At 40.6% G+C, this 72,089-nt stretch overlaps 4 protein-coding genes and 2 pseudogenes across 4 annotated transcripts in view; 4 read left to right on the top strand and 2 right to left on the bottom strand.

Annotated features, from left to right (window-relative positions):
* Positions 1 to 22,707: 22,707 nt before the first annotated feature.
* On the bottom strand, positions 22,708 to 25,797 carry LOC145947677 (uncharacterized; annotated as a pseudogene).
* Positions 25,798 to 42,516: 16,719 nt separating this feature from the next.
* Positions 42,517 to 42,912, top strand: LOC145947676 (protein GVQW3-like). The gene has a single exon (XM_083057455.1). The coding sequence runs from the start codon at positions 42,517 to 42,519 to the stop codon at positions 42,910 to 42,912; it is 396 nt and encodes a 131-aa protein (XP_082913581.1).
* An 878-nt stretch (positions 42,913 to 43,790) lies between these two features.
* Positions 43,791 to 48,926, top strand: LOC145947675 (uncharacterized). Its single transcript, XM_083057453.1, has one exon. It carries the CDS (start codon positions 43,791 to 43,793, stop codon positions 48,924 to 48,926), a length of 5,136 nt encoding a protein of 1,711 aa, XP_082913579.1.
* A 9,318-nt stretch (positions 48,927 to 58,244) lies between these two features.
* On the top strand, positions 58,245 to 63,425 carry LOC145947674 (uncharacterized). The gene has a single exon (XM_083057452.1). It carries the CDS (start codon positions 58,245 to 58,247, stop codon positions 63,423 to 63,425), a length of 5,181 nt encoding a protein of 1,726 aa, XP_082913578.1.
* Positions 63,426 to 67,749: 4,324 nt separating this feature from the next.
* On the top strand, positions 67,750 to 69,221 carry LOC145947673 (uncharacterized; annotated as a pseudogene).
* Positions 69,222 to 70,741: 1,520 nt separating this feature from the next.
* LOC145947672 (uncharacterized) overlaps positions 70,742 to 72,089 on the bottom strand; it is a 2,213-nt gene continuing 865 nt past the window's right edge. The window contains exons 1-2 of the mRNA XM_083057451.1: positions 71,455 to 72,089; positions 70,742 to 71,335 (exon numbers count right to left, since the gene is read on the bottom strand). The exon at positions 71,455 to 72,089 is cut by the window's right edge and continues 865 nt beyond it. Of these exons, the coding sequence (XP_082913577.1) occupies positions 70,742 to 71,335; positions 71,455 to 72,089 (1,229 nt within the window). The remainder of the gene's footprint in view (positions 71,336 to 71,454) is intronic.

Genomic DNA, 72,089 nt, shown 5'->3' with positions numbered 1-72,089 from the left:
CCCTCTAGGGGGTGGTCCCGGCATACCCCCCGAGGGCAAACAAAAGGGGGGGCGTGACTCTCTGTGACCTTTTGGGGGAACGCAGGGGGTCCAAGCTCCGACTTGATCCCCATTGCACGCGATTCCCCTCGGGATGGGATGCGGCAGCTGGAGCCCTGTCACCGGGAGGAGCCCTGAAAAGCGGCTCCCGTGGATAGGGAGCAGTTGTCGTAGGGGAGGCCACCCCCCTTCTGGGGATGGCCTCCTGGAGAGGACTTCCCTGGTTGACGGCCGAACCGGACCACTCTTTGGTGGTCTGGGGGAACCCCAACCAGGGGGGTAGGGGGGCCGGAGCTCGAGCGGGAAAACTCGAGCCCCGACCCCGCCCCCCCAAACTTTTTGGGAGGGTGCAATGTGGGAATGGTATCTTCCCGCATTGCAACCGGGACGGTCCACACAATGGTGGAGGGGAAGGTCATTCGTGACCCTCCATCGGGAAGTACAGGCGGGGGAGCGCCCGGACGACATGGGATACCAGTATCCCGGGCGTCCCCTACCTAACGCCCGCGATGTGATACCCGCTGGTGGTTTTAGTGCGGTAACATTCTGTGGCTTATCATGGGGAAAACTTCGGTTCTCCGCGGGATAAGCAGAATGAGTCCCACATAACCCATGTCCTCGTCCCGGAGGCATGGATACCTATAAAAGGTTTCCCCAGCGCAACAAAAAAAAAAAAAGGAGCGGCGCAACTCATTATCCGATGCGGGCGATTACGCGAGGCGTTCGCTGCGATCAGCTGTTAGCTACACGCGATGTGTGTGTGTGTGTGTGTGTGTGTGTGCGTGCGTACATTCTCTCTCTCTCTCTCTCTCTCTCTCTCTTCCTCTCTCACTCACTAATTTTTATCTTGTAGAGATGTTTGATGTCTTTTGATGAATAATTGTTGCACGACTAGAGTGGACAACAATGAGACGACACACCGTGACACACCGAATAATAAACGAATTTTTTTTCTTTTATAAATTGTATCGACACTTTGACGAATACACTCACGCACTTGATCGAAAATTACTCAGAGAGAATTTTTTCTTAGAATTTACCCTGAAAATCTTGGTAATCGTGGGACAATATGATGTGGAAAGAATTTTATGAGAATTTCTCTGATTAATATTTATTAGAATAAAAATAATAATATCTATCACAATAAAATATAAAATATGTTTGATTAATTTTACTTTTTTTTTTTTTTTTTAAAGACTGGAAATGCCTTTACGCACTCGTCCGGCACCCATGAGGGGGAGTAACCGGACTTGTGGGGGACTCACAACCTGACCACCGGTGCGGCCAGGCTGAATACCACACGGTACTAACCCCGATGTTAGTACCGATGCCCTAAAACCAGTCCGTAGCCCGTAGCCGAACGAGGAGACACCCGGAACCGCTCTCGCATAACCTCGGGTGCCTCCCCATGGCCCGACCCGTTTCCGGGCCCTTCCCGAAGGGCGGATTCCCCCCTTTATCCAAGACCCGTGCTCTTGCGAGCTAGAGAGGAGGACCAGGCTACCAATCCTCCCACCTCGTCCCTGGACGACGTGCAATGGGAAAGAGAGCCCTCACTCCCTTTCCCTGCCGAACCGGACGGCGAGCCGCGCAGCGACTCACTCACACTCACCAAACATACGACAAAACGCGTATGGACGAAACGACAGAGGGCGTAACCGAACCGGCCACTCTCCCCCCATCGAGGGAGAGAAATGCCGGCCGCAGCCCCCATTACCACACTAAACTTTACAACAAACGCAAAGTAACAAGGACAAGAGGCGTAACCGGACCACACGATCCCCGTTTCCGGGGAGCAGATAGGCCGCAGCCCACATATAGACGTTGGACTTAACAACAAGACCACAGACAGAGGACTCAACCGAAAAACCAGCCACTCTCCCTCCAAAGAGGGAGAGAATGCCGGCCGCGTTCCCCATACACAATTTTAGACCAACAAGGACGACTCATTCGCTCAAACCACGCAAAACAGGAGAGGGAGGTAGCCCGACGCTAGCCGGGTCCACCTCCATCTCCTGCGACACACCAACAGGCGCACACCCGGATGACCCCCCATCGGGGCGCCCCGGAGCCTGCCTCCGACCCCTGGGAGCATCCTCGCGTCCCCCATCGACCCGTTTGGGCGGGACGACCAACTTAGCACAGCCGGACGAACCCAACCTGTGCCTCGCCGGCCGCCCACTCCCCGCGCACGCGACGCAATACGGAGGGGCCGCGCACGAGGCTGCTCGATGCCCCTCCTTGCCGCATCTGAAGCAGCACGCGGTGCGATCCACGGAGGAACCACACCGCGATGCCGCATGGCCGAAGCTCAGGCAGCGGAAACACTGAATGGGCCGGCGACTCAACGGATGAACCGTCAGAGTTGTCCAGCCCACGCAGAGCCCCCGCGCCGCCGTGAGCCTACGCGCCGCCGTCGCCGGGCACCTCAGCCACAAGGTCCCGTAACGGGCACCCTGGGGAATCCGGACCGAATCTCCCCGGCCCCGCATCCACCAACAGAGGCCACCTCCGCCAAAATCTCGTCCCTCGAGACCAAGTTGGTGACGCCCTTGAGGCGCACCTCCTCGGTCCTCGTGGGGCGAGCCACTCGAACGGCCCGAGAGCCGGCGAATACCTCGGAGAGGCTGGCCGCCAAGGCGTCCGCCCTCGCCTCCGACCCTTCGCCCGGGACTGTGAGGAGCATGCCACCGGCAACTCCCCACCGCATCCGCAGTCCACCAATCCCCAGGTCCCTCAGACTTACGCCCGCCTTCGCCTTGGACAACACCGAGGCGTAGGACGGGCGATCTTCCCCGTCGCCCGCCACCGTCAACGACACGACGGAGGCGAGCGGTACGTGGACTCTCTCCCGAGTCCCACGCGCAGAGTCCTCAACCGCCGGAACCCCTCCACCGGAAGCTCCGCCAGGCAGACACCCACGCCGGGTCTTCTTCTTCCTTCGTCTTTTAGACGCCCCAGCCCGAGAGGCATCCGCGACACCCTCCGCAGCGGCAGAGGGCGCGGAGCCCCCCGAAACCGGGGCGGCACCTGCGACAAACGCACCTCCTCCATCCACCGAGGAAGGGGGCTCGGGAGATCCTCCAAGAGGAGGAACCCCGGCCCCAGACTCCCCGACCGGACCCGGCCGCAACGCCGCCAAGACCGCCGAGACGACATCGCCCCTCATGTCCAGCAAACGCTGATCGAGGAGCGACGTCATCTCCTCCAGCAACGTCGAGGTGCCCCCTGCTTCCTTAATAAGCGAGAGAGCCCCCTCCGACTCCACGCAACGCCTGGAAGCCTGCAGCTCCTCCAGGTCTTCTCTCTTCCTTTTCTTCAATTCCGCTGCCTTGGCCGCCTTTTTCGGAGCCTCCCGATAAAGGAGGCGCTCAACCTCTTCCCCAAGATTGGGAAGACTGGCTCTGAGGGCCCCCAGCTCCCCAGTCACCCTCGAGACCTACTTCTCCAGGGTGGCAACCCGCCTCCTCAATCCGGCGTTCTCCGCTCTTAAGCCCTCTACCTCGGGGACCGCTGAAGCGGAGATCCTCTCATCGCACACCCCTACGATCTCCTCCAATCTAGAGGAGGAACCGCCAACTCCCTCACCAGAATCTCCTCCAACCCGGTAACCTCGGCAACCTTTCTAATTTGACCCAGGTATCTCTCCGCCAGAACCTTAAGGTCCAGCGCAGAGACACCTGTAAGTCCCTCCCGGAACTCCTCTCTGGAGGGGAGCTGCTCCCGACCCATCCTCGTGAGGTCTGGACCGATAAGAGGATCCAGCACCCTATCGGCATCCTTCAGAAGGATCTCTTCTCTGAGCGCGGCATTCAGGCGCTCTTTCGCCTTAGCGAGCCCAACGTACTCACCGGTCGTAGCCGGTCGACCGCGCTTTTCAACGTGAGTTGAGGACTTACCTTTAGGGGTCCTCTTCCCTCCGGATGGACCTGCCCTCGGAGAGACCCGTCCTCTCGCAGGAGTCCGTACCTCGGTCCGAGGCAACAACGCCTCATCCTCCCCCAATGGTGAGGTCGACCCAATAGAAATGAAGGAGGGGTCCTCCTCCCCCGCCTCATCCGAAGTGTCGCGAACCACTTCCACCTCCATAAACCGAGCATGCTCGCCGGAGTCCCTGCTCGGTTTTCGCGAACTCACACACGACCGGGGGAGCTCAGGAGAGTCTCTCCCCCGTTCACTCGCGCTACTCGATTCCACCGAGGATTCAGAATCCTTCTCCGACACGAAAGGATCCCGATAGTCCTTGATGTCAGACTGCAACAGCTCGTCCCTGAGGTCTACGAGGAGATCGAAATCTTTATGACTTCGATCTTCCTCTGAACAGGCCCCAGTAAACTCCACAAGCCGCCTGCGGATCCTCCACAGTGGCAGATGAGTGTTCTTCCACAAGTGCATCAAGCTGTCCACTGTGTCACGGCACACTTCCCCACTAGCCCGCGCGATAACCGTTTCCTCTGGTGCCCTCGCCGTCAAGGCACCAGATGGCCCGTCGTCCGATGACGACGAGGGGGAAACCGGGACAATATCCCCCCCCCCCGCCGGTTCCTGGTATCCGACCCCAGGAAAGTCTTTCGTTTCATTGTGCTGTCCATGTTGTATAAGTTCTTCGCGTTGGTTTTCTGTCGGGGTTTTCCTTCCCTTAGGAGATTGTCTTACCAGACTAACGGAGCCTCCTCTCCGGGATTTTTATCGAGGTTTTCCTTCCTCTACCAGCAGTGGGCCAACTTCCGAAGAAGAAGACCCTATGGGACCCGCTGGCATCCCCTTGTTCCACCAAAGATGGAACTGTACACTCTTAGCACCCGATACAAGTATCGGGTGAGCTCTCTCACTACGGCAAAGTGGTGTACGACGAGAGAGTGATTAATTTTACTATGCAATTTAGTAAAATTAATCAAACATATTTTATATTTTATTGTGATAGATATTATTATTTTTATTGTAATAAATATTAATCAGAGAAATTCTCATAAAATCCTTTCCACACCATATTGTCCCACGATTACCAAGATTTTCAGGGTAAATTCTAACAGAAAATTCTCTCAGTTTATTTAATAACTGATTACAACACTAAATCACAATCGGTTACTACCGATTAATTATTAAAAATTACTTGAAAAAACGCGTTAAGTTAAATGCACAGCACAAGTTACTCGATGCGGACGACAATAGAGTCTGCGGCGACGACAACAATCACGCGGCGTTGCCGAACGTGTGATTGACGCGAGACTCGCGAGACGCTACCATGTCTTGCGATTAATCGAAGTCTTTGCATTGTGAATGCGCAAATTTCGAAAACGTATAATAATTAAGTTATTAAAAAAAAAGTATTATAATACATTATAATACTTTTTTTAAAAATAACAACACTATCCGCACATTTTGCCTTTTCTTTCTTGAGCGAGACGTGAGGAAAATATTATTATTTTTTAAAATTATATTTTGCGAACAAGATGTTCCACGTATTCCCAGAAAATGGAGGCCGTTTTTATGCATAACGGCCGCCGTGGAGCGCCGCCAAGAGCCCAAATCTACGTGGAGGACACTCCTGTGGAGGTGGGGACCCAAATTAAATACTTGGGTCTCCACCTCGATGGCAAGTGGAGCTTCGGCGAGCATTTCAGTCGCATAGCCCCGAGAGTAGAGCGGGCAGCGATGGCACTTAGCCGATTGCTGCCCAATCTCGGGGGCTCAGACGGAAATGTTCGCCGCTTGTACGCAGGCACCGTCCACTCGATGTTTTTGTACGGTGCCCCAGTATGGGCGGAGAGACTGGACGCCACCCGCAGAGCAAAAGATGCTTTGCATCAGCTGCAAAAGCGGGTGGCGAACAGAGTCTGCCGGGGTTACCGTACGGTAAGTTGGACGGCTGTGGGGGTGCTCTCTGGAGTACCCCCCATGGAATTGCTCGCCCACATGTACGCCGATGACTATCGGGGTACACGGGAGCATCAGCGGGCGGGCATTCCAGTCACGGACGGTGTCCGGCGGGCCCTACGGGTCCACACACGGCGGGCGCTGATCCGGGAGTGGGGCGAAAGATTACTCGACCTACGATTACCCGGTCAGCGCACCGTCGGGGCCATCTTGCCCTGTCTAGAAGAATGGCTAGACAGGGCACGCGGGGGTGTCACATATCATATGACCCAGGTGCTCACAGGCCACGGCTGTTTTGGCGAGTACTTGGGTCGTATACAGAAGGAGCGCACGGCACGATGTCACCATTGCAACCACGAGCTGGACGCCGCCCAGCACACACTAGCGGAATGTGCTGCCTGGGCGGACGAAAGATCAGAGCTCGTGGCCACAATTGGGACGGATCTGTCACTGCCCGCAGTAATACGGGCAGTGACAGACAATGATGATGGATGGAAGGCGTTCTCCTCCTTCTGCAGCAACGTCATGCTGCAGAAGGAGGAGGCGGAGAGAGAGCGAGAGAGGACGGGTAGGAGACAGAGAGAGATAGAGGGGCGAGAGAGCAGCGAGGATGAGGAGTGGAGCTTGAGGAGGAAGAGGAGCAGGGTGACAAGGAGGAGACAGTCAGGGGCGTTCCCCCCCCTGCGCCCTTGGCCGTGGGCTCAGCTGCGGTCGGGGTGCGGTGGGGGAGGGCGTCCCCTTAACACCCGCATCCAGTCAGGATGCGTAATTAGGTCACCGGGGGGGGGAGAGACACTTAAGTTCCCAGATCCCCCCCCCGGTGATCTCTCGGGAAATCAGTGGTTAGGCTGAGGGGAGGATCGCCTTAGGGCGCGGTCTCCTCTCCCCGGCCCCCGAACGGGCAATCCCCTCGGTTATCGCCGAGGCCTAACCCCCAGAGGGGCGGTGGGAGCGGCAACCGGGGGAGCCTGGGGGGGCGGGCGCGCTCGTGGGTCGGGGCTTCGGGCCCGGCACCCGAGTAGGCGTGCGCCTCCCCTCACGGACGAGATGCAGCGAAGGGAGCCCTCGTACCGGGAGCCTAGTGCACCGGTGCGGGGGCTCTCCCGCTGTAGAGATGACCTCTTTCCTTCTGAGGGGGGTCATCTGGAGCGGGCCTCCAGGGCTGACCGCCGAATCCGCGTCCCCTTCGGGGAGCGGAGGGAGCGACAGCCCTGGAGGCGGGGGGCCGCGGCTCGAGCGGGAATACTCGAGCCGCGACCCCGCCCCCCAAACTCTCTGGGAGGGCGCAGCGTGAGGTTGGTGTCGCCCTGCGTTGCAACCGCGGAGTCCGCACGATGGCGGAGGGGAAGGCTGCTCCTGCGGTCTTCCCCCGAGACGGAAAGGCGGGGGGGGCGCGGAGTCGACATAGGCAACCAGCATCCTCCGCGCTCCCTACCTAAACGCCCGGGAAGGACACCCGCTGTGGTTTTAGTGCGGTCCCCTTCTGTGCTTCGCCACAGGGAAAACTCCGGTTCTCCCTGGGGCGAGGAGAAGGAATCCCACATAACCCTTGCTCTCTACCCGGGGGGCAAGGGTACCTTCTGAAGGTTTCCACAGCGAGAAAAAAAAGATGTTCCACGTATAAATGTGTTGGTCGCTCTGAAAAGAGCGGATTGTTTTTGGTCGCTCTAAAAAGAGCGGATTGATTTTTAATTAAATGGAAGGAATTTTAAATTCGCACAATATGCATTTTTGGAGCGAAGAAAATTCCAAATTCGCTGGAAGATAAATCTGTGGGCTGGAATAATGGGTACTCAAATACTTGGGCCCGTTATTCTTCCAGACATCTTAACTGGCCAAACGTACGTGAAACTTTTAAGAGAAAATCTGCCAGATTTTTTAGAAGAAGTGCCACTATTGGAGAGGAACAAGATTTTCTTTCAACAAGACGGTGCTAGGCCACACAACGCCAGAATTGTAACAACATATTTAAACGAGCAGTTTCCTGGACGTTAGATGGGTCGGTATGGCCCGATACGTTGGCCCGCAAGATCCCCGGACCTTAATCTTTTGGACTTTTTTTTATGGGGATATTGCGAGGAAATCATTTACAAAACGCTTCCCGAGGACGTCGACGATTTAGAAACAAGATTGCGACATGCAATTTCTAAATTGCATAGTAAAATTAATCAAACATATTTTATATTTTATTGTGATAGATATTATTTTTATTGTAATAAATATTAATCAGAGAAATTCTCATAAAATTCTTTCCACACCATATTGTCCCACGATTACCAAGATTTTCAGGGTAAAGTCTAACAGAAAATTCTCTCTGCGTAATTTTCGATCAAGTGCGTGAGTGTATTCGTCAAAGTGTCGATACAATTTATAAAAGAAAAAAAAATTCGTTTATTATTCGGTGTGTCACGGTGTGTCGTCTCATTGTTGTCCACTCTAGTCGTGCAACAATTATTCATCAAAAGACATCAAACATCTCTACAAGGTAAAAATTAGTGAGTGAGAGAGGAAGAGAGAGAGAGAGAGAGAGAGAGAGAGAGAGAGAGAGAGAGAGAGAGAGAGAGAGGAGAGAGAGAGAGAGAGAATGTACGCACGCACGTGCGCGCGCGCACACACACACACACACACACACACACACACATCGCGTGTAGCTAACAGCTGATCGCAGCGAGCGCCTCGCGTAATCGCCCGCGTCGGATAATGAGTTGCGCCGCTCCTGCCTACCGCCCGTACTCGTGCCGTAATTCGCTAAATTTTTCCTTTTATAATTTGAAAACTAAGCTTCGGATAAAATTTTGGCAAAGGAAAAATCGTCTTAGAATTCAGCCAGGAATACGACATTTTAAGGACAAACGGTTGTTTTGAATCACCCTGTATATAAATATTTACTTATACGCTCAAAAATATATATATATGCTCATAATGTTTATATAAATAATACATTGATATTATATAATCGTCGATTATATTGATTTGAAAAAAACAAACTGTATTAGATAGATTGTATAATTTACTAGAAAGTTACATTATAATATCCAGTTATATTATGTATTATGCACATACATCTGTATGCGCGTCATATACATTTCTTATATTTACATACATATATGCATTCATACATAATACGTACATATATATATACAGTGGCGCCGACTTTGGGGGGCAGAGCACTTTTTGCCCCCCACTCCAATAATTTTATTGGGGGGGCGGCGCCCCTTCTCTTTTGAATGAGAAAAAACGAAAATAATGTTCGACGACGAACACTCATTATGCTTGAGTTCGGACACAATCACGCATTAAAAACAAATCATATATACGAGAATCGTATATCTCGTATATATGTATATATAATAATATAATCGACTACAAAGTTAGTATACTGCGATGTGCAATGTACTTCTTTCATCGCATCCCAAAGAAAAGAGAAGTCAAAATAATGTCAATTTAATAACATATTGACATTATTTTAATTTTCTGTTCTTCTTGGGATCTAGACTTTTTGCTCGTGTTTTGGTTGTTAAGCAACGAGCGAGCGAGTCAGTATGACGTTTTTCATTTGTTTTAACGAAGTGAATGCGTCGAGCGTCGATTAGGATAATGCATATTGTTCTTTGCGGACAGTCTAGACCAGAGCTGTCCACGTTTTGCACTTTTCGGCCGATTTCCGAGGCTCATCGCCTAGCGGCCCCCACTTACGCTCGAGACCTTAGCAACGCGTGGCCCGATAACCGTAACTAAGACGCGCGGAGCTCTGTCTCAGGGACGGCGCATCTGTAACGCGATGCTGTTCCATACTCCTTAACTCAGAGCTGTCCACGTTTTGCACTTTTAATTCTAATATAAATATAATCTAATAATAAATATATATAAATATAAGTATAAAATAATAATTAATAATAAAAAATAATAATTAAAAAATCGCGATTTTAAAAAACTGAAAATATTTAGTTAAGGAGTACGGAACAGCATCGCGTTACAGATGCGCCGTCCCTGAGACAGAGCTCCGCGCGTCTTAGTTACGGTTATCGGGCCACGCGTTGCTAAGGTCTCGAGCGTAAGTGGGGGCCGCTAGGCGGTGAGCCTCGGAAATCGGCCGAAAAGTGCAAAACGTGGACAGCTCTGGTCTAGACGATAGGTAGTAAATAACGTCCATTTGATTATTTCGCATGTACAGTATTATACAATTCGGAACGACAATTCAACGTGACATTTTTAATGTGTTTTCTCGGATTAAGTGATTGATATTTTATTTTCGGTTTTGTTATTTAATTATTGTATCGAATGGATAAGTTTGTTTTGCGTAGATCTATAAATACCGAAAAATCTCAAAATACTAGTGAATCCAAAAAATCGACTGACAGTCAGCTTACTACATCGAAAAGTGTAAGTCGACGTGATACTAAGTCTACACGTCATTTTCTATCATCTTGGATTGAAAAATTTTCGTGGTTGATATACGATTCCGAAAAGGAGGTAACTTTGTGTAATGTGTGTAAGACCGTATATGAAAAGGGTATTTTGACATTTTCTTCAAAAATAGAAAATGCGTTTATTGAAGCTGGATTCGCGAATTGGAAAAAAGCGATTGAAAAATTTCGAATTCATGAAATGTCAGCGTGTCATAAAGAAGCTGTATTGAAATTTGTCAGTTTGGAAACAAACGTTAATATAGCAGCAAGTATTTCAAATGAAAAATTACGAGAAATGAGGGAAAATCGTGCCTGTTTGTTGAAAATAATATCATCGTTACGCTACTTCGGCGTTCAAGGCATTCCAATTCGAGGCCATACTGATGAAAAGAGTAACTTGAACAACTTATTAAATCTCAGATCCGAAGATTCAATAGAATTACAGAAATGGTTAAATCGAGATTCATATAAGTGGATGTCTCACGAAATTCAGAATGAAATTTTGAATATAATGAGTCATTCTGTATTACGTAAACTTATCCAAAATGTGAAAAATACGGTTTACTTTTCCATTATTGCGGACGAAACGAGCGATATAACTACTAAAGAACAGTTCAGTTTTTGCATCAGGTATGAAAATTGTGACGTGACGCCTTTTGCGCCGTCACAAGGGCTGCACCTGATCGGGGAGGGGGTAATGATTTCGGGGTTGCTCCTCACACCTGAGAGGGAGCGACTCTCATATACTTATTTTTATAATATCGTGCGACCGCTACCGTAAAAAGCGGACCGACAGGTTATCTGAGTGGACGGCAACAACCCGTTGTAAAGCAAGAAACACGGACCGGCGGACCAGCACCGCATCACGGCAAGATACCGCAGACCAGACTCTCCGAGGATACTCAGGATAAGTAGAGTCCCGTCGATCCCGCATTTCCATCTATATCGCAACTAAAATTATATAATCTTTCAGCCCAAAACAACAGCTTATCTAGACAAATCGGAGGTCCCGCCGCATACTGCAGGATGGGGGGAGGACCCCGCAATTACAACTACTATTATCGGGAAGGATTGGAGTACGGCCTGGCCAGCCTGCCACATCCGACTCCTGAAATGTCGCAACGGGCGCTGCACGGCAACCCGAGAATCAGCATGACCGCACGTGAGGGAGAAGATCCCGTGATTTACCGATAGCGAGCTAAGAGGGGGGAGGTGGAGAATCGATGGGCGGATCGAAGCCACCCCACATCAGCGAACATCGATAGGATGCGCGAAAAATCGGCGCGGGACTCGAAGGACCTGAGGACTCTCTCGGAGAGAGGCACTGTTCGGTGTGCCAACTAACGGGAAGGAACCCCGAAATTCAGCTCACCGGAAGGATTCCACGAGGACTTAGACAAATTGTAAGCCGCCACTCAGGTAGTCGTACCTTTCCATGCTTCGACTGGGCTGGCGTCGCTCCGCGATTCCGCAGCTTCCGAGTTACCGTACGTAACCTAGAATACCGTACCGTCTATAATCGGGGAGGATAAAAGCTCCCGAAAGAGTTACCGCGAGGCCAGCCTAAATCGGAGTTTCGCGAGTGTATCCCTCTCGGAGAGGCCGCAGCCGACAGTCTCACGTACCGTAATATCGTCTCGTCTCGTAATACTAATACCGCTCCGTCCTGAAGAAAATTAATTATTGTGGCATTAATTCGGGGAAATCGCGCCGCGAGAGACCGGAATTTGCGTGACATCGCTCTCCGCGAGTTACCATTACCGTCGGGTCAAAGGGAACTCTGCGAGAGTCGAGAGAGAGTCACGAAGTTACCGCGTGGTCGCCCGATAGATCCCGTATACCGACTATATAAATTACGTTATCGCATATTGATTGCCGCGTGAAGTGATTGTGGTAGTTGCGAAATTCGATTGTTTAATGTCGTGGTGAATAAATGTAACAGTATTACCGAAAGGAAGAAATCTTACCGAATTCTATTATTCCGTATTCGCGCCGCATTCCATTCGATCACGTGAACGTCTCGTGCCGCTGAGGAATTTGGTCGCCTTTGTATATCGAATCTAGGGATAAGCGGTTACCGCCTCCCGACTTAAGTATCATTCACCGGGGGTTTCCGACTAAAATTTACGTGATCTCCGATACCGCGGAGGTCTAATTATATTTTTCCACCGCTTCGAGCGAAATAGTCATTCCGATACGAATCAGTTAGTATTATATCTCTCCTTTGTACTTCGTAGTTTATAACCAATTTGTAATTTCGGTCTATGTATGTAATTGTCCAATATCGTTGTTAAATATATCCATGTTCTTTAATGAATTTGTGTATTTTCTTAGCTTAAGCTCTCCACTCCAGAAATCCAATAAATTAATTGAACCGCGCCCCTCTGCCATACACTGAGCAGGGCGTAGCCGGAGTTAACGTTTATTTTTCAGAATTTTCGGTACCGCGGCGTGAAGAATCGCGCCTGGCGCCCATTACCGTATTCCGATATTTACTCGGTGTCACCGAATTACTACCGGATACCGTTAACTACCAATCTGCTATTGTAATACTTTTATAAATAATCTCGCTACCGCTAATTTGAGTCGTCAAGACTCACCTATTGTATTGCCTCTTTCCACCCTCGGAATCAGCGTTCCGAGGCGGGTTAAGACGTTGCAAAATCTAAAAATAGACTAAATATAATCTATTTAGCACTTATTCTAATAAATAAGTTATAACTTCATTAAAATACTTCTTAACAGAAAATTTGACCACACCAGACAGGAGAATCTATTTTAACAAAATTGAAATAAAAAAACATTTTTATATTGAGATTTATAACAATGAAATAATATCATTTATAACAATATAATAATTTTGATTTAGATTCACTACATCTATTTAATGCTATTTATGTACATAATATGTAATGATCGATATTAGATCTATTAATTAAGTATTATCAATTCTGTTTGTATTTTAGGTTTGTAAATGATTCTATAGAAGTAGAAGAAATGTTTCTTGGATTTTACAATACTGATAGTACGACATCAAAAGTCTTAACGGATATAATTTTTGATATTTTACGTTGTTTCGATTTATCGACTTCCAATATTCGTGGACAATGTTATGACGGTGCAGCGAATATGTCTGGTATTTTCAATGGAGTGCAAGCCAAAATTTTAGAGATTGAAGAAAAGGTTATTTTTGTTCATTGTACTGCGCATAATTTGAATTTAGTTGTTCAAGATTCAATCAAGTCCGTAACAGAATATCGCGACACGTTGAACATCGCGAAAGACTTAATAAATTTCGTAAAAGATTCACCCAAAAGTCTGGCGATTTTTAAAGGTATATAGTATAATAAACAAAAACTTTATTCATCATATTCGTATTTTTATTTTAATTATAATGTATACTTATCGAATGACTTTTTTTAACGATATTGTTAATGTACAGATATGCGGAAAACTCAGATAGGAAGGCGAATTTAAGACCATTTTGTCCTACTCGTTGGACAGTACGATACGCATCCTTACATTCGATTTATGAAAACTACAACACCTTAAAAGAATTTTTCAATGATTATTCCTTATCCGAAACATTCGATGCGGCTGTGAAAGCAAACGGGTTTTTAAAAAATATGGAATCTTTTGATTTTTTTTACGATGTGTTTTAGAGAAAATTTTCGGTTATTTAGATGCGACCAATACTGCTATTAAAAAAAAACAACTTCATTTTGGAAATGTAAAATTATTAATTCAAACTTTATGTAATACTATAAAAAATTTAAGAAAACAGTTTGAGGAATTCTGGAAAGTAGTTAACGAAAAAAAAGTTACGTTCGAAATTGATTCGCCTAAGCTAAAACGTAAGAGAAAAATACCAAAAAAATTTGATGAATCAAAAGATAATTTGAAAAACTGTTGTACAAATATGGAGGATAAATATAAGAGACTGTATTGCGAAATAGTCGACAATGTTGTAAATTGTTTGTAAAAAAGATTCGATACAGAAGTAAGTACGTTTTTAATGAAAGCAAAATAATTCGTTTTGGGAGATGATGAGTTTCAACGTGAGGTAGTAGAGCATTTTAGTTCGGATGTTGACAGTGAACGACTGATTTTGCATCGAAATATGTTGCATGCATATCGAAATGCATTCTACGAGGAAAAATGTCAAGCTTGAGCGCGAAATCAGTGGCGAGTTTTGATGATGTAGTTCGTTTGCTGCAACAAGAACGACATATTGCAGATTTGCTGCCAGAATTAGATAAATTTATAAAATTAATTTTAACAATCCCTGTAACAACGTGCACAGCCGAACGCTCATTTTCTTCTTTAAGGAGATTTCTGACTTATTTACGGAGCACTATGACGCAATATCGATTAAATTCCTTAAGCATTTTACATGTACATATGGAAGAAACAATGAAGTTAGATTTAAATGTTATTGCTAATGAGTTTATAAACCGAAACGAAATCCGTCGTACGAACTTTTTATGAGTGTAGTTTAAATTTGTTTTACGTGTGTAGTGCGGGACTCATGGCCTGACCGGAAGGGTCAGACCCAGTAATACCCGCTAAAAACCACCGGTAATCCCGTGCACTTTCGAGGGCCCACCCGGAACCGCTCGCGCATAACCTCAGGTGGGCCCCCATTCGCTGGCCCGTTGCCGGGCACTTCCCCGGAGAGTACACCGTAAGGGCATACTCCCCGTCCAAATCCCGGTCTCCTCGTTAACCGAGCACTGGGAAGCCGCATGGGCGAAACTTAGGCAGCGGAAGCACTGAATGGGCCGGCGACTCAACGGATGGACCGTCAAAGTCGTTCAGCCCACACAGAGCCTCCGCGCCACCAACAGTTTGCGCGCCGCCACCGCTGGACACCTCAGCCACAAGGTGCCGACTCCAGATCTTGGGGGCATCCGGACTTCTCCAGCCCGAATGTCCCCGACACCGCACCCCCCGACGGAGGCCACCTCGGCCAAAATCTCGTCCCTCGAGACAAAGTCGGTGACGCCCTTAAGGCGCACCTCCTCAGTCCTCGAGGGACGAGCCGCTCGGACGGCCCGCGAGCCAGTGAACACCTCAGAGAGGCGGGCAACCAGAGCATCAGCCCTCGCCGCCGACTCCTCACCTGGGATTGTGAGGAGGATGCCTCCGGCAACTCCTCTCCGCATCCTCAACCCGCCAATCCCCAAATCCTTCAGATTGACGCCCGCCCTCGCCTCAGACAAAACCGAGGCGTAGGGCGGGCGATCCTCCCCGTCCCCCACTACCGTCAATGAAACAACAGAGACAGGGGGTGCGTGGACCTTTACCTGGGTCCCCCGCGCAGAGCCCACAACCGCCGGAATCCCTTCACCGGAAGTCCCACTGGGCAGACGCCCACGTCGGGTCCTCTTCTTCCTCCTCCTGTTCGCCCCAGCCCGGGGGGCATCCGCGGAACCCTCCGCAGGAGCGGAGAGCGCAGAGCACCCCACAACAGGGGCGACGCTAGCCGCAGCCACCTCTCTCGCACCCGCCAAGGAAGAGGGCACGGGGGATCCTCCAAAAGGAGGAACCCCGGCCCCAGACCCCTCGGCCGGGCCCGGCCGCAGGGCCGCCAGAACCGCCGAGACGACGTCTCCCCTCATGTCCTGGAGACGCCGATCCAAGATCGACGTCATCTCTTCTATGAGAGTCAAGGTGCCCCCCGCGTCACTCGTAAGGAGTGAAAGGGGCCCCCTCGATCCAACACTCCGCTTGGCTTGCTGGAGTTCCTCCAGCGCATCGACGGCTCCCTTCTTCCGCTTCCTCTCGGCCGCCTTCGCCGCCTTCGCAGGCGCCTCCCGATAGAGAAGGCGCTCCACCTCCTCACCAAGGTTGGGGAGACTAGCCCGCAGGGCCCCCAGTTCTCCGGTAACCCTGGAAACCTCTTTCTCCAAAGTAGCAACTCGCCGCCTTAGTCCGGCTTTCTCCGCCCGCAAACCCTCCGTTACAGGGTCCGAGGAGGCTCCCGTCCTCTCCTCGTACACCCGAACGATCTCCTCCAACCGAGAGGAAGAGACCGCAAGCTCCCTTGACAGGATCTCGTCCAGGGAAGTTACTTCCGCCACCTTCCTCACCTGATCCAGGAACCTGCCAGCCAGCGTCTTAAGATCGACCGTGGAGACGCTGGTCAACCCCTCGCGGAAGGCCTCCCTAGAGGGAAGTTCCCCCCGACCCAGCCTAGTAAGTTCTGGACCAATAAGTGGATCCAGAACCCTGTCCACATCCTTTAAGAGGATCTCTTCTCGGAGTGCGGCGTTATGGCGCTCTTTGGCTTCCGCAAGCCCCACGTATTTACCCGTGGTCGCAGGGCGACCACGCTTTTTAATTGGGGAAATGGACTTACCCCTAATTACTGCCCTCCGCTTGGAACTCTTAACTGGTGAGTCCTCCTCCAAGACCTCCAGGCTCTCCGAAAAGGAAGTTCTCACCCGGGCACCCGGAGAGTCGTCCTCCCCGTCATCCACAGAGACATACATGGAGGCCTCCACAATCGGGGCATCACTAGATGGCGATGAGATCACCGGAGAGATCACCGGGGACACATCACCATGTTCCTCGGGCCTCACCGATTCACACCGAACATCACGTGCAAAATCACGCATGTCTATGGGGGTGAGAGACACCCTAAGTGTTCTCTCGAATCCCACGCCATGAGGCACTATCGCGGTTGGCGACACACACCCGGCACTACCCTTAGCTCATCAGAGTCACCGCGCGCAACCTCAGGTAGACCGTCCTCTGAGCAGACTTCACTGCTGCTCCACTTGAGTTGCCTCTCGGACACTTCTTCCACATAATGGGCAAATCGATAGTACTTGTGTCCTCTTTCCTCCCTCGGCCAACAAAGACTCACCGATCTCGCACGACGAAAAGCCTCCTCATAGGAAATCCTATGAGAGGCCCACTCACCGCGGAGAGCACGCACCTCGACACTGAGTTCATCAATCTTCAGTCGACGATACCCCTCCAAGTCCCTGGCGATAGCCGGTTCCTCCGGGGATCTCGCCGCCAAATCCCCGGACGGCCCGACGTACGATGACGACGAAGGGAGAGCCGAGACAATACCCTCCCCCCGCCGGTCTCTGGTTACCGACCCCAGAGAAGTCACTTTGTCCTTTTTACAGTCCATGATTGTCTTTAATTCACTGGTTTTTTATCGAGGTGTCCTTCCTCTAGGAGGTTGCCTTACCGGGCTAACGGAGCCTCCTCTCCGGGTTTTTTATTGAGGTTTTCCTTCCTCTACCAGCAGTGGGCCATCTTCCAAAGAAGAAGACCCTATGGGACCCGCTGGCATCCCCTTGTTCCATCAAAGATGGAACTGTACACTCTTAGCACCCGATACAAGTATCGGGTGAGCCCTCTCACTACGGCAAAGTGGTGTACGACGAGAGAGATATATATATATATGTCTAAGGGCAGTTTTGACGACTATTTTCTTTTTTTGTATAAACATATGTATAATTACTCTTAGAACAGTTTGGTAAAATTTTTCGTTTTTATTTTTAACAGTTTATGATTAAAGTGAAAAAAAGTATAGAACGGCAGTTTTAACTACTTCTTTTATATAATGGCAGTTTTGACGACAGTTTATAATTTCTAGCAATGTAATGGTTGTTTCAACGACTAGTCGTCATAACAACCTTTATATCGCCTCTTATAGTCGCTAAAACTGCCTTTATATTGTCACAAACTGTTTATTTTCCATACAGGCTCTATTGTTAAGATTAAAGTTGAATAAAGTTAAATTAAACTTATATATTATGCAAATATTAATGTCGTGCGTAAGAAAAATATATAAAACTTATATATATGCCAAATAATAACATAATGCATAAGAAAAAACAAGAAATCTTTAGTATATATGTCTTATTTAATATTTTTATTATTTAATCGATGCGCAATCGTTTGTTGTTCATTGAAAAACTATTTAAACATATTGTAATTAAAACGTTTGTTGGATTATTATTTACTTTGAGAAACGAAAGACTAATGCACTCAGGTAGAAGGGGGGAAGCGTTTTATGATGTGAAGTTGACTGCAAAACATACTTAATAAAAGATTTTTAATGCAGTATGTTTTTATTATAAATTAACTGATTATAAGAACATTATTTATTAGTTCACAATTGGACCAAAAAAATTAATGCAGTGTTTCAAGTTGATCCGCTCTTGGTATATCGTCAATAGAGACTATATTTTTTCATTTTTATGCATTTTGTGTGATAATACCGTGACATTTTACATGAAATTTCAAGTGCGAAAACATACAGTATAATTAATTACGTTTACGGACAGCATACAATATATGTATAAAGAACATAGATATACAACAAAAAAGAATTTATGTATAATATGTAATAAGGATATTCTAACAGTTTTCTACATTGCCTACTGCACATATGAGATATCTCTATATTTTTTATATCTTATATGTACATATATTATTATAAATTGAGCAATTAATAGAATTAAATAGAAATACATTTTATATTTTACAGCCAAATACAAAGAATACATTATATATACAGGGTGTCTCAGACCACCCGTATCACCCTATTATATCGAAAACTGAGCGCGGCAGACAAAAATGTTTCAGACAAAAGTTGTAGGGCTTCAAGTAATGCATTACATAGTAATATTAGTATGACCTTGAAGAGTGTTGTCAAGGTCATATAAAAATGACCTTGAAATTTTTTAATGGAAGTACCTATATTTCATTCCATATTCTTGTAGCTTATCTCGAGAGCTTTTCAAAACACTATATGTGAGTCTCTTTTTATTAAGTAGTTTTCGAGTTATGGAGCTTGAAAGTTACAGTACCGCCGGCGTTAGCATTACTCAAAGTCTACCGCGCGGAGGTTGCCCGGTCGGATTTACATTTCTTTTGTATGTGCGCGCGCGTATGTCTGTGTGTGTGTGTGTAAATGTATGGCTAGATGCTACATGTGATTAGGCCTGATGTTCGAAATGTTTACCGTTTACTTCAATACAAGCACGTATTCTTTTCTTGAAATTATTTGTTGCATAAAGAATTTCATCGGCATCTAAAGAACGAATAGCGTCGCGTATTCTATGAATCATATTATCTCTTGTCGTTGGGGGTTCGCAGTATACGAGATCTTTTACTCTTCCCCACAAATCCAGTAATCGAGAACACTGAGGTCCGGTGATCGTGCTGGCCAATGATGTAGGCCATATTTGCCTATCCATTTGTTCAATCATATTGGAAACATATTGTTCAATCGTTGACGAGCAACTATAGATGTATGCGCTGGGCATCCATCTTGCTGAAAAAACATGTTTAGGCGTAATTGTAGAGGAATATTTTCAAGCAAAAGCGGAAGATTATTTTCAATGAAATTGGCATATCGAGCACCGTTTAAGTCCTCTTCAAAGAAAAACGGCCCAACGACATGTTTTTCAATAATTCCGCACCAAACATTGACTTTCCAAACATGTTGATGGTCAATTTCTCGGAACCAATGAGGATTTTCTTGTGCCCAATAACGACAGTTCCAAGTATTTACAGACCCGGCACTTTTAAATGTGCTTTCATCAGAAAATAAAATTTTCTGATGAAAGTTTTGTGGTTGTTGACGTATCCAATTGCAAAATTCAAGTCTGTTTCTAAAATCGACAATCGTCAATGCTTGGTGAAGACTCATCCTGTACGGATGCAGCTTGTTTTCATGAAAAATCCGGTGGATCGTGGCACGACTAATACCAGAATCTCTTTCTCTACGCTTTAATGAATCGTGGGGATACAATTGAGCAGATGCAAGAATTTCTGGCGTCCTTTCCTCTATAACTGGGCGTCGAATTTGTCTACCTTTATTGTGATCAGGTTGAATAATGCCTTTATTAATAATTCGTTTACTTAAGCGAGAAAAAACATTGTATGAGTGAGGAACACGATCTGGATATCGTTCTCGCCACAATCTTGCAGCTGCTCTAAATTGACCACCACATTCACCTAAAATAAGCATCATATCCGAAGCTTCTGCGTTTAAATACGACATAGCTGATTAATGAGAATTTCGTTACGTGCTTTTCTGCAAGAGAAGATCATTTTTCTTCGCTGGAGAGCCTGTTAATAATTCCGCTTAAATGAATTTTATGTACGGATTAATTGTTACGCCATGCGCCGCCTAGCGGTGCTTTTTGCCGATGAAATTCTTTATGCAACAAATAATTTCAAGAAAAGAATACGTGCTTGTATTGAAGTAAACGGTAAACATTTCGAACATCAGGCCTAATCACATGTAGCATCTAGCCATACATTTACACACACACACACAGACATACGCGCGCGCACATACAAAAGAAATGTAAATCCGACCGGGCAACCTCCGCGCGGTAGACTTTGAGTAATGCTAACGCCGGCGGTACTGTAACTTTCAAGCTCCATAACTCGAAAACTACTTAATAAAAAGAGACTCACATATAGTATTTTGAAAAGCTCTCGAGATAAGCTACAAGAATATGGAATGAAATATAGGTACTTCCATTAAAAAATGTCAAGGTCATTTTTATATGACCTTGACAACACTCTTCAAGGTCATACTAATATTACTATGTAATGCATTACTTGAAGCCCTACAACTTTTGTCTGAAACATTTTTGTCTGCCGCGCTCAGTTTTCGATATAATAGGGTGATACGGGTGGTCTGAGACACCCTGTATATAACATATATATATATATATATGTCTAAAGGTAGTTTTGACGACGTTTTCAAGTATAACTGGGCAGTTTTGACGACTGTTGGCAGTTTTCACGACCGTTGTCAAAGACTTTGCGGTATAAACGCAGTTTTAACAACTGTCGTCATAACTATCTTTATATGGTTATATACATATATGTCAATCGTGAAATATCGTAACGTTAAATATCTTTATATTTATATTATTTTTATTTTGTGTTATATCTGTGTTTTACATGACAAAGATATTCAAACAAAGCGTTTTTCTACATTGCGTTTACTCTGCACACGTGACAAATATCTTAAGGGGATGCCGGAGTGACGGCCGAACTCCGACGGATTTGCGCCCTCATCTGAGTGGAACTAAAATTGTCGATAATTACCGACAATTTTAATTCCGCTATTATCGGCAGTAATCCATATGTTAATATTTACATGCATGTCAAAAAAACAATTTAGAATTGTGTTCAACATATTGAAATCAGACAACATAATATATTTTTACTGTTGAATCATCTCGCACACGCGTTTAGCGTGTCAATGACAGTAAAACATACATATATAATGTGTCTATCTTTATAACATAGTTTGAACACAATTTTGCTTATATATTTTGACGTGCATATTTTCATGTATTTTTCAAAGGGAATATATAGTCTACTATATATATATATACATATATATATATATATATACAAGGTGGTTCAAAAGTCCGGCCAATTATGTCCAAGAAATAGCGGTCTTATGAACAAAATATAAAAGTTGTAGGGTTCAACCCGGGAAAAAATTTTTTTATATATAATTATATATAAATAATTATATAATTATACATAATTATATGTGAAATATGTCCATTTTTATATATAATTATATAAATTTATATATAAATTTTATAAGGTTTCATGTACAATCATGTCAAATTATATATGAAACATTATATTTATATATATGAAAAAATACTTATTTATTATATATGTATATAAATTTATATAATTATATATAAAAAGCACTGTTATCTAATTATGTATGGACATATTTCATATAATTTTGCGATTATATGTATAATTTTATATAATTTTATATTGTTATATATCAAAAAATTTTTCTAGGGAAGATAAGGCACTTGATGGTGACTTTGACCTAGGGGTCAAATTTAGAGGTCATTTCAAGGTCAACTTATGCATGGATATATACGTGTGTATATATGTATATATTTCTTACATATATAAATGCATGCACAGATGCATACATATATACAAATACATATACACATACATGTGTATGGTACATATATTGATATTACCTGTAATTTTCTATAAATTACAATGTATGCAGTACGCACAATTCGCTTTTCTTCTCTTATCAATAATTGAGAAAGTAGCAAATGTATTCAAACAACCAGCTTACGAATAGCGATCGCCTCTGGAATATATTTTTTAAACTAGATTAAATGTAATATCATATAACAGAATATTATTTAATAATATACAATATATTTTTATGAAATGGGCCCCTCCATCGCCCATTTCCGTGAGAACGCAACCATAATGTATGTATTTTTTTCGTCTCTCCGATTTTAATTGCAAATGAGACATTTGCATTAGACACTTTTTTGCAACGATATTTATTAGAATTTCACATTTCTAATATAATGATAAATTTTTATTACTTAGGAAAAGGCGACAATTTATTTTCTGCTACAATTTTTAAAAAATGTTGCCTCATACGTTTAACATCAGTTGAATATGTCTCATTACAAGGATTTCCTCCTAAAGCTATAGTTGTAGCGAATGCTGCAGCATATATTCCACAACATATGCCATCAGGTTGTGCTTGAACCTTTTCAAATATTATAATATTTATTTGTGGATAACGGCGATGAATGTAATTTTTTTCTTTAGACACCAATTTATTGTATGTACAATTGGGCAGACTATCGTATACTCGAAGCTTGGTGCCGTCAAAAGAAATACATCGCCAGTGATCACTACAATTTCCTTCAATAATTTGTAAGCTTTTGTCGCTACAACTTGCTTCAATTATATGAGGATATTCCAAATATAGCACACTTTGTGTTTCAAAACAAGAATTATCTCTTATGACGCGCAAAAATCGGTCCAATGATTCGTCATTTATTTTACTATATAAAGGTAATACATTTTCCTTTACTAAATAAAAAGGAGCAACTGAATTATCTAAAAATTCTTTTTGCTTTGCCATATCGTGTTCTGTTAGTTCTTCTGTATTTTTTGAGTAACTAACTACGATGCAATCATCATCTTGTTCTACATTCAAAGCAGTTATAGTTGCTTCCATTGATACAATATTTGATTCGATACATTTATTTTTTTTGGCAATGTTTTCATCTTCTACATTACACTGTGGAAGACTTGTTCGTTTAATTCTTTTTTTAGCTACTTCTTGTTGAGCTTCTACTATATAGCTTGGATTTCTAATTGGCATATGTCGATTATGCCGACTATCCAAGATTTCCGGAAGCATGCAATCGTAATAGAAACGTGTTAAAAAGGGCAGCATTTGATTACTCCAAAATGCATTGTCCCTATTAACACGTACTATTTTCAAGCTTTTTGGCGTCCACACAGCGAAAATACAATAATTTCGCTGCGTTATATTTAACTGGCCTTGAATTTGATAGAAAAATCGGTGATTTTGATTCATCTTATCTGGATTTTTCTTATCAAAGATGCCTTTCAGTTGGGGCAATGTTTTTATGGCCTCTTCCGCTGTTAAATGCTCAGCTGATAAAGGACATTTTATTTCTACCAGACCATCTTTATCTATGAGTCCGTCAGGAGAAGCACCCAAGCATGGATTTTTAATATCAATAAATAATCCGCTAGTTTTTATCTCTTTCTTTAATGTTACGGCCAATTCTTTTCTCGCAATTTTTTCCATTTCGCGACCATATTTCATAGCCGCAGTATCGATAGAGGGAGGAAATAAAATGTTTTTTTACAGTCGCGGCGCAAGACGTTGTCGGTCTCATGCGACATACGGTTCCAAAATTAGACGCCGTCAACAGTTCCTGTCTCAATGAATGCCACAAATCTGAATCACTTTGCTCTATTGTATTACGTTCGATTTGTCTCCAATTTTTCCCATTTTCAAACAACTTTTCCAAATGATTTTGTCGAAGTTGTTCAAAAACATCGGGTAGAAGATCAGGTTTTTGTGATTGCGGACCGTAATGACAATCTGTTCCTGACTCTCTTTTACATTTTTGCCGTACATTCACTTTCCGAGATTCTCTAGTTCTTGCAATTTTTGTTTGTCGTCGCTTTTCCAGAATCTCGATACAATAGGAGGAATATTTTTATTCATGCTATTATGCACTTCCGTGAGAACTTGTTGCGTATTAAATTGCACAACTGCCCCCGCAACTCTAGCATTGTAAGAGCCTCGATTACCAAAATTAATGCGCTTACCACCAATTTCTTTGCAGATTATCGAATTGAACGACTCTGCAGGATTGTTGGTGAATTTGAACAACAAACTGTCGGAATAAGCGCTTAAATATATGATGGCCTTCTCTACTCTTTGGTAAAGATCGTGTAACTTGAGAAACGGTACATAATTTTTCTTCGTTTCATCAAGGTCACATATACGACCGCGTTCCTTACATCGTTTATGTTCACAAAATATATGACTAGGAATATTTAATATGTCTTTTTGTAATTCTCTAGCTTTATCATGGTGAGGTTGCTCTTGTTTTTTTCGTAAATCAATTGCTTCTATCACTTCTTTTCGTATGTTCAAAATGTTGCTCTTTACAACATTTCGTAGCTGGACGAAACCGCGCTTTCTATGCGTTTTTTGCTGAGTTGTCTCTGCTACCGCCTGCAGCTTTTTGCATAGATTGCGAAGCAAATGATTGGTACATTCTATTTTTTTCACGGTCACCATTTGTTCTCGATAAGGTCTGCTATCAATGATGGCCTGATAAACGCTGCTATCACCATCGGCAATAACTGTTCTAAAAATTAATCCATGCATTTCCAGACTACTTTTAAAGCCTTCTGCAATGGCGTCGCTCTCCATCTTTGTGGAGCTTGCGTTACGATCGAAATTTTTATAGCATTTATGGTCTCTTGGTTCGATTCCGTTTCGTTTCGCTACATTGCATATCGTACAATATTTATTGCGGACACCGACAAAGAGAATCTTTTTTGTGTGGTAACCAATTATAGCATCAACACCGGAAAGAGAATCGTAGGCCTTGCCATACGATCTTTTCATCCAACTACCATCCGCTATTACAGTTATGTACGGAATACCGTTTATAACATCGTTCCTTTCGAGAGCGAGTTGCTTTTCAATTTGGCCAGCCATTTTCATATTTTCCATGGCTGTTTTCTCAAAATCATCTACTAACATATCTCGATTTTTAATATAAGTTTTATCGGACATACATCGAATATTCATGGCTGCACACAGCTCTTCCAACTGGGCATAGCCAATTCCCACTGTAATAGTTCCTGCTACAGCAGTCTTATTAATGTCCAATATTTTTGGATCTTCGGGTTCTGACCAAATATCTGCTTCAGTATTGCACATTTGGCACTTGAAGAACAAATGCGTTCTGAACCATTTGGTTTCAGTTTTTTCGACTTTCCAATCTTTAAATTGGCACTCTATTCCTGCTATATGATCATAATATGTTCTGTGGATTTCATTCCACATATGAGAAATGTCGACAATGCGACGCCCTTGAGGCATGCTTTCCTGGATACGATTTATATCCAGAGGGCTATTCTCGATAACAAAATGATTGTTATCTTCGCAAAGTTCAACATTTTCATTACACATATCTGAAATTGACTCCAGGCAGTGCACTTTTTGAATACTAACGTTAGAATCCATCGTATCGGAGAATAATTCTCCCGATTTTTGAAAATCGATGGATTCATTGCTAGTATCCTTATATGTGCTATCCCTAGAGTCATTTTCCTCTTGGCCTTTGGTTTGAGTCTTTATGATTTTCCAATCTTTAAATTGGCACTCTATTCTTTTCATATGATTATTGAATGATCTCTGGAGTTCATTCAACATATGAGAAAAGTCGACAATGCGACGGCCTTGAGGCATGCTTTCTTGGATACGATTTATATCCAGAGGGCCATTCTCGATAACAAAATAATTGTTATCTTCGCAAAGTTCGACATTTTCATTACAAACATCTGTTTCAGAAATTGACTCCAGGCATTGCACTTTTTGAATACTAACATTAGAATCCATCGTATCGGAGAATAATTCCCCCGATTTTTGAAAATCGATGGATTTATTGCCAGTATCCTTACATGTCCTATTCCTAGAGTCATTTTCCTCTTGGCCTTTGGTTAGAGTTTTCATGAGTTTCCAATCTTTCAATTGGCACTCTATTCCTTTCATATAATTATTGAATGATCTCTGGAATTCATTCAACATATAAGAAATATCGACAATGCGACGGCCTTGAAGCATGCTTTCCTGGATACGATATGTATCCGGAGGGCCATTCTCGATAACAAAATAATTGTTATCTTCGCAAAGTTCGACATTTTCTTTAAACATACCTGTTTCTGAATCTGATTTCTGGCATTGCATTGTTTCAGTACTAACTTCTGAATCCATCGTTTCGGAAATTGATTGAACTGATTTCTGAAAGTCGATGGATTCATTGTCAGTACTAATTTTTGCGCTCCTGGAGTAATTTGCCTCTTGCGCATTGCTGGACTTCAGTAACTGTTGTCGCCTGCAAAGAAAAATAAATGGATTAATATTTAGTGAAATATTACTACAAAAAGAAGAAATAATTTTATTACTTTATAATAAAAAAAATAACTGCAGTCTTTTGTTTATAAATCTATCTAATACAGAAAATTAACTATTTTATACTACAAAAAATATTTTGAAAATAAATGTTTATATTTTATAGTAAACAGAGCACACACAGGTGCAAACTGCTTTTTACATAAAATATTACCAGCACACGAATAGATCGCCTCTGGATTTTTTAAAATAACCAGCACACGAATAGATCGCCTCTGAATTCTTTTAAATAACCAGCACACGAATTGATCGCCTCTGGATTCTTTTAAATAACCAGCACACGAATAGATCGCCTCTGAATTCTTTTAAATAACCAGCACACGAATTGATCGCCTCTGGATTCTTTTAAATAACCAGCACACGAATAGATCGCCTCTGATAGGAAGTAATAACCAGAGCGCACATGCAAAGCGCATCTGGTGTTACAGCCAGCTCACGAATAGATCGCCTCTGGCACTAACTACTATAAAATATAATAAATTTTTTTTATTAATATAAATATAAACAAAAGACTGCGTTCAAAAATGTTTATCTCAATTTTATTATACATATACAAGGTGTTCTATTGCACACAAATATCTCGTAAAATATGCACGATACGGAAAAACATTTCAAATAAAGTAATATTATTTGATCCAAGAGAGGACATAAGATGGTGCCATTAATTTTACCTTGGATAGTCATAAAGATCACGCGAAAGTAATCTTCAGTTTCAATGGAACTACCTATTTTTCTTTACATATTCTAGTAGCGTATCTCGAGAGCTTTCCAAAACACTAAAATAAAGTATTTTTTCATGTACTTTTTCAGTTATAATGTTTGAAGTTTACAATTTTTGACGTAAAATTTAAAATATGTAACATACTTATTTTTCGATCATCTTTCCACTTTTATGCACGGAATAATGAGACTAATTAGTTGGTGCAAAGAAAACATATTAAGAATATTGATGTTATTGACGGCTCTCGAATTAAATATAATATCGAAATTAAATCGGCCTAAGAGCCAATGCGCGCGAAAATTAATTCTTTACGCGAATTTAAACACAAATTGTCAAGATTTAATTCGGAACTGTGTCTCTTGGTTTGAGACCATCAGTTCCTTTATTCCCCCCTGTCCCTCTGTAGAAGAAAACATAGTTACTTTTAAAAAAATACGCAATTGCATGTAGCAATTTACATATTTTATTTAAAAACAATTATCTGTTTTCTTTACACCAATTAATTGTTTACATTATCCTACGAATAAAAGTATTAGGGTAAGATTTGAAAAATGAATATTTTGCAAGATATTTTCATTTTACGTCAAAAATTGTAAACTTCAAACCTTATAACTCTAAAAGTACATGAAAAAAATACTTTATCAGTGTTTTCGAAAGCTCTGGAGATAAGCTAAAAGAATATGTAATGAAAAATAGGTAGTTTCATTTAAATTGTAATGGTTACTTTTACGTTTTATGACTATCCAAGGTAAAATCAATGGCACCATCTTATGTTCCCGTTTGAATCAAATAATATAACTTTATTTGAAACGTTTTTCCGTATCGTGCATATTTTACGATATTTGCGTGCATCATAAATAGAACACTCTGTATGTTATTATATATTGTGACGTGGTCGTCACGACGCGCGTCCGCCCCAGCCTAATCGCGGGGCAAAAAGCCAAGCGGTCACACCAATCGCGAGAGAGCGAGAGAGAGAGAGCGAAACCGAAAATCCCAGAGAGACTGAGCAACACAGTATCAATTGTTACTAATTCGCGTGTATTTTACTTTATTTTTGGGAGCCTGACCGAGAGAGAATATTGTCGCTGGAGAAAGAGAGAGAGAGGTGTTGTCGTCGCAGGAAAGAGACAGCCGCGGTTGGAGAGATTAGCGAGATAAACATACCGCCGAGAACCGTAAGAACTGCCCTTCCTAACAACAAAGAAGGAAGCAAATACAGAGCGTCACGTAGGAATTCGGCCTTGACAATCTACTGACAGGAGATCCAGTGAGGCGCCCGACAACAGGCGCCGGAAGGGCCCAGACCGGGAAGATAACTTTCCTCCCGCGGGTTACCGCTCCGTTGGATACTGGACACAAGGCCACCGCGGGGAGGCCCGCGGTGCGAGGTCGCGAGGGCCTCGAAACCCCACGCAAATACCGCGCGAATAAATATATTTTGTCACCATCACGAGGGGTGCTGTGAACCCCCGTACGGCCTTGCTAATCTCGCGCGACGACGGTAGACGGCACGGCGCCGTAATTGGTTATCGCGTACGCACCCCGCGTGCGCAGCATTGATCCAGCTGTCGATTTTCGGGCCGATAGATCCGGCAGATTGGTGCGACCGCTCAACTTGGCGAGACGTGTGACGACCTGAGATCGATTCTGGCGATAGAGACGAGCTCAATAGGGACCAAGTCGAAGGGAGAAGTACCGGTGAGGCTACCCTTTCGTAATCGTATCGAATAATTATCACATCTGTCACGGTGTTAATCCGAGTCTCGTCCGTTCTGACGCGATTGTCTTATTTAGTGAAGTTTTGTCGCGTGGGCTCTGCCTTATTCGGGAAACTATTTGGTGTAAGAGCGATCGACGTCAAGCGGCGAGTACTTTCGCATCTTCGGGCAAGTGAATAATATTAACGCGAAATCTTCGTCTCTCTGGGATTCGATCATATATGTCGCGTCTCATATTACACGGTTGTCGCGTCTTTCTCTAATATTATTCTGTTAGTGTGTATGTTTGTCGGATCTCGTTGTTGTATGCGTTATCCGGCTGTGTCCGGACGTCACCTTGTGTTAATCTCATCGCGGAGGAATTCGACATAAATAGAGTGATAGCGCAGTTCGCGACCACCGGCGAACGCGTTAGAGAGAGATTACGGGCGAGAGAGCGAGCGCAGTCGAGCGCGCGAGCGAGAGAGAACGCGCGCGAGTGAGAGAGATTATGAGCGAGAGAGCGAGCGTAGTCGAGCGCGTGAGTGAGAGAGACAGCGCGCGGAAAAATTCCGGCGCCCTCGATTCACCGGTGAATTTCGCCCATCGGATCGCGAAAAATAGATTAATCCAGATATTGTATCGCTCTCCAGTCTCGTCGCCGATCCGAACTTCCGATTGTTCGCGATCTAAGTCAGTTCGATAATGTCTATTTGTATGGTCGCGGTTATTCTTTCGTATTCTTCTATGCTATCGATGCGCGTATCTCGGACTTAAGCTTGTCACGGATATAACTCTGTGTTCAATCGTCGAAATATTTTCTTTTGTATAGAATTTTGGATTTACTGTGTCTTGTATATTATCTTCCGTCTTTATAGTCATTTCTTTATTACTTTCATAGTGTTCCATTATACTTCATTATTAATATCGGTTCCAGTTATATTTTGTTATCTTCAACTTTTATTTATTATCTTTTGTTATATTAAATTTATTCTCTGATTATCATCCGCTATTATGTTTTTCTTTTATATTTATTTCTATTACATTGGTTTATAATAAACTTCATTATTTTGCTTTGCTTAACTAAATCGTGTACTGCTTTTCTTTAGTACTGTCAACTTAAATGTCTGTGTCGTCATTTCTGTGTTCATCACATCGCGAAAAGAGTGTAATTTCCTTCCGTTAGAGCCATTTCGGTAACCCCACCCTGCCCCTCTGCCATTAGGCGAGCTAGTTAGCCCGTAGCGGGATTCCCGGCCAAAACTTTGCGTTGGGTTCGCGATTTGTGGTTTGACGCGTGAAAGACCGCGTCTGGCGCCCAAAACTAGTCTCTCGCGAATAGCACGGCTGGCGTTCTGCTGCGGCACGCGCGGGACGACCCCGAGCTTAGTTCCGCCGCGTGAAACATTAAAACCCCTGTGTTTTGACGATGGCCAAGCTCCGTTCTTCCGGCTTTTAATCGAGTCGGGAGAAAAAGACGTCGCAATATATATATATATATATACATATGGGTAATTCCATCAAATAAAAATCATTTTTAGGCGTCACTGTCGCCGATCTTCTTGAAACTCCGTAAGTTTATTATTGATAGCGAAAAAAAACCTGTGCAAATTTCAAATTGTTTGAGCAATTAGTTTTTCCACAATTATATTATGGGAAATATTTATCGATTTAAAAATTTTTTTCTTTTATTGATTTCAGTATGCTTCTAAATTGATCGAATAATAAAAAATAGTATTTTTTGCATAAAAAAATCTCAGCTTTTCGATAAAAAAATTTCATTTTCCATTTCGAATATCAGAATGCTATTGTGAAAAAACTCATTTTTTCGTTATTGCCCAAATTTTCCGGTTGAATTTGATATTTTTTTCAGAAAGCTGAGATTTTTTTACATAAAATATGTGCTCTTCAAGCTGGGTAAACTGTAAATTCAAACGGGAGTAGATCAAATGCAAATCCGTTACTGTTTAAAAACTTGTATTTTAGAAAAATTGTTACATGTTGACACAGGTATGCGGATTCAATATTATTTTGAAGAAGTAAAAAAGTGTGTAAAGATTGAGTTCCTTTAACAATTTTAGATTTAGAACATCGAGCATCTAATGTAACAAAGTCCTCATTAAATGCTCGACGTTCTAAATATAAAATTGTTAAAGGAACTCTATCTTTACACACTTTTTTACCCCTTCAGGATAATATTGAATCCGCATATATTAAACCTGTGTCAACATGTAACAATTTTTCTAAAATACAAGTTTTTAAACAGTAACGGATTTGCATTTGATCTACTCCCGTTTGAATTTACAGTTTACCCAGCTTGAAAAGCACATATTTTATGTAAAAAAATCTCAGCTTTCTGAAAAAAATATCAAATTCAACCGGAAAATTTGGGCAATAACGAAAAAATGAGTTTTTTCACAATAGCATTCTGATATTCGAAATGGAAAATGAAATTTTTTTATCGAAAAGCTGAGATTTTTTTATGCAAAAAATACTATTTTTTATTATTCGATCAATTTAGAAGCATACTGAAATCAATAAAAGAAAAAAATTTTAAAATCGATAAATATTCCCCATAATATAATTGTGGGAAAACTAATTGCTCAAACAATTTGAAATTTGCACAAGTTTTTTTGCGCTATCAATAATAAACTTACGGAGTTTCAAGAAGATCGGCGACAGTGACGCCCAAAAATAATTTTTATTTGATGGAATGACCCATATATATGTATATACAGGGTGTAACTAAACAAACGTATACGAAGCACACCATCAGGTGCAGGACAACAAACTAAATCGAAAAGTCCTGAGCCATTTTTTTATCTGAGCTTTATTTTTTACGCTATAAATTGTTAAAGTTTGCCAATCAGCGCGTGGCTACAACGAAAGGCAGCGTAGGCGCCGCCTACTGGGTGGGGAGCGCGGGATCGGAGAGTAGCGAGACAAAGTGGGGCTAAGCGAATGTAGCATGTCTCTGCTCTTTTTTGTACGTTTTGCGTAGCTCTTAAAATTTGATTATTCTCGATACTCTCGGTAGTGTGGAATATTTAATTTTGTCCATCTCGTTAGCTGTCTCCATATTTGTGTTTAGAAATACTTTTTCTTTGATGAGAAAGGTCACATGAGTTGTAGTCCGGAGATCGAGCAAGCCACGGACTAGTACTGAATCCTTCCCATCCTTGAGGAAAATTTTTATCGAAGTAATGATACTTTTGAATAAGATTCATTGAAATTAATATTTCATAGATATATCATGATTTTCGCTGAATATTATTTAAATCTAGTAAAAACCAAATTATAAAAGTTGGATTTTGTATGTCGATAAATGTACCTTTACAAGAAACATTTTAGGAATGTTTAATATCCACATTCTCTTATCATTATCATTACTGCAGCCATTTGGAAATCTATTTCTTACTCGAATGAGATCTTTTCAACATCGAATTCCGTAAATATTTGGTATGGATTGCCGAGAAATCAAATCGTAAGTAGGTATTTTAAACTGAAATAAAATTAAAATTTAATTGTAATTTAAATTAATTAAATTGAAACTATTTTTATTGTTTCCTTTTTAATCATTTCTCTAATGTAACTTTTTTTATTATCATTCGTCTGTCTATCGATTTGAATTATTTTTTTATTTAATCAATGCAATAAACATTTTCTTTCTAGAAAAATAATGTGTAATCGTTATATTACTGTTTACTTTTATTACTAGTATTGTTCCTATTGAATTATTTTTCCTATTGACATAAACTTATTGACAGGACTTAGATCGAACTTTTTATATTATCACGCTTGAACTCTCAAAAGTAGTCTCGATTTTTTACAAAATAATTTGTTAGTTCCGGCAGAGAATAATTTAGAAGAGGTAACATTAAATAGATAAGCTACGATATTCATGCACAATGACGCACTTGCCCATTCTGCACGTAAGAATTATTTTTATTATAAAAATATTTATTTTGAATATGTATAATATATCTTTACTCTTATTTTATTATTATTATATTTATATTATTATTTATTTTTATTTTATTATTATAAAAATGTTTATAATTATTATTTTATTGCGTAGTTTAATAGAATCTATCGAAATTGTGAAGATCGCTATCTCAGTTTCAATACTGTATTCTACTCTCAGGGCTTAATTTTTATATCATGTTCACACATCAAGACTAAAAATCTTAATAAAAGTAGTCATTACTACATACATATGTATTATAATGTTTTCATACATGAAAGTTTTTTTTTGTTAAAAATGTTAAAAATAAAAACATACTTTGCACTTAAAATAAATTTAATATTTAAGTCCAATTATCGGAACCACTTTTAATATTAATTTCAATGAATCTTATTCAAAAGTATCATCCGCCATTACTTCGATAAAAATTTTCCTCAAGGATGGGAAGGATTCAGTACTAGTCCGTGGCCTGCTCGATCTCCGGACTACAACTCATGTGACCTTTCTCTTCAAAGAAAAAGTATTTCTAAACACAAATATGGAGACAGCTAACGAGATGGAAAAATTAAATATTCCACACTACCGAGAGTATCGAGAATAATCAAATTTTAAGAGCTACGCAAAACGTACAAAAAAGAGCAGAGACATGCTACATTCGCTTCGCCCCACTTTGTCTCGCTACTCTTCGATCCCGCGCTCCCCACCCAGTAGGCGGCGCCTACGCTGCCTTTCGTTGTAGCCACGCGCTGATTGGCAAACTTTAACAATTTATAGCGTAAAAAATAAAGCTCAGATAAAAAAATGGCTCAGGACTTTTCGATTTAGTTTGTTGTCCTGCACCTGATGGTGTGCTTCGTATACGTTTGTTTAGTTACACCCTGTATACAGGATGTCCCATAATTCGCGAACCACCCGTCAGTTGCAGATAGAGCATGTTGAACTGAATAGAAAAGTCCTCTACCATTTTGCGATTTTCGCAATAATTAATGAGAAATAAATTAAAGAAGATCAGCCAATTCGCGTGACGACGGCGAGAAAAGACAGCCCAGTTTCATATCGTTACTAAGCATGCGGCGAAAAGAAACAGTATAATGTTACACGGTTGCTAGGCGCGCGATGAAGCGGGGAGGAGCACTTTACAAAAGACAGTAACTACATACGAGTAGCGCTAACTCTGGACCCCCGAGTGGGCTGTCTCTTCTCGCTGCACGCTTATCATCGCTCGAATTGGCTGATTTTCTTTAATTTATTTCTCATTAATTATTGAGAAAATCGCAAAATGGTAGAGGACTTTTTTACTCAGTTTAACCTACTCTACCTGCAACTGACGGGTGGTTCGCGAATTATGGGACACCCTGTATATATATATATATATATATATATATATATATATAAGCATAAGTCATAAATATATGTACATACAGGGTCCGCCAAAAGTACCAGAACTCCTCAATATTTCGAAAACTAATAGCGTTTTTGAATGAAGCAGGTTTGATCGATCCGAGAGCGATGACATCATTGACCAATCACAGCCATTTATTCTTCAGAGAAATGGCTGTGATTGGTCAAGAACGTCAAATTACTCTCAGATCGATCAAACCTGTTTCATTCGACAATGCTATAAGCATTTTAGAAAAATTTGGAATGAAACTTGTAGGGCTTAAAATAAGGCATTTAATGGTGACCTTGATCTAGAGGTCAAATTTATAGTTCATTTCAAGGTCAACTTAATTTTTTTAAATGGAACCCACTATTTTTATGACATATTCTTGTAGCTTATCTCGAAAGCTTTCCAAAACACAATAATAAAATTATTTTTTGTTTTTTCGAGTTATAAGGCTTGAAAGTTAAAAATTTTTCGACATAAAATGTACAACATTTTGTAAAATATTCAGTTTTTGATAATTTTACCCTAATACTATTATGCACAAAATAATGAGAAGAATAGATTGGTGTAAAGAAAACATAGCTGCTTTTTTCTGTAGTTGTAAGTTACAAATTATATAGTTTTTTTAAAACAATTATCTGTTTTCTTTACACCAATTGATTGGTCTCATTATTTCGTGCATAAAATTATCAAAAACTGAATATTTTATAAAATGTAAATTTTATGTTAAAAAATTGTTAACTTTCAAGCCTTATGATTCGAAAACACGATAAATAATTTTATTATAGTGTTTTAAAAAGTTCTCGAGATAAGCTACAAGAATATGTCATAAAAAATAGTGGATTCCATTTCAAAAAATTAAGTTGACCTTGAAATGAACTCAAAATTTGACCCCTAGGTCAAGGTCACCATCAAATGCCTTATTTTGAGCCCTATAAGTTTCATTCCAAACTTTTTACAAAATGCTTAGTTTTCGAAATATTCACGGGTACTTTTGGCGGATCCTATTGAAAGTATAAAACTATACACGGTGTGTAACAGGTATAAGGAGTTTTTGGAGGAAAATACGTATTTTCTTGAAAAATGTTTTATTACCAAAGTTGTAAAAGTTACTTATCATTACATAGTAGTATAAGTATGATTTTGAATAACGTTATCAAAGTTACATAAAGATCATTTTGAAATATTTCTATAGAACCCTCATTTTTTATTGCATATACATGTAGCTTATTTCGATAGCTTTTTAAAATAATAAAGTGTATTTTTCATTCTGTACTTTTCGCATAAAAATAAGTATTTTATCATAAAATAGTATCTTATTATTTTTATGCATAAAATGATTAGACAAATCAATTGGTGCAAAAAAAAACGCATTGTTATTCTTTAAAATGTATATAATGTGCAAGGTTTTCCAATTATGCGTTTTCTTTATATTGATTGGTCTCATTATTCTGTGCATAAAAATAGTAATACTGAAAACGAAATGTTTCACTAAATATTTAGTATTTTATGTCTAAATACTGTACTTTTTTTGCAAAAAGCACAGAATGAAAAATACTCTTTATTATTTTGAAAAGCTCTCGAAGTAAGCTACACGTACATGCAATAAAAAATGAGGGTTTCCATTATTTCAAAATGATCTTTATGTGACTTTGGTAATGCTATTCAAAATCATACTAATACTACTGTGTAATGATAAGTAACCCTTACCACTTTGGTAATAAAACATTTTTCAAGAAAATACGTATTTTCCTCCAAAAACGCTTGATATGATCGTTGTTACACCCTGTATATAATTTATATAATATTTTTTATGAGAAGTCGTGTGTGTGTGTGTGAATAAGATTGGAATAGATTATTTTATTACTTCATGTTTCTATCTGATAAATGTAGCTTTTTTAAATTATATTTATGAAATATTTTTTTTTTTTATTTAATCGGCTCTCAATATTAATAAATAATAAATAAATAAATGTGATCTGATGTTATAGATGTCGGCCAATAGAGCCAAGCGCGAAAATTAATTTCTAATTTTTCGGAACAGTATCTCTTGGTTTGAGATCACTGAGTTCCATTTGATTAATTATCAATTAACCTCGTACTTACAATGGAAAAATAGGCGAGAAAAATATAAAAAATTTATTTCTTTCCGAAAAGAGGCGTAAACTTAAGAAATATATTTCTTAAGTTTACGCCTGGGCCTAATCATGGCGTTATTTACAAACATCTATTTAGAAGGCAAATGAAAAATATAGGATCGAAGGGGTCTGAATAGCTTAGTGGTAAGAGCAGTCGCTCGGAAAGCGAAAGACGCGGGTTCAATTCCCGCTTCAGCGACTTTTCGGACCTATATTTTTCTCGCCTATTTTTCCATTGTAAGTACGAGGTTAATTGATAATTAATCAAATGGAACTCAGTGATCTCAAACCAAGAGATACTGTTCCGAAAAATTAGAAATTAATTTTCGCGATTGGCCGACATCTATAACATCAGATCACATTTATTTATTTATTATTTATTATATTTATGAAATAAAATTTTTATGAAAATCTATTTAAACAAAATTTAGATTTCACAAATATTTAAATTTATAGGAATATATTCTTTTAGATATTTTATATTTTATCTATTAACTATTTATTATTTGTTCAATAAAATCAATTTTATTATGAAAAAAATTAATATAGATAAAATAATGTAAAACATATTAGCCTAATTGTAAAATTAAAAATATTTTGATAAATTAAAAATATTTGGAGAAATTTGGATTTACAGAAAAAATTTATTTCAGATATTTAAAAAAAACTGCATTTATAATAAGAGGGAGGGAGGGAGGGAGGGAGGGAGGGAGGGAGGGAGGGAGGGAGGGAGGGAGAGAGAGAGAGAGAGGGGGGGAGAGAGAGAGAGAGAGAGAGAGAGAGAGAGAGAGAGAGAGAGAGAGAGAGAGAGAGAGAGAGAGAGAGAGAGAGAGAGAGAGAGATTGATTGATTGATATTTATTAGCTTTCTCAGCTATTTGTAAAATACAAGTCTAATTTACATTAATTACAATATACTCCTTTAACTCTCGCTTAAACGCTTCCAGTTCTTCGATTCGTCTTATTTCAGCTGGTAAGGCATTGTACATTTTCACTCCCTCATAAAACATACTCTTCTGTGCACTCGTTGTCCTACGAAATTGTACCACAATGTCCCCAGCTTGCCGTGTCTGTCTTTCATTCTCTTTTCCCACTATTGTTAACTTATTTCTTAATTGATCCGGTAACATATTCTTTAAAATCTTAAAGATAAATATACACACATTATATATTTCAGCCTCTGTCTTATGGACATAAACTGCAGCGCTTGCAGCATACTCTCCACTTTGGTATATCTATCACATTGCAATATGACCCTCATGGCCCGGTTTTGCGCTTTTTGCAATTCATTCAGTTGTGTTTCTCCCATATCAATTAACAGCGTCGCACAATACTCAAAGTGAGGCGCTATGATTGACTTATATATAATACATCTAGTGTATGCCGATATGTAGTTACCTATTCTATTTAAAAAACTCACTTTTTTCCCTATTTTCTTTAGCATATAATCACAGTGGTCCTTAAATCTTAACCTATCGTCAATAATTATGCCTAGATATTTCATTCTTTCCACACGCTCTATCTCCGTTCCATCCAAACATTTCAGTGTAATGTTACCTCTCAGTTCTTTTCGTACACTTCGAACTATCATATATTTCGTTTTCCCTGCGTTCATTTTTAACTTATTTGTATTCATCCATCTTTCCACTGTAACAAATGCCATATTCATTTTTCTTTCTAATTCCGCACTACTCTCTCCAGTCACATACACTAGCGTATCGTCTGCAAACATTTTTATACTACATCCCTCCGGACAGACTTTAATTATATCGTTTATATATATTATAAATAACAAAGGTCCTAATACAGATCCCTGTGGTACTCCATATTCTGTGGCCAATAATGCAGACCATTCATTGTTAAATCGTACCTGCTGTGTTCTATTCTTTAAATATGATCTTAACCATTCTAAAGCTGTTCCTCTAATTCCGTATTGATATAATTTCTCTAACAGTCTTTCTCTATCTATCGTTTCAAATGCTCGCTTGAGATCCATGAAAATTACCCCCACCATTTTTGCCTCACTAACTACCAGTTTCCATTCGTCAATGACTGTTTGAATCGCTGTTTCACACGAATACTGTTTTCTAAAACCTGACTGATGTTCTGTTATAATACAGTTATCTTCTAAATACGCCTCAATTTGCTTTTTAACTACTAATTCTAATACTTTCTCGAATATTGGTAACATATTAATAGGCCTAAATTCACTTGCTTTTCTGGCTTTTTCTATTTTTGGAATCGGTATTATCGTAGACGTTTTCCAACCTTCTGGACAGCAACCTTCCCTCAAAGAGTTATTTATTATATCAATAAATTCCTCTTTTATTACATAAAATACTGCTTTAAGTATATCACTAGTTAATCCCTCCTCCGTGCCTTTCTTTTTTGGTAGTTCCATAACAATTTTTTGTAAATGCTCTATTCTAATCATCTCAAAATTTTCCATTATTCCCTCGCTTTCAATAACAAAAATAATTCTTTTACCTGGACTTCCTAACTTATCTCTACTTATAGATTTTACTATGTTCTCAATACTCTGTATATAATATAAATTAAATTTATTAGCTATATTGCACCCTTCAGTATTATCTAATATTTCAAAATCTATATCCTCTATTTTTTTTGTACCCGTTGGTTCGCCCCTTATTATTTCTTTTAAGGTTTTCCACATAGATGTCGGATTTCCCTTGTTATGATCTATCATATTTTCATAGTATTCTTTTTTCTTTGTCCTGATTAGTTTAACCACTGCATTTCTTTCGATTTTAAACTGTGACCAATTTTCATCCGTGTCATCATACAACGCTTTACTGTATGCCTCATCCCTTTTAGCCGCTGCTTCCCTTATTTCATCCGAAAACCACTTTTTCCCTTCCCATATTTTCGGAATTCTAAATTTTTTTCTAGGTGCTGTAGCATCCAACGCATCTACTATATTATCGACAAGTTTCTTCGCTCTCACACTGACATTCATATCTTGGCTTTTTCCTAATTTATTTTCCACTAATTTAATAAATTCATCTACATTAAACTCTTTAAAATTCCTAGCATTAAATTCTCTGTATTTATTATCAATTTTATTCGCATTAAGATCAACTTTTAACCACGCATGGTCCGTTATTTTAGGTTCATGAATTACTTGCACTTCTATTTTATTATTAGCGTAAATTAAATCTATAATTGTCTTACTATCTTTCGTAATTCTCGTCGGTTTATTTACATATTGTTTCATGCCTAAGCTCAACATTGTCGTTTGTAACTTCTTTGTATAAAACGAGTCCAACATAATATCTATATTAAAGTCTCCTATTACTATACATTCTCCCCGTATTATTAATTCTTCTATTATATCCTCCAGAAATCTCACGAACTCACCATGCGATGAACTCGGTGAATGATATATTACTGTTATCACTCCTTTATACAATTTATCTTTCACCTCAATCGCAGCACACCAACAATTCGCTTCTAACTTTTTTACTAATACTATCTCATATTTAATATCGTCCCTTACATATAAAAGAACTCCTCCTGTATTTCTGTTTTCAGCATCACATCTAATCATACTATACCCCGGTACGTTCACTTCACAGTCTTCAATTTCAGCAGTCACTCTGGTTTCTGATAACGCTATGAACGCAGGATTCATTTTCTTCATAATCTGATGCTGTATCTCGTCTTTATGCGCCATCAAACTTTGCGCATTTGTATATAGTATTAATTCCGTTTCCTTCTGTAGTTGCTATTTATCTTCCTCCCATCCGGCCCTCCTCTTCTCCTCCTGTATCGCCCTCTTGAAAGTCGGACATTCCGGATCAAGTGCGCCATGCTCATCATTTATTTTCAAATTGTATGTTTGAATCTTAAACATACAATTTATACATCTTTTCTTTGTCGCTGTACATTCACTCACCTTGTGATTTCCTGCACATTTGTGACATGTTTCATTACGCGTACAATTCTTTGCAATATGATAATAACCCCAGCATTTAAAACATCTTTTAATGTTAATGTGATTGAATGCAGGACACTTTCTCCATCCTACATTCAGTTTCCCTTTTCTCAACATTACTTCATGAGTCTCTTCATCTGCTTCAATTATTACGATACCATCTTTTCCTCTTCTTCCGGACTGATATTTCTCATTTATTTTCTCTTTAACTATTCTCTTCACTATTCGCATATGAATTCCTTCATTTTTCACGTCAATTTTGTTCTGCTTCTTAATTGTACCTATTAAATCATCATCATTCAACTCCATTTCTTCCTCGCTAATATTGACAATTTTTATCTTAGGTTTCATCCGCGGTGACTCAGTAACGTTAAAATTCTCGCCCAGCTTGGCTTGTACTGTCGCCTTTAGCTTTTCCATTTCTTCTCCAGTCTCACAGCCGAGAATCACTGTTCCCTTACTTCCTTTTTTTAACTTCGTTATTCCCATAGCCATATTCTTGATATCTACCTTTTCTTTTATCAGTTTTTTAATTGCTTCACTCTCCTGTTGCACCTTGGGTTTGACAATTATAATATTTTCTTTTTTCTTCTCTTTAACTGCTTCACTATAACATCTTTGAGCTCCTCCTGCCAGTCCACCCGCTCCTCCTTGTATAATTCTTCTCAAGTCTTCCAGTTCTTGTTTAATACTTCCAAATTCTTCTCGAACTATTTCCTTAACCATCATTTTAATTTCCTTCTTACATGCTGTTTCGTCTTTTATTTCTTTCACAGTTTTTACAAGCCAATCTATTTTTACGTCAATACTCGATGATCCACTCGCTCCTGATATTCTATTTCCACTGCTTGATGTCGTAAACGAACCCGTAGATCCTGTAGATCCTTGTCTTTCCCTGCTGCTCCCCGCTGCTGTCGGTGCCTTCTTCATATCTGCTTCACTTTCAATTGTAAATTTCTCAAATGGGCCAGGACACGACACCAGTTCGCGATTTCTATCATAAATTTTATGTTTACTTGCACATCCTGGATGGTAAAACAGTTTAATACAAGATTTGCATGCAACAACCTGATTTTTTATTGCCTTCTTACATGCCGAGCATCGATACTCGTCATATTCATCGTTCATATCGATAATTACCGGCCGAAGCTGTTAATACCAGCATAGGCGGTCAATTACCTTTGTCCAAATTCACACGTCAGCGCTTTGTGTCCACCTTTAATGTCTACCTGTCGGGTGAAATCTCGATGCCTCATACAAGAAATATAACTCTCACGCTCACAAATCAGCATATTCCTGTTAGATAACACTCATGTCTATTCCCGGTCTATGCAACTATTACTTCAATACTTTTTCGCCACTCTCCCTCACTATATAATCACTTAAAAGTTATCACTTTTGCAGAGCGATGTTTGACACGTCTTCTCTCAGAAAAGAGAGAGAGAGAGAGAGAGAGAGAGAGAGAGAGAGAGAGAGAGAGAGAGAGAGAGAGAGAAGATACAAAGAAAGGAGAATAAGAAAGAGAAGGAAAGAGAACAAAAAAGTACGTTTAACAACGCATCCCAGCAAACACAAAATATAACTGCTATGTAACATGTACGAGGGTAGTCCCAGAAGTACCCGACCTGACGTATAAATGGCGATTGTTGTCTAAAAAAAATTACTATGGTAGAAAGTACCAACCTTATAAAGCTTAAGTTTCAAGTTTGAAGACTCTACGTTGTTTAGTATTTGTTTGGCAGCCATCAATAGTGAACGCTCTCAGTGAATTTGTAAACATGGAAAAAATTGGTCATCGTTATGTGGTACAATACTTTCATTTGAAAGGTCTCAGTCCAATCAATATCAAAGCCGAGCTAGATTCTACTCTGGGGGAGTCTGCTCCTTCGTTTACAATGGTAAAATATTGGGTGGCAGAGTTTAAACGAGGCCGTACGAGCTGCCAAGACGAACATCGCAGTGGTCGACCAAATGAGGTGACCACGCCAGAAATGGTGAAGAAAATCCACAAAATGGTATTGGATGACCGTCGACTGAAAGTGCGCGAGCTAGCAGACATGGTAGGCATTTCAAAAAGTGCTGTACATCGCATATTGACTGAAAATTTGGACATGAGAAAGCTGTGCGCAAGATGGGTGCCGCGTTTGCTCCAATCAAATGGCCAAAATCAATGAGTTAAAGTTCGAATTGCTTCCTCACGCACCCTATTCGCCAGATTTAGTCCCCTCGGATTATTTTCTCTTTCTGTCGCGAATTCATTCGCGAGAATTAATCGGCGTGATAAATGAGAGTGTCGCGCGGCCCGTCCCGCGCGCCTGTCACTCTCTCCCGCGATTTCGCGCGTTTGTCGTTCTCTCTCTCGCGCTCCCGCGCGCCGGTCGCGCTCTCACTCGCGCTCCCGCGCTCTCGTTTCAGCGCGCTTCGATCAGCTGTGCGCGTTTACGTCACCGCGCTCGTTCAAACACTCGCTCGCCTGGGCAAACAGGCGCGGAAAACAATAAACAGCTTTGTCCCCCGACTTTCGAGACGATCCGTTAATGTATTGTTACAAGACCAAAAATCATTGGTCTCTTAACGGGAGAACCTTCTCGAAGGTCGAAGGGATACAGCCGCCTGCGTTGACTCCGCATTCCTGTTTGCCCACTCGTCTCGAGACCGTTCGCGCTCGCAGATCGCTGTCGATTAGTTTCTTCTTTTCGCGCCGTCGCCGAACTATACGCTGCTCACGCGCACGTTGCACTTGCAATTGCCGAACCCGCCGACTTGTATTGTTTAGAACACTTGTTTGTCATACTGGACACGAAAAATACACTGCAATACGGACACTTTGATTATTGAAGTTTCTCTCCTCTCTGCCTCCGAACTTTTCCAATCTCGCTCGTGTACCGCTCTATCTACGCGAATCTCGCGCGCCAATACAGCACATTTCTGGTCCTTCGAGCCGGATCAACGTGATCCTTTCTTCGGCTTCCTCGTCACTGTTCTCGAGCTCGCCGTTTGTGTGGAGTGTTGTGGTGCCGAAGTGACGTGCGGTCCACCGTCAGGAACGAAGATGGAAAAGTTAGTGGCGGTTCAGCGAGACCTTCAATCGCGCATTGCGCGCTCAACTGAGGTGCTAGAGAGCTTGGAGTCCACCAAGGTCACCATGGGCCTCGTCCGATCCGCCGTGTCAGTGATGGACGTTAGGTGGAGGAAATTTGAGACCAATCACGAGAAGCTAATAACGGACTTCGGGGACACTCTCGTTGAGAGCGCCTACCTCACAGACGATGTCGCGAGTGCTGTAGAGGTAGACTACCTCCGGCAGCGTGCTCGTCTGCTGGACGCGGAGCAGGCTCTCCTCCTGGCTGCGGAGGGGTCTAAGAAGGAGCGAGCGGGGCCCACGCCGTCGCCGTCGCGTAATGCTCTCCCCCGGATTCAGCTGCCGCAGTTTTCGGGCAAATTTGAGGACTGGCCGGCTTTCCGAGACCTCTTCAGCTCTCTCGTGAGCAATGAATCCTCCCTGTCAAAAGTGGAGAAAATTCATTATTTGAAGACTAGCGTCAAGGGGGACGCCGAACAACTCATCAAAAACCTGCCAACGACGGAGGACAATTTTGAGCGCGCGTGGACCACCCTCAGCGACCATTATGAAAATAAGCGTATGCTGGTGAGGTCATATCTGGCTGCATTCACCGCTCTCCCCAAGATGACGTCCGATTCGGTAACTGACCTTCGACGCATCTTCCACGGCGTGGTGTCTGTCGTCGGATCTCTGGAGGGGATTGGCCGTCCGATCTCCAGCTGCTCGGACCTTTTCGTCCACCTGGTGGTCGAGCTCCTCGACACTAGGACCCGCCGTGAGTGGGAAAATTCGCTGGGAAAGAGCCCCGAGCCCTCGACGTACGACGAGCTCCGTGAGTTCCTCCAGGAGCAACTGATGACCCAGGAGGCGATCCTATCAACCGCCAGCGAACTGTCCGGAAAGTCGTCAGAAAAGTCCGGCCGCTCTGCCCGCAGCAATCACGTGAAGGGCCGCGCCGTCGATTCTAGCCGCAGCTGCCCAATCTGTAAGAAGGAACACTTCTTAGCATTCTGCGAGCAATACAGGAAGAAATCTGCTCCCGAGCGACGCGAAGCGGTAACGACTCACCAACGCTGCTGGAACTGCCTAGGTCGTCATATGGTCAGCGCCTGCCCATCTTCCAAGAACTGCAACAAGTGCTCCGGACGTCATCATACGTCACTGCACGAGGCCTTCGCAGCCTCTTCGACGCTCGCTGTGGACTGCTCTCCGTCGCCGACGGTGCATGTGACTGAGCGCCCGCCAGCTGAGTTTTCGTCGGTCTTGCTTGCGACGGCCCGCGTTCGTGTGACTGATCGTGCCGGAAAGTGCCACGTAGTTCGCGCGCTGGTCGACCCGGGGTCCGAAACCTGCCTGGTCGCCGAGTCACTCGCCCAGAGACTCCGCTTACCTCGAACCCCGACGTCGGTCGCTATTTTTGGCGTCGGCGGAATTCAGACGGGATTCTCCCGGGGCCGCCTCGTCGTCGCGTTGTCCTCGCGTACGAGGCAATTCTCGTGCAGTATCTCCGCTCTCGTGTTGCCGCGCCTGTCAATGTACAGCGGCACGGCGGGCGGGAGCGCGTGTTCGTGGCCCCACGTGCGAGGACTTGAGCTGGCCGACCCCGAGTACTTCCGTCGGGACCCGGTGGAGCTTCTCCTCGGCGCGGACGCGTACGCTGACATCGTCCTCCCCGATCTACGGCGGGGAGGACCCATGGAGCCGATCGCGCAGCAGACGCGCCTCGGCTGGATCATCCTGGGGCCCGCCGGAATCAACAGTCACGCCGTGTCATCCGTGACCTCGCTTCAGTGCACTACGACGGATGAACTGCCTGCCCTCGTGCGCCGCTTCTGGGAGTGGGAAGAAATGCCCCGCGGCCCCATACCGCTTACCACCGAGGAGAGAGAGTGCGAGGAGTACTTCTCTCGAACGCACCAGCGTCTCTCCGACGGTCGATACGCAGTACGCCTGCCGCTTCGACGAGAGCCACCGGACCTGACTGCCACGCGCCGCGCTGCCTTCCGGATGCTCGCCACTATGGGGCGTCGGCTAGAGCGTGACCCGGCGCTTCGAGACCTGTATCGGACCTTCATGAGCGACTACCACGCCCTAGGTCATATGTCGCCCGTCGACGCTGCGCCTGCTGAGCGCTGCTGCTACCTGCCGCATCACGGGGTGCTCCGAGGGTCCGGTATCAACGCCAAGCTCAGGGTCGTGTTCAACGGCTCTTCTCGCACCTCCGAGGGACTCGCTCTAAACGATTTCTTGCACACAGGGCCTAATCTTCTGCCACCTCTCGCCGACGTGCTCCTGCGCTGGCGCTGCCATCGCTACGTCTTCACCGCCGACGTGGAGAAGATGTTCCGCCAGATCCTAGTCCATCCGGCGGATCGGGACATGCAGCGCATCCTGTGGGCAGAGGACAACGACGTAAAGACCTTTCAGCTCAATACCGTCACGTACGGGCTGGCGTGCGCTCCGTACTTGGCTATTCGAGTGCTACGCCAGCTCGCCTGCGACGAGACTCGGCGATTTCCCCGAGGTTCCGCCGCCCTCCGGCGGGATGTTTATATGGACGACATCCTTACCGGCGCCGAGGACTTGGAATCTGTTCGCCTCCTGCAGACACAGATATCCGCCCTCTGCATGGCGGGCGGGTTCCCTTTGCGGAAGTGGGCCGCTAACCACGGGGCAATCCTTGCAAGCGTCCCGCTCGAGCACCAGCTTCGACCTGCTGTGGACGCCACGTTGCCGACCGACGCCTGCTCCGTGCTGGGTTTGAAATGGACGCCCATGAGCGACGACTTCTCTCTCGTCGTCGGAAGATCGGCGGGAGTCCCTCCTACGAAGCGGGTTGTACTCTCTCAAACCGCTCGTCTGTTCGATCCCCTCGGCTGGTTGGCCCCCATCGTCGTACGGGCAAAACTGCTGATCCAAACCACCTGGTTGGAGCAGCTAGATTGGGACGCTCCTCTGCCATCGGGACATGCCGCAGCCTGGGCGAGGTTCGAGGAGGAGCTCCCTGTTTTGGAGAAGGTACGAATACCGCGCTGGTATCGTTGCGACGCGGCTCCTTGTGGCGTCGAGATCCATGGCTTCGCTGATGCCTCGGAGAGGGCTTACGCCGCCGTGGTGTACCTTCGGACGATCAGCGACGGAGAGCCTTACCTCTCGCTGGTGCAGGCTAAGACGAAGGTCGCGCCGCTGAAGAGGGTGTCTCTACCCAGACTGGAGCTCTGCGCAGCGGCCTTACTGGCGAAACTGGTCGAGCACGTACGAACTACGCTCGACCTGGCTGGATCCCCCACCTTCCTGTGGACGGACTCGACGGTCGTGCTCGCCTGGGTTAGAGGTCACCCTGCGAAATGGACTACCTTCGTGGCTAATCGTGTGGCGGAAATACAACGGTCCAGTGAAGAGTCTAGATGGAGACACGTACCTGGGCGCGATAATCCGGCGGACTGTGCGTCCCGGGGCGTGTCCCCGAGCGATCTGCTGGAGCACCCGCTATGGTGGACGGGGCCCAAGTTCCTGACCCAGGACCCTTCCGCTTGGCCTCCGCCTCCAGACGGCTGCGATCTCCCGGACCTACCGGAGCAGCGCCCCACCCGGTGTCTGGCCGCCGCAAGCGCTCGGGAGCCTGAGGAGCTCGCCCGCTTTTCGTCGCTGCGCCGGCTGCTGCGCGTCACCGCCTGGATATTGCGCTGGCGAAAGAGATCTCTGCGACGTCCGCCTTCGCCGCCGGACCTGAGCTCGGGGGAACTGAACGAGGCCTTGGAGAGGTGGCTGTTAGTGGTCCAGTCACTGGCCTACGCCGTGGAGCTGGAGGACGTCTCCTCCGGACGGTCGGTTTCAAAACGCAGTCCCCTCCGCAAGCTCACGCCGATACTAGGCAACCAGGGGATCCTGAGAGTGGGAGGGCGGTTAAAGCATTCGTTATTGAATGACGACCAGCGGCACCCGATCATCTTGCCGCCGGAGTCGCATTTGACTCGACTTACCATCGACGACAGCCACCGTCGCACGCTTCACGGAGGAACCCAGGCTACGCTGACCCACCTGCGACAGCGCTTCTGGCTCCCGCGAGGCCGCCAACTGGTGCGGCGATACATTCATCGGTGCCTGCAGTGTGTTCGATGGCGGGCGGCCTCCCCTCAGCCGCTGATGGGAAACCTGCCGAGAGCGAGGATCACGCCTAGCCGGCCGTTCCAGCACACAGGAGTGGACTTCGCGGGACCAATCTGGCTCCGAACGACGAAGGGCCGCGGACATAAAGCCTACAAGGCTTTTCTCTGCGTCTTTGTCTGTTTCAGCTCCCGCGCCGTTCACTTGGAGGTTGTAAGCGACTACTCGGCCGACGCCTTCCTCGCCGCCTTCCGACGCTTCGTCTCCCGACGAGGTCTGTGCCAGGTTGTTTACTCCGACCGGGGTACGAATTTCGTGGGGGCTGACACGCAACTAAAGGACCTATTCGACCAGGCGAGCCGTGAGCGCCACCGAATCGTCGGGTGCCTAGCCGATGACGGAGTCCAGTGGCGCTTTAACCCCCCGGCGGCGCCTCACTTCGGGGGCTTGTGGGAAGCGGCGGTGAGAGCGCTTAAGCACCACCTGAGACGAGTCATAGGCGAGACCCGGTTGACCTTCGAGGAAATGGCCACTTTCCTCGCTGAGACCGAGGCCTGTCTCAACTCTCGCCCGCTCCAGGCCCTGACGGACGATCCAGAGGACCTCGACGCCCTGACCCCCGGTCACTTCCTGATCGGGGCGCCTCTCAACGCGGTTCCGGAGCCGACACTCATCGACGTGCCTGAGAACCGACTCAGCCGTTGGCGGCTCCTCCAGCAGATGCGGGACCACTTTTGGCATAGGTGGTCCCGCGAGTATCTCCAGACCCTCTCCCCACGGCCCAAGTGGTGGTCGATAAGCGGGAATCCGCGCGAGGGCCAGCTGTGCCTGATCAAAAGCGAGACCACGCCGCCGTGCCGCTGGCCCCTCGCGCGGATAGTGCGCCTCCACCCTGGAGACGATGGCCATGTGCGTGTGGTGGACGTCCGGACCTCCGCCGGTGAACGGTCCCGTCCGGTGGTTAAATTAGTACCCCTGCCGACAGCGGACGCTGCGGAACCGGGGACGCCCGAATAGATCGCGCGTTCAAGCTCCACTCGTGTCTCGTGTAACTCCGACCTGTAAATTATGTGTATTTGTGCGATTCCTGTATGAAACTCGGTAAAACGGCTGTAAAATAGTGTGCTCTTACCTCCGTTGTTTGTCGCCACGATGGCCATGCCCTTGAGAGCGGGAGTCGCGGGATCAATCGTCGACCACCTGTCGACGAGGCGAGCGGGATGTCGCGAATTCATTCGCGAGAATTAATCGGCGTGATAAATGAGAGTGTCGCGCGGCCCGTCCCGCGCGCCTGTCACTCTCTCCCGCGATTTCGCGCGTTTGTCGTTCTCTCTCTCGCGCTCCCGCGCGCCGGTCGCGCTCTCACTCGCGCTCCCGCGCTCTCGTTTCAGCGCGCTTCGATCAGCTGTGCGCGTTTACGTCACCGCGCTCGTTCAAACACTCGCTCGCCTGGGCAAACAGGCGCGGAAAACAATAAACAGCTTTGTCCCCCGACTTTCGAGACGATCCGTTAATGTATTGTTACAAGACCAAAAATCATTGGTCTCTTAACGGGAGAACCTTCTCGAAGGTCGAAGGGATACAGCCGCCTGCGTTGACTCCGCATTCCTGTTTGCCCACTCGTCTCGAGACCGTTCGCGCTCGCAGATCGCTGTCGATTAGTTTCTTCTTTTCGCGCCGTCGCCGAACTATACGCTGCTCACGCGCACGTTGCACTTGCAATTGCCGAACCCGCCGACTTGTATTGTTTAGAACACTTGTTTGTCATACTGGACACGAAAAATACACTGCAATACGGACACTTTGATTATTGAAGTTTCTCTCCTCTCTGCCTCCGAACTTTTCCAATCTCGCTCGTGTACCGCTCTATCTACGCGAATCTCGCGCGCCAATACAGCACACTTTCCAATCTTGAAAAAATGGCTCGGTGGTAAAAGATTTGCCAACAATGAAGAGGTGGAGTCTGCGGTTAATGGCTATTTTGAGGAGCTCGACGGTTCTCACTATAAACAGGGTATCGAAGCTATTGAACATCGCTGGGAAAAGTGTATCGAGCTAAAAGGAGACTATGTTGAGAAATAAAGATATTTTTTCTCAAATTTTTTGTGTTTTCTTTGTTAGGTCGGGTACTTCTGGGACTACCCTCGTATATAATGCTATATAACGTGCATGTCATATATAACGTACACATTAGTTGTAATTTCCCACTCATAGATGTACCATTTATAATATAACATATGTTATACTTTAATTATATTGTAATTATATCCCAGATAGCATCGATATTGTAGGATGCCAAAGATAATCAAATTTTTTCAGTTGGAATATAATTACAATATAACATATGTTATATATTACAAATATTACAATGAGTGGGAAATAACAACTAACGTGTACGTTACATGTAATATGCATGTTATAACGTGTTACATAGCAGTTATATATTTGTATTATTTAAAATGGGATACTTTTGTATATATGTATATGTGTGTACAAGGTGTTAAAAAAAAGTATGTTTCTCTATTTATTTTCTCCCAGGAAACGACAAATTTGCAGATCTCTCGAGTGTCATAAATTTTTGTTTAGATATTCTGAAAACATTGGTACGCAGTTTGGTGCGGAAGCGACTTGGCATTTAAGTATGTTTTTTTCAACTAATGGAGCGATTTTTTAGTGTGTCCAACTGCGAGATACGGGCGATTCTTTAATTTTTGACTGCGAGAAATGAGAGTGCAACAAATATCTATTAACAGTTAAGAAAAGTTTATTAGAAAAAATGTACGAGCATTCAAATATGGTCCGTGTTGTCATCAGTATTAAACATATCTTTTTTAAAATTCTTGACAATGAGCTCCAACGAAAAATTATTTGAATACTCATACATTTTTCCTCATAGTTGGACACGCTAAAAAATTCGTTTCATAGTTGCAAGAAGCGTATTTAAAGCTGCGAGGTCGTTTTTTATTCAAACTGTATGAATGTTTTTAAAATTTCTAAACAAAAGTTTTTGACGCCTGAGAGAGATCTGTTAATTTTTGTTTCTTGGAAGAAAAAAATAGCGAAACTTATTTTTGGTTTAACCTTCGTGTATAGGTGTGCGTGTGTGCGTGTGTGCTTGCGTGCGTACAGTGTCCTATGATTTAAAGTCATGGAATAATGATAATATAAAAATATAATATAATTATCTCTTTCACTCTTTCTATCTCTATTATGGTTCCTGCACACAGAATGCGGTAAAGCTTGTTGCGCGGCAAAAAGCAACGTGGCAAACAAAATTTACGCATAGAAAATGCATATAAATGAAGAATATTCAATAGAAATTATTTCCGTCTCGCGGAAAAGATTCAGTTCAATATTTTCCGCGCGGTGGAAGTTATATATCTATTATTTCTGTAATAGCAAGCATTCGATTGGCCACCACGTCACTTCTTGCCGCGCGGCAAGTTTTACCGCGTCCTGTGTGCAGGAGCTATTATAGTCTTTAAAATTTATAAAATATGATTTTTTCTATCTGACATTAATATTTTTTATTTTATTTTCAGATACGCAGTAAAAATAAGGACGTTTGCAGATATTTAAATATAATAATAGTAATAATAATAATAATAATAATAATATATAGTTAAAATTAATTATTATATAGTTATAATTAGTTATGCATATATATATACTTATAATACGTTTAAGTTGTATTTGTATATTATTTAATAATTATTAAAATATAAACTTAACAATATATTTTAATTATTGAGAGATATATATATATATATATATTATATATTAATTTTGTACATAATAAAGATATTTGTAAATAATAAAGATATTTGATAAAATGATGATGATGATGATGATGATGATAATGTTGATGATGATATGCTGATTATGAAGATGATGATGATGATGATGATGATAATGATGACAATGATAATGATGATGATAACATTGATGACATTGATGATGATGATGATAATGATGACATTGATGACATTGATGACATTGATAATGATGATGATGACATTGATGACAATAATAATGATGATAATGATAATGATCACGAATAGTTGTAATATAGTTGAATTTTTTAATATATTATTTTAAATTGCATTGAAAAGAAACATTTCTTTTTCTTCATACATATTTGTATTTTAATTTTCAAAGAGTTTTAATTAACGCATAATTTTAATTATCGCACATATAATTTTGCTTTAATTATTATATCATCTAATATACATATCTTTTTTCTTTGTAATTGATATACGTATAAAATACATATACATACATTGTTTAAATTTTAATAATTTGTTTAAATCCAATAAAATATATATTTTAATAAAATATTTATATATACTTTTAAAAAATCGTGTGTAGGTGTGTATTTCTGTGCATATATACATATATATATATATATATATATATATATAAATAGCGTAATATATCTATTTTTATAAATATTAAACTTTCGTAAAATGCCGAAACGCAAAATACAACGTACTTTAGAAGAAGAAGAAGAATTTCAACGACGATGTCGTGAAAGAAAAGCAGAGAATCAACATTGTCGTCGCCAAATTGTAAAAGTAAGAAATAATATACTAAAATCAGTTGATAACAGAAATCATTGTGTTGCTGGTACAATACATAATAATCATATAATAGAATTAGATGAAGAAATAGTTGGACAAAGTTCTGGAAATACTACATCAGTATGCCAGCAACGTTCTGCAGAATGTCAATCTCGTTATCGTTCACGACAGAGAAATCAACCTCGCTTAAATAATAATAATACTATGTCAATTAGTAATGTTGTTGAATATTATATTGGTTCTATGAACGTATCTTGTGTTCATTGCAAAGCAAAGCATTTTGCATCTGAAAAAGTATCTAACAAAGGAAACTCATTTCACGATTGTTGCAATCATGGTGCAGTACATTTACAACCATTACCTGAATTTCCTCAATTACTTCGTAATTTATTCGATGGTAGTCATATAAAATCTAATGATTTTAACATATTCGTAGTTATAATAGTTCGTTTTCATTTGCATCATTTAATGCTAATTTAATTAACTTTAACAATAGACGACCTGGTCCATATTGTTTCAAAATACAAGGACAAATTTATTATCAAATTAATACAGCATTATATGCTGCACAAAATGAAAGTCCTACTTATGGTCAACTTTTTATTGTGGATTCAAATGAAGCCATAGATCATCGTCTTAATCAAAATTCATATTTAGATTTTGAAGTTGTACAAAACCTTGAACAAATAATGCGAGAATTTAATGTATTTGCTCAATCTTATCAAATGATGGGTGAAGAATTAGAAAATCAACGACGTTTACAAACGGAATCAGGTGAATTATTACCTGAATTACAATTATTATTTACTTTAAAATCAGGTATGGATAGACGTCGATATAATGCTCAAAGAACTAATGAAGTTGCTGCTGTTTTTTGTACTACTGCTGATGGAGAAATTCCAGAGTCATACGTTACAATACGTAATAGAAATACTAAAACTTTACAAAATGTTAGTATTATGGATCCAAATGTTGAACCATGGATATATCCATTGTTATATCCATATGGTACTCAAGGATGGCATTGTTATTTAACAAAAATAAATAGTGATAGACGAATAACTAGAGGACAATATATTAAATATCGTATGGCTATTCGTGATGAATTTAATGTTTTTTTATTAGGACGTCGCTTATTTCAGCAATGGCTTGTAGATAGATATGTAAAAATGAAAAAAGATAGAATTGATTATTGTAAAAATCATCAAAAAGAATTACGTTCCGAAACATACCAAGGATTAAGAGATTATTTACAAACTACGGTGAATAACTTAAATGGACGTATTGGAAAAATGGTTATACTTCCTTCCACGTTTATTGGATCGCCGCGTAATATGTTACAACATTATCAAGATGCAATGGCAATTGTTAGTAAATTTGGTAAGCCAGATCTTTTTATTACTATGACTTGCAATCCAAAATGGCGTGAAATCGAGGAAAATCTATTGTCTGGTCAACAAGCTTCTGATAGACCTGATATTTGTGCTCGTGTTTTTAACATTAAAAAAGATTATTTAATTGATTTAATTGTAAAGCAAAAATTTTTTGGTGAAGTAGCAGCATTTGTATACGTTATTGAATTTCAAAAACGCGGTTTGCCACATATTCATTTGTTGATTACTTTAAAATACAATTTTAAAATAACAACTCCACAAATTGTTGATAAATACATTTTTGCTGAAATTCCTGATCCTGATGAAAATCGTATTTTACATGATATAGTTATGAAACATATGATTCATGGACCTTGTGGCGATTGGTGCTTGGTAGATGGACGTTGTTCGAAACACTTTCCAAAACCATTTCTCGAAGAGACTAGAATGGATGAAAATGCTTATCTTTATTATCGTAGAAGAGATAATGGTAAAAATTTTGAACGTCCTGGCGGATATAAAGTTGATAATCGTTATGTTGTTCCATATTGTCCTATTTTATCGATTATATTTAATTGTCATATTAACGTTGAGGTAGTTTCAAGTATTAAATCGGTTAAATATTTGTATAAATATATTTATAAAGGACACGATGTTGCTGCTATAACCATTGAACCAGTAACAGAAAATGTAATTATTGATCATTGTTTAGAGAATTTCGAAACGAGTGATAAAACGGATAGTAATAGGAAGCGCGTGTTTGAATTAATTAGACTCGTTGAAACAAATAGTATTTTATTTTAAAGTAAAACACAGAAAGGAAGCGATCACAATTAAATCGCTCGCGACGAATAGAGAACGTAATTACCCTTACGGAAAAAATACTCAAAAAAACACTCAATTGAGTGTTATTAAAACACTCAAAATAACACTCAATTTGAGTGTTATTTCGGACGCTCAACTAGAGAGTGACACTCAACTTGAGTGTTTTTGAGTGTTACTCTCAATTTGAGTGTTAACTTCAGTATTATTCTCAACTGGAGAGTTAATTTGAGCGTTACTCTTAAGTTGAAAGTAACACTCAAATTAATTCTCAAGTTGAGAATAACACTCACGTTAAGAGTAACGCCAAACTTGTACTTTAATCTGAAACAGTTGTTACATTAAAATATAAGGTAAGAATAAACAGGATACACATAGTTCAATGAATAAACTACAGTATATGACAGGTTACAATCTGAAATCAAATGTTAGTTTAAGATATTTAATAGTCATAATAAATATATGAACATTTTTGTTAACAAATTGTTTGTTATAACCATTAAGTGCATGAAAAATAATAATGCATACATATATAAACAAACATTAAATGAGAATGAAATAAAATTAATGTTTTTATATAAATAATCAGTCTTTTATTGTGAAAATCTATACTTTTTGATATTATAAATTATTAATCAAATTAAAATTTTCTTTTTTTGATTAAAATTTAAAATATATAAACTTTAATTTAAATAATTTTATGTAATACAACATAAATTACTAAAAGTTTAAAATATAACATTTGCATGGTGTTCAACAAGAAATATTTTATATGTAAAAATATCTTCAATGGATGTTCAATTAATAATAGAAAAAAATGAGGTATTAATTGCATCTTAATATTAAGTACATTAACAAAAATATTACTTATAATTTTATTTAATACAACATAAACTAAAAGTTTAAAATATAACATCTGCATGATGTTCAAAAAGAAATATTTTATATGCAAAAAATAATCTCTTCAATGTATGTTTAATTAATAAAATTTAAATAAATGACTTATCAGATCAATTGCACCTTAGTATTAAATATTACTTATCATATAATTAAGTACATTAATATTATTCATAAAAAAATATTACTCATAATTTATTTAGAGTTATGACAATACTTCTTTTAATTTGTTCTGCTTTGCAGCATTTTTGCATTTGTTTTCTATTAGTTTTTTTAACAAAACCTCGATTTCCTCTTTTCTTTTTTCCGGAAATATCTTAACAGCATAATCTGAAAAAATTCAACCATTAAAAATTTTTTTGTTATTACAATAATATGTAATTATAAAACGAATTAATTCTGCAGTATTAGACACAACAAATTGATTTATAAACTATTGCAATTTTAAGTCGTTTCTGATAGACACCACCTCGCTAGTTGAAGATAAAAATAGAAATATTTACAATATGTTACATTTAATGTATAAAATAATTCTTGAAGTTACAATTTATAACGTTCAATTAATACATTTTAATCAAATGTGTACCCAACTAATAAAACCATTATAAAAACATTACACCAATTTTTGAAAAATAAATTCTACCGTGTTTATAAAATGATACATTTAGTACAGTTATAATAAATAATTTAGATTACTTATAAAAGTTGTAAAAGTTGTAAAGTATTAGATTTTGGAAAAATTTTGATGGAGATGAGCTTTAATAATATATTTTTATAAATACAGACTTACCCACTATAGCTTTTTGTTTATTTGTATCTAGTTCAGGTTTTGCTATTTCAACAGATTTACCCTTTTTTCCGCTTCTAGAACAGGAAGCGAAATCTGCTTTGGTATATAAAGCATTTAATAAATCTAACAAGAGGTATCTCTCATTTTTCTTTTGGATTTTTTCAAGAATACTTTGAAGTATTTTCACACCATATCCAAGATCCATCTATTTTATGTAAAAAATATACAATAAAACTTAAAATTCAGACATAAATTATATTTTTAAATAAATATATTAAGTAAATATATTTCTGTAAAAAAGTGTAAATTACTTTTTTAAGTCGGACTATTTTTTTACACCTTTTTACATTTTTTCACGTTAATATTAAATTTTTAGCAACTTTTTTTTAACTCTTTATATTTGTTACAGAAATAATTTTCTCCGGTATTTTATTTTGTTTATGATATAGTGTATGAGTGCTACATGTGAATTGTCAGTGTATTAAATAAAATTGGAGATTTTAAGAAAAAATAATTATAAGTAAACTCAGTCGTACATTTAAAAAAATTATATCGTTAAAATATTTTTTATTTAAATTTAATGGCTAAAAAATAATATGAAAAAACGACTTCTATATAGTGTGTAAAAAAGTGTAAATATTTGTCCAAATTTAGACAATAGTTTTTATTTTTTAATAACTTTTTACACTTTATTTCACTTTTGTTGTACTTTTTTTTTTCACTTTTTTATTTTGAAAAAATATGTATATGAAATAATTTAATTATTAGTTTTATAATTAAATGTTAAAGAGCTAAAATAATAATAATAATAATAAATATAATAAATAGTAATAATAAATAATAACAACTATCAACTATCTCACCAATACTGCATTTTCTGAATTATTCAATGGCTTTGTAAGTGTATTTGAAGTTACATTGGGATCTGATGATTGTGAGTGTTAAAGATAACAAAAAAAGGCTTTGTATTAAATTTAATATTGTTAACTCTCTGTATCAATTTATATCGTCTTTCGTCCGGTTGTTATTATCTCCGTAATTATTTCTGTTTCTATGCTTTCTCATATGACCTTTCGGTCGTCGCGTCATGTATTGTTTAATTCTTCCGAGCGAGCCTTCGACAACGAAAAGATCACAAATCTATCGAACCATCGTTTGTCATTTCCAGTATTCTGACTTATACCTATCGCGGGTTATTATTGTTTTGGTCTCGCAACGGTAGTCTAAATTTAAACCATATATGTAGTGTATTGCGCAGACCACGGAATCCCCGGCTCGATTCTGAGAAGCTTCCAGAAACTCGACAATATATATAAACACGCGAAATGCCCGGCGACTTTGAGACTTGCTTATTTTGTCTGGCTGTTCACGACAGTCAATTCAAGCATTTAATCGAGCGAGACGATCAGTTACTTCAATCATTTTAAGAAATTTCCGATAACGAGTTGCGAGTCTAGCGATTCATCGCTCAGTGTATATCTTTTAACTGCGATCATTAAAGATCTCATCAAATCTTCCAAAATTACTTGGTAACAATTTTCACTTCTTCTTTCATTGACATTGATCCTTGTTCATTTCCGATCTCCTTCGTTCGATTCCCATCTCGCTTTCTCGCTCTCTTTCAGTGTACTGCTTCTTTCGCTCTTTCACTCTAGTTTTTCCTCTCTCTCACTCTCTCGCTATCACACGCTCTCCATTCTTTCCCTCTTCCTCTCGCTCTCTCGGAGCAAGCCGGCATCCTCGATTTACACGCGACAAAATTTCGTTCGTGCGTAAACATAATTTGGTCCTTCGAGCCGGATTCTACTGAGGTAATCTGTACGGAATCAAAGCGGAGTGCCGTGTGACCAAAGTGATAGTCTAATCAGCAGAAATGGACGAACTGTACCAACATCAATCATCGCTATTCCATACGGTATCACGTTCGCTCGACAATTTCAAAAAGATCGGAAAGAAAAATTACACGGCCGCTAAAATCCGATCGCGAGTGACCTCGTTGAAGGAGACCTGGACGCAATGTACTCAGAATCACGCTGCTCTTCTGCATGGCATCTCACGGGATAAACGCGACACGATGGCATATTTCCGAGATCAATTGTTCGACGAACACGAGGACGTCTACCAAGAGACGCTGGACTACATGGCCGAGTGTCTCGAGGATATCGAACCACCTGGGGACCCCCTTCAGTCGTCCAGTCGAATATCCAGCCAGGGTGAATGTACCTCTTCATTTTCTTTATCGCATTTGCCGCCAATTAAAATTCCCCCATTTTGCGGAAACTACGACGAATGGGAAAGTTTTCGCGATCGATTCACGTCGTTAATTATTGCAAACAAGGATCTCACTTCGTTCGCACGTATGCATTTCTTAGCGTCCAGTTTAACCGGCCGCGCTCTTGAGTCAATTAAAACAATACCTATTACCGCTGATAATTTTGAAATCGCTTGGAAAACGCTAGTTTCGCGCTATGAAAATAAGCGGCGATTAATTGAAGTGCACGTCTGTGCCCTTCATAATTTACCAAGCGTTTCACGCGAAAACGCAGTTGAACTCAACGAGCTACGTGATAAAGCAAATCGCGCGATAGCGTCTCTCAAAAATTTAGGCCGATCTGCGGACGAAATTCTAAATGATGTATTAATTTACCGGGTGTCTCAGCAATTGGATCATGCGACGCGAAAAGCATGGAAATTAAAAGGATGCGATGATGCGAAAATTCCGACATATGCAGAATTCGATAGCTTCCTAGCGTCACGCGCTCGCGCTCTCGAAGAATTAACCTCTTCCAACGGGAAAGCTGTTCGCTCGACAAAGGTCTCGAGTACCACTGTATCTACGAACAATATTACATGTCCGTTGTGCAAAGCACCTCATTTTATAAATAAATGCGCTAAATTCGTAAAGAAAAGTCCGAGTCAGCGATTAGAAATAATCAAACAAGCGAATCGTTGTTTAAATTGTCTCAGTTCGAAACACGCGGTGCAATCGTGCATAAGTAAATATTCGTGCAGAATATGTCAGAAAAAACATCATTCTATGTTGCATCTCGACTTGACTTCAGCGTCTACCGGAAGTCTTACTGCAACGATGTCGAGCTCTCCGTCGGAAGCGTCCGATACTAAAGCTGTTACTTCGCTCTGTTCAACCGTTCCGTCGCGACCTTCTGTTTTGTTAGCAACGGCTCGCGTCAAGGTCAGCTCATCCGAGGGTCGCACACTCGTCGTTAGAGCGCTGCTCGACCAAGGGTCAGAAATGACCTTTATCACCGCGAGACTCAGCCACGCTTTGAAACTGCAGCGCATTAAAATGCCCATCGAGATCTCTGGCGTCGGCGGCATCGATGCAGGAACTTGTCGTTGGGCGGCGCACATTAAACTCTCGCCGTTCAATAAATCGCGTCCCGTTTTTACGACTACCGCGTCTATTCTAACATCACTGACTAAATATTCACCGGCGCTTACCAGATCGAATATCGCATGGACGCATCTCGCCGATCTCACTCTCGCCGATCCCGATCCGTTAAGTTCCGAAGCGATTGATGTTCTTATCGGAGCCGACTTATACGGTGAATTGCTTCTTGATGGAATACGAAGAAGCACAAGCGGTCAACCGATCGCACAAAAAACAATTCTTGGTTGGGTCCTCTCAGGCCCTACATCGATTCTGTCGCCGTCGCGTCAAACTATCACGGTTCAGCATAGCGCAACTTCTTTAGCGATCGATCAAGAACTTCGCCGATTTTGGGAGATCGAAGAAGTCCCTCGGGTAACCTTGCTTACTCCAGAGGAGCAACAGTGCGAAAATCATTTTCGTTCAACCTATTCGCGCGACGACGACGGGCGTTATATCGTTCGCCTCCCTTTTAAAAAAGGACCTCCGATTGATATAGGCGAATCTTATAATCTCGCGGAAAAAATGCTTAAAACATTACTACGGCGGTTCACTACAAACCCCGCGCTCAAAGCCGAATACACCGATTTTCTAAATGAGTACGAAAAATTAGGACATATGAAAAAGGTAACGCATACATTAGGAGAATCTCAATGCATTTACATTCCTCATCATCCAATAATTCGGGACCACAGTCTCACGACTCATTTAAGAGTTGTATTCAACGCGTCGAGTCGTACAACAAACGCGACTTCTCTAAACGATCACTTATTGATCGGCCCGAAATTACAAACTGATTTAGCGGCGGTGATTCTTCGGTGGCGACAGTATCGATACGTATATTCGGCAGACATCACGAAAATGTATCGTCAGATTAAAGTCGACTCTCGCGATGACGACTACCAGCGTATATTGTGGATCGAGGATAACACAAAATCAATACAAGCATATCAGCTGTTAACGGTTACATACGGTACAGCGTCAGCGCCGTACTTAGCCTTGCGCGTCCTCCACCAACTTGTCGCGGACGAAGGGGACGAATTTCCCATGGCGTCTCACATTCTGCAACATCACATATACGTCGACGATGTGTTGTTCGGTGCCGACGATATTCCTCTTCTACGCCAAGCTCGCAATCAGGTGTGCGCGTTGCTGCATCGCGGTAAATTTGAACTCCGCAAATGGTCAAGTAATTCGTCTAAATTGCTCGAGGACATCGCGGTCGAAAATCATGGTTTAGCATGTAGTAAAGACTTGCGAGTTGACGAGCAATTAAAAATTCTCGGGATCGCGTGGAATCCCTCGTTAGATGTATTTCAATTTCGGGCCTCTCTCCCGACAACTCTTTCAAATACGAAACGATCGATTCTATCTACAGTCGCGAAATTATTTGATCCGTTAGGGTGGTGTACTCCCGTCACAATCTCAGCAAAAATATTTTTGCAACTTCTCTGGATGACTAAACTCGATTGGGATGCACTACTCTCGTCTCATTTATTAGACCAATGGAAAACGATTCAAACTTCCTTAATCGCTCTACACGATTTAAAACTCGATCGCTGGACGTATCACGGGTCTGACACCGTGCAATGCGAGTTCCATGGGTTTTCCGACGCGTCCACCGCTGCCTATGCCGCCGCCGTATATCTTCGCCTACGATCACTTTCTGGCGAAATTAAAGTGACGCTACTCGGCGGAAAATCCAGGGTCGCGCCCATAAAGTCTTTAAGCATCCCGCGATTAGAATTAGCGGCTGCCGTGTTGCTATCCAAATTGATGGAATTTATGCGCACGTCATTGAATTTGACCTCCGCGTCGTGCTACTGTTGGACCGACTCGACGGTCGTATTAGCATGGATAGGACAACATCCCTCGAAATGGAAGACGTTCGTTTCCAATCGCGTGTCCGAGATCCAATCGCGACTTCCAGATGCGTCTTGGCGACATATTTCGACGGACGAAAATCCTGCGGACTGTGCGTCCCGCGGAATTTCGGGAGACCAGCTTTCAAGTCATCATTTATGGTGGCATGGCCCAACATGGTTGCGCCTCCCGGAGTCAGAATGGCCGGCACAATCCTCTGTCTGCGAGCTCGACGTCTCGATTGAACGAAATCCTCGCGTAACCACGCATCTCACACAACCCATCGAGCAATGGGATTTAGCATCGCGATATTCTTCATGGAAAAAATTAATCCGGGTCACCGCATACATACTCCGATATGTTTCGCGACTTCGCTCCCCGACTCATCGGCGCGCGAGTTTAGATAAAACTTCGATCGCTCTCTCCGCCGCCGAATGTCAAGCCGCGCTGAATTTCTGGTTAAAACAGATTCAAGAGCAAATTTTTCCTTCCGAACGGGCTGCGCTCTCACAAAACCACTCGATTCAATCAAAGAGTCCGATTCTCTCGCTCAACCCATTCCTCGGGGACGACGAATTAATTCGCGTCGGCGGGCGGTTATCAAACGCGCCGCTTCCGGATCAAATTAAACACCCCGTGATATTAGCAAACCACCCGTTAGTCACGATGATAATTCGAGATACTCATTTGAACTCTTTGCACGCCGGTCCGCAACTAACGCTGTCAACGCTGCGTCAAAATTTCTGGATTGTTCGGGCTCGCACTCTCGTGAGAACGGTCATTCATCGCTGTATAAAATGCACTCGCGAAAAGGCCGCGGTACCTTCATATCTGATGGGCAATTTACCCGCAGTACGCGTCTCCCCCCCTGCTCGCGCGTTCTTACATTGCGGCCTCGATTACGCCGGTCCCGTACAAATAAGATCTATGTCCGGTCGAGGAATCGCATCTCGAAAAGCATATATCGCTGTCTTCGTGTGTATGGCTACTCGCGCCGTGCACCTTGAAGTAGTGGAAGGCTATTCAACCTCCGCGTTCTTAGGAGCCTTCTCGCGATTTTGCGCCCGACGCGGACTACCGGCAACTGTATACTCCGACAACGGAACCACGTTTGTCGGTGCCGATCGCGAATTAACTTCGGCTTTTCGAGCTACTATAAAAGATCCGAATTTTCTCAATCACGCGGCTTCTCAAAAAATCGAATGGAATTTTATCCCGCCATCTGCCCCTCATTTCGGCGGTTTGTGGGAGGCAGGCGTACGAAGCGTAAAATATCATGTGCGTCGTGTCATCGGATCCCATACGATGACGTTTGAAGAGTTCTCTACTCTTCTATGCAACATAGAAGCATGCCTGAACTCGAGGCCCCTCGCTCCGCTCACGGATTCAATCGATGATTGTGAACCGCTTACCCCGGGGCATTTTTTGATAGGCGCGCCTCTCTCCGTCACTCCCGAACCATCGCTATTAGACGTCCACGAAAATCGATTGTCTCGGTGGCAAATGGTGCGCCAAATGACCGAAAGATTTTGGAAACTATGGCAGAGTGATTATTTAAACACGCTCCAACAAAGGGTCAAATGGCGGAAAGCGAACAAAACTCAGATTAAAATCGGTCAACTCGTTTTAGTTCGAAATTCACAGCTTCCGCCGTGTAAATGGGAATTGGGTCGCGTTATTAAATGTTACCCCGGTTCCGACGACATAGTACGAGTTGTAAATGTAAAGACCGCCGCATCCGAATATAAGCGTCCCGTCGTGAAGCTTTGTTTGCTTCCTATCGATATCGAGCAACAATAAATCTCGAATTAGTTGCATAAGTTTCTGTAATTAACATATCCTCCGCCTCGAATCAACGTAATGTTTCTCTCTTTCTTCTTTAGTTGATTCGTTTCTTCGTTCTGATTCGCCTTTCGAAACTATAGTTTCGAGGCGGGCGGTATGTTAAAGATAACAAAAAAAGGCTTTGTATTAAATTTAATATTGTTAACTCTCTGTATCAATTTATATCGTCTTTCGTCCGGTTGTTATTATCTCCGTAATTATTTCTGTTTCTATGCTTTCTCATATGACCTTTCGGTCGTCGCGTCATGTATTGTTTAATTCTTCCGAGCGAGCCTTCGACAACGAAAAGATCACAAATCTATCGAACCATCGTTTGTCATTTCCAGTATTCTGACTTATACCTATCGCGGGTTATTATTGTTTTGGTCTCGCAACGGTAGTCTAAATTTAAACCATATATGTAGTGTATTGCGCAGACCACGGAATCCCCGGCTCGATTCTGAGAAGCTTCCAGAAACTCGACAATATATATAAACACGCGAAATGCCCGGCGACTTTGAGACTTGCTTATTTTGTCTGGCTGTTCACGACAGTCAATTCAAGCATTTAATCGAGCGAGACGATCAGTTACTTCAATCATTTTAAGAAATTTCCGATAACGAGTTGCGAGTCTAGCGATTCATCGCTCAGTGTATATCTTTTAACTGCGATCATTAAAGATCTCATCAAATCTTCCAAAATTACTTGGTAACAATTTTCACTTCTTCTTTCATTGACATTGATCCTTGTTCATTTCCGATCTCCTTCGTTCGATTCCCATCTCGCTTTCTCGCTCTCTTTCAGTGTACTGCTTCTTTCGCTCTTTCACTCTAGTTTTTCCTCTCTCTCACTCTCTCGCTATCACACGCTCTCCATTCTTTCCCTCTTCCTCTCGCTCTCTCGGAGCAAGCCGGCATCCTCGATTTACACGCGACAAAATTTCGTTCGTGCGTAAACAGTGAGTGGTCCGATGATTTTGTAAGTTTATCTGAAGTTACTTTGGGTTTAGATTCTAACACAGTGCTCTTCTAATATATTTGAAAAAGATAATATATTTGAAAAAGTACTCAATATAATGTTAAAATTGTTTCAATAATAATGAATATTATAACTTACCAATAAGTTTTCTGAATTAATATTTGGTTTAACATTATTAACATTGTCTGAAATATTTTCGTCGGCGTCGTTTACATTATGACAGTCTGAAAGATTTGCATCATCTACCTCTAATGTATTAATCTGGGAAATATATAAATATAAAAAATATATTTAAAAAATATAAATATTTTTATAAAAAATTCTTGTAACAGTAAAAAATTATGTATACATATACTACATATTTTACAATTATATAATTTTTTACCATAAAATATATTAAGAAATCTTACCATTGATGATGAATTTGTATATTTTTTAAATGGTTTTTCATTTTTAATTTTGATTTCTTTTGACACCTCAGATTGAATTTTTTCTGATATCGGTGAACTTTCAAGATCACATTTTTCAAGTTCATTGCTTTCTTGTATAAGCTCTAAATCATTTTTATAATTGCCACTCAATACTTTTTGTTTTAAAGATGACACTTTATTTGTACCCAAATAAGTATCCTATTAAAATTGTAAAAATATATAAAGAATATTATAATATTAGATATTTTTTCATGTTTTTATTTAAATGAAGACATGCTTTTTCGTAGCATTTCTTGTGCACAATGTAAATTTTGCAAAAGTTTTGTATATATTTTTATATATTTTTATATATTATATATATCTAAAATTAATCCTTGTGATCCATACCTGAACATTATAACAGACAGAACACACAAAGTGTATTTCGTTTAAAACCGTTCTAGTACGTTGCAAATCATCTAACAGTTTTTTTGCTTCATTTTGTGCAAACAATATATCTGGAAAATAAATACTTATAGATAATAAAATAAAATTTTATTAATACAAAATACCATTATACGTATAGAATTTTATATTTTTGAAGTAGAAATTAGTAGCCTTACTTTTGCAGTGCACAACTTCTTCTTTTAATTTTTTATTTTCCATTGTTAATATTCTTAAATCAGTCTGTAATTGTGATTTACTCTTTGTAATTACAGGCTCTTCTTCAGACGTAGCACTTTCACTTTCACTTTCACTGATTATGTCTTCTAACTAAAATTATATACAGATTTGTTTTAATAAAAATGTTTAATATTTTTAAAATGTTTAAAATTTTATATTATCTTATTCTAATATGTTTTTAAAATTTTTTAAATACCTCATTATCATCAATTTTTGTCTTATTTTTATTAGTTTGTAGTATTTCGTTCAAAATTGTGCCACTTCTCTTTTGAGCTACAATTTTTCTAAGTGATTGCTTTTCTTTTTTATTAGACTGAAAATAAAATTTGTATAAAAAATATAACAAATCATATGTAAGGTAATACACACACAACAAAATATAAAATATATTAATCGAAAAATAATTAAATTTAGCCATAACAATTTTAAATAGAAGTTAACATAAATAATAGAAATGAAACCTTTTTAATAAATTTATCTGTCTTGCTTGTAGATGCAGCATATTCTGTGTCATCAAAAGATTTTTTCATTATAAGGTGTCTATTATGCTTTGTTGTACTAATAACATTATTTTTTTGTAATAAATCTAATTCAGCACTCATGTTCGTCCAGTCTAATATAAAGAAAATTATATATAATTATGCCATTAATAATTTTTTTATTTTATAAATATATTTACACTTGTTGTTTTCTTTTTGTTATTAAGAGGAACATTAAACAATTATAGGCTATTAAAATTTATTTTTAAAATAATCACTCACCACCAAATCCAAGAACCTTTACAGCATGAACCTCCCAGTCCTTGTCTGTCAAACCTTTAAAGATGGTTTTCATTTTCCGAGCTGATTGTACATCACATTTTGGCCAAACTATTTCCACCTCTTTTTTGCTTTCAATAATATTATTCAGCTCTTCTTCGGTCACGGTTTCATTTAGCCAGCACGTATAACCTATGGCTAACGCCTCGTCTTCGTTTGAAAATTCTACTAATATGCATGATTTATTGTCTATCATCCAGAGCCTCTTTTCCATTATTCCTTTTCTATCGTTCAAACAGATGTTAATAGCAATAAAACTTCACTTATTTTGCACACGTGTACCGGTTATATATACACAATAGACGAAAATTTCGTGTATTGATTTTCGATAACTTGATCGTAAAGGCTTTTCGCCTTTTGTGACAACGATATGAGTGATTTTTTGGAGGGAATACTTCGTGTTCCTTCTACGTTTCCGAACGCACACCGAGTGTTTTCGAACGATTGGTATAGGCGCCAGGCGCCAGTGTGTACATTATATTGACCTTTGTTGGTTATGTGAGGTTAAGTGATCGTAAATATATTTTTTGTATTTATTCATTTCATTTTTCTTTATTTTGAATAGTAGCATTAATAAAAATATGAATAAACGTGGCCCTTATTTTCAATATCTAAAAGATCCATCTGTGCTTGTACCATATACAACTATTTATGACCGTATTACAAAAAATGAGAATGGACTAGTAGGTCAACCACAGGTACGTACAATTCTATTTATATAATAGTTAAAACTTTGTTTAATTTTATAAAGTAATTAAAATAATTATAAGTATAAAATAATTATAACTATAAAATAATTATAAAATATCTGTTTAAGAAAAGCATAAAATTTTACTTTTGATGTAAATTTTAATAATAATTGTTTTTTATTTTTTTAACAGGAAAACGATGAGAACGATCAAATTCATAACGAACAGCAGGAAAATGAACAATTAAACATGCAAGTAGATGAGTTTCATCAAGACAATCATTATGATAGAGAGGTATATATAACGTAATATTTTCGTGTAATATATGTACAATTTAATATATTGTTTTGATTTATTATGCGCGTAGTTTTGCATTAAGAAACTTTATGAAACATATATAAAAATATATTTTAAAAATTAATTAAACCAGCAGTATAATAATATAACAATAACGAATTTAAACTTGATGTATATTTTAACAATGTTATAAGGAAAAAGAGTTGTAGATATATGTACATAAACTTTATAAAATATGAGTATTTGTATATATTAAGAATATTTATGTTTGAATAGATGCTAAATCAAATGGATATAGATGAGCCATATGAAAATTTATTTCATGATGACGACGTTGAAGAAAATGAAGAGAGTGATGAAGATGATGAGCCTTAAATAAATGTTGAATTACACGAGAATCCTAATAATAATGTACACGTTATAAATGATCGTGAAGATCAAAGAAATGAGGTGAGTCCAATTACTTCAATTATTTGCTTATTTATTATGCCTGCTGACGTAACTTTACTTACTTTTATTTGCCTACTCCCGGGTTAAATTTTTATCAAATTTTTTTGTTGAATTTTTAAATAAACTTAAGCATGTGGAAATAATGTTATCTTATAATTAAATAAAAATATATTTTAGTTGCAAAATTTTAATTTTTTTATTGCGTTCCAATTTAATTGCAGTATTTATGTAATTTTTTCAGGAAAGAGTACCTATTTATCCAGGAGCTTCACTTACAAAGGAAGAAAGTAATCTTCTTATAATGAGTTTCATGATTCGACATAATTTATCAGATGTTGCATTAGAAGATCTTTTAGAACTTATTAATTGTCACATTCCAAGAACACTAAACGAATCAAAGTATAAGTTTCTAAAAGAGTTTTCTAAAACCGCAGATATTAAAACATTTTATTATTGTCCAGACTGCTTGAGCCTATTAAATTTTGGAACTGCTCGACGCGTAACATGTACATCTTGTCGTACAATTTTTCTTCAGAATTCTTTAAAACGAAATGGACACTTCTTTTTACATATATCTTTAAAGGATCAATTCTGTAATTTATTTTCTGGACCACTATTTAATGAATTACAAAGAGATTGTCGAGAACGACATATACTTTCTGATGTAACAAGTGGCAGAGTATATAAAATGTTAAGAGAAAAACGAATAATTTCCAATTACGATATATCTCTTCAGTGGAATGCTGATGGTGTGCAAACTTTCAAATCATCAAAAGTATCAATGTGTCCATTACAAATATCAATAAATGAATTAAATTATCGCTTAAGAAAAGAAAACATTCTTCTGGCTGGTATATGGGCTGCTACAGAAAAACCTGTTTTAAATATATTTTTAAAGCCGTTTATTGACGAATTAAAAGATCTTCATACTAATGGGTTTGAATGCTTGCCACCTAATTTTAATGAACCAATTACGATCAAAGTGCATACAATTCTCGCTCCTGTAGATTCCGTAGAGAGATGTGCATTGCAAAATATTCACCAATTTAATGGTAGATATGGCTGCTCATTATGTTTAAATCCAGGCGAACATGTCCCGATAGGAAATGGTTATACGCGCGTATATAGGCTGGAGAAGGAAAAAAAAGAACGAAAAATCAGCATAGGAGAGATGCTATAAAAGCAGAAACAGAAGATACGATTGTCAATGGAGTTAAAGGTGTTTCCTTACTAATGCTTTTACCTATTTTTAACATCATTACATCTTTTCCTCCAGAGTATATGCACAGTGTTTTACTTGGAGTGGTAAAACTATTTCTGTCAACTTGGATTGATCCAAAAAACTGTAGTAAGCCGTGGTACATTGGAACAAAAACGCAAATCTTAGATAATAAATTATCAGAAATATTACCACCGTGTGAAATAACACGTACAATCAGTGAGTAATATAAGTCAATGGAAAGCTTCAGAATTTAAAAATTTTTTAATTTATTATTCTCTGCCTTGTCTAAAAGATCTGCTTCCTTCAATTTTTTACAAACATTGGTTTTTACTCGTCTATGCTATTTATGTATTTGATAGTGAAAAAATTGAAAGTCAAGCATATGAAAATGCTACAAGAGCAATAAAAAAATTTGTGAATAACACTGAAATGTTATACGGAATGGAGCTAATGAAATTTAATATGCATTTATTGTTGCATATACCCAAGTCAGTTCAAAATTTTGGAGCTTTATGGGCATGGTCTGCCTTTCCTTACGAGAGTAACAATTTTGTTTTAAGAAGTATGTTGCATAGTTCTCAAACAATTTTGCAACAAATTTGCAAATCATATTTAAGATTTCAAACAGTGAAATACATAGATTCTTTTTCTAAAGCAAATTGTAATGTAGAAGGTAAAAATTTGTACTTGAAAATGTTAGGAAATTATAGAAATAGAACTGGACATAAGATAATCGATGACAATCGTTTAATTATATTTGGAAATGGTAAGGTTGTGACCTTAAAACTTATTGAAAAGTTATCGATTCAAGCGCTTATAGCAGAAAACATTCAAAATGATGCTGTATCCTATGAAAGATTTATTTTCAATAATGTTTTATATCACTCAAGTACATATGGAAAATTATCTAAGCGAAATAATAGTATCATTGAGACAACATTTGGAATCTTTATAAAAATCACGGGAATTGTTTGTGTTACAACATTGAACAACGTGGAAAAATACGTAATTATTGGAAAATCTTTTGAAGTATTATTAAATGACGTTTTATGTACATATAGGTATATTTCGTCATCAAGTTACTCTCACTCAGTCAGAGAAACTAATAACGTTACTTGTTTACCAAAAAATATTTGTAATAAATGTATTCTTTTACCGTGTAACGATAAGTTTTACATAATGAAATTAGTAAATAAAATAGAAACTGATTAATATATGTGTGCATTTATTATTAAAAGGAATATTTATTATATTAATAAATTATAAACTTTGTACTTTTAATACATATATGGCATATGTATTTATTATATTTATCAATATTTTTCATATTATTAAGTAATATTTTATCTAATATATGTTTCGTTTAGTGTACTATATATTTTAATCTTTTTTCCATTTGTATATTGTAATAGCATTGTAATAAATATATTACTGTTAAAAACATTATTAATTTCTAGTTTACTTAAAAAAAAATTTTTAATATATATTTTTCATTTAAAACAGATTTTATTAAATTGTGCAACTGCATTTTACTTTATTTATTTTAAAAATTTAAACGCAATTATTTTTAAGCAGTGTTCAAATATTTGCGGGCGTTTGCATTCAACATTTCAACGTTAATATTTAATTATGAGAGTTTATACTTAAGTGACTTCAGAATATTCAATCTTGAGAATAATTCTAAAAGATTTAAAGTTTACACTCATCTATTGAGTGTCATACCCAAGTTTTGAGAGTGAACTTTTTAGACTGGAGAAATCCTGCTGGTCGTCGATGCTCGTCGCATGTGTCCCAAGGTCTCGTATTCCGTCATGAATTCGATGTACAGCTTTCCGAATGACGGATTGCGTTGAATTTTATGTTGAGCCGTCATGAGGAGACGAGCTGCAGAAGCTCGGGACTCTCCTAGCTGCTGGTGCGTTGACCGAAATGGCAAGCGTACAATGTACCGTCCGGTGCTGTCGCGAGAGTGAGTCTTCGAGAAGTGATCTTCGCATTCAAGTTCGTCTGGAGTGAGATGTTTAGATGTTGACGAAGTGACTTCTTCTTGAAGCCAGAATCTTTGCAACTGATCATGAAGATTGACGGTGTCGATGGTTTGGATGGAGAAAGATGTCGAGTGAGATGCAGATGCTGAAGAGCCCACAGGTCCGGAAATGATCCATCCGACAGATGTTTCTTGAGCGACGGGAGCGTTCGATGGTCCTCGCTTAATGGATCCGCACAGCAGTGATCCATAAACATCAGCGCCCAAAATGATGTCGATACCACCGGGTACAGCGAAATTTGGATCGGCCAATGGTAAATTGGCGAGATGAGTCCATGATGTCGTCACTACCTTTTGGATCGGAATGCGACCAGTGACCCGAGGCAGAACAAATCCGAGACGTTGACTTCGATAAGTGGATTGATGCATGATCGAAGGCGAAGAGCTACAACCCCGCGAGTTGATCCAACTTTTTGGGAGCCGACGCTTATGATGGGCACGGATGCACGACCGCGTGGAAGACGTAGTAGTTGAACCAATGATTCCTGAATAAGAGAGACTTCTGAGCCTTGATCAAGGAGTGCTCGAATCTTGATGTCCTCTCCATGCTCGGCAACTAGCGTCATGCAAGCGGTTGCAAGGAGAACTTGCGGACGCTCGCATAAAACGGCAGCGTGATGCGAATGCACAGCCGGGGTGGTGGATGTACCCGATGATGAAGCGCAGGACGCCGTGGAGGAGTTCGTTGAAGTGGTTACAATGGATGACGAAGAGGCATCTCGATGAAGTAACGTGTGATGCTGACCTTTACAATGTCGACATCTCTTGACGGTGCGACACTCGACCAGACGATGAGATCCCAGACAATTGAAACACAAGTTCTTACGGTGAACGAAATCCTGTCGTTCGTTGAGCGGCTTTGAAGCAAACTCCGAGCACGACGCGATGTAATGTGCGGCGCTGCAAAAGGTGCACTTTGATCCACTCGTCACGATGGCATGAGACCGAGCTGCTGACCTTGTTTTCGCGTTCGAGTTTGATGCTGTGAGCTGTGGTTTTGAAATGCGAGACTGGACCGTTTCTAGTGCCCGAATACGTCCCTCAA

The sequence above is a fragment of the Prenolepis imparis genome, unplaced genomic scaffold, assembly GCF_030444845.1.
Source record: "Prenolepis imparis isolate NDT839.2.m4 unplaced genomic scaffold, iyPreImpa1.0 SCAF_118, whole genome shotgun sequence".
Lineage (NCBI taxonomy): Eukaryota > Metazoa > Arthropoda > Insecta > Hymenoptera > Formicidae > Prenolepis > Prenolepis imparis.
The sequence above is the reverse complement of the archived record's forward strand: the minus strand, read 5'-3'. Positions and strand labels throughout refer to the sequence as shown.

Excerpts from the sequence above, each read along its gene's own strand:
- LOC145947676 (XM_083057455.1), top strand. The coding sequence starts at position 42,517 with ATGGAAAAAATTGGTCATCGTTATGTGGTACAATACTTTCATTTGAAA.
- LOC145947674 (XM_083057452.1), top strand. The coding sequence starts at position 58,245 with ATGGACGAACTGTACCAACATCAATCATCGCTATTCCATACGGTATCA.
- LOC145947675 (XM_083057453.1), top strand. The coding sequence starts at position 43,791 with ATGGAAAAGTTAGTGGCGGTTCAGCGAGACCTTCAATCGCGCATTGCG.